General features: G+C 42.3%; 1 protein-coding gene across 1 annotated transcript; it reads left to right on the top strand.

Moving 5' to 3' along the window:
• Window positions 1-19222: 19222 nt before the first annotated feature.
• LOC126281969 (uncharacterized) lies at window positions 19223-65582 on the top strand. Its single transcript, XM_049981344.1, has 5 exons — window positions 19223-19298; window positions 27588-27732; window positions 39269-39483; window positions 55239-55349; window positions 65233-65582. Exons 2-5 carry the CDS (start codon window positions 27595-27597, stop codon window positions 65396-65398), a joined length of 630 nt encoding a protein of 209 aa, XP_049837301.1. The 5' UTR covers window positions 19223-19298; window positions 27588-27594; the 3' UTR covers window positions 65399-65582.
• The last annotated feature ends 6507 nt before the right edge of the window (window positions 65583-72089 follow it).

Below are 72089 nucleotides of genomic sequence, written 5' to 3'. Positions count from 1 at the left end.
GAAAAATTGGTTTTTAATTGTGCTGAAGCCAACAACCGCATAAAAAGCATCAATCACACCGGTTTTTAATTGTCCTGAGGCCAAAAATCACATAAAAAGCACAAATCAAGACCAAATCGGTTTTTAATTTCCTGGTGGCTGGCGCAAAACGTGTTCACTATGCTATCCACCGTTTTCTGCAACAAGTTGATATCGAGAAACGTCATGTCCCACAACTGATCTAAATGCTTTTGGGGTCACGTTCAGAATGACTTCGAAGCAGCTAAGTTTGGCATCGGAACGCTGAACACAAAATCATTCAGATAGCCCCACAGCGAGAAGTCACACGGATAGAGATCAGGTAATCAGGACGGTCACTGTATAAGGAAATGGCGCCTGACATTTCTAGCATTTCCGAAATGGCGCATCAGCAACTGTTTAAATGGACTTACAATGTATGGAGCTGTGACATCTTGCATAAAAATTATCCCATGCACACATCCACGCTCTTGGAGAGTTGGAATGACGTGGTTGCGCAAAAGACACTCATAGCGCTTACCAGTGACGGTACAGGTAACTGTATCGGAAGCACCCACCTGTTCGTAAAAATATGGCCCTATGATAAATGATGCCGCAAACCCGCACCACACAGGAACCTTTTCAGGATGAAGTAGTACTGGATGATACGCATGTCGATTTTCCTTTGTCCATTTTCGATAATTATGTGTACTGACATACCCCGTTAGATGGAAGTGGACTTCGTCTGTTCACAAAATCTCTTACGGAAAATCGTTGTCCACTTCCATTGCGAGCTAGGAATTCCAAAGCGAGGGTCTCTCTTGCTGCCAGGTCAACAGGAAGCAACTCGTGCACATGGGTAATTTTGAATGGATAGCGAAGAAGGATGTTTCGTGGGATGTTACGCACCGTGCTCACATTGTTTGGGCAATTCTACAAGCACTAGGCATTTGCACACAACCACTCGTCTCTCCTACAATGCTATGGCCACTGCTTCCACTGATTTTGAATCAATTGATTTCCTCCCTCTACCATGTTGCACACCAGAAAAGCCCGTCTTTTCGAAATTCCGAATCATGTTCTCCAGCTCCACGGCAGTCATAGGGGCAACGCCATTTTTCAAATCATTCAGTGTCCGGAAATTCTGCAGAGCGACGTGTGAACAGTCATCATTCTTGTCATACAGCTTTACAAGCAGAGGGCGATCCTGCGCTGAGACAGTCATGGCGGACGCCGCTGACGCGAAAGGAAGAAAAGCTGTGTACCCGGCGCGTTTATACCAACAATTGGTCGTGCACATGACAGGTGTTTTCATTTACGTATTCTGACACATACAAAGCCATCCATTCATCAGTTTTCTCTCCAAGAGTTGTTCCCAGACACAGGGGCGATGGGGAAGAGTAGGAGGAAAGTTCTCTGTGTGCACGTGCAAACGGCTAGGCAAAGTCCTAGCAGAAAACATCAGCCCTCTCATTAGTGTGATAGGGGGCGGGGGGTGCGAATGCTGGTAGTTCAGGCTGTAGCGCCAGAAACCAGCTGACGTACCTAGAAACAGTTCCCTTTCTGTTCGAACACATACTAAAACATGACACTAACACACTGAAAACTTACACCTTTGCTCAAATCTAAAATTTTCCAATGTGAACCAGTTCCACCAACTTTGTACCATGTTGGCCGACTTGGAGCTGAACGTTAAAAACAGAATCACATCACGCGATATGCACTTTGTTGGTGGTCTACTGTGTGTGCCATAAGAGAAGTAAATACGGAAGTTAAAGCACATTATAGCTTTGAGGTGGTATAATCTTTCATTATTTAACTGATAGTTTTAATGTATTAGATTTTATAAGTTATCAACTCTATTGTTCTACATCTACATCTATATCTACATCCATACTTCGCAAGCCACCTGACTGTGTGTGGCGGAGGGTACCCTGAGTACCTCTATCGGTTCTCCCTTCTATTCCAGTCTCGTATTGTACGTGGAAAGAAGGATTGTCGGTATGCTTCTGTGTGGGCTCTAATCTCTCTGATTTTATCCTCATGGTCTCTTCGCGAGATATACGTAGGAGGGAGCAATACACTGCTTGACTCTTCGGTGAAGGTATGTTCTCGAAACTTTAACAAAAGCCCGTACCGAGCTACTGAGCGTCTCTCCTGCAGAGTCTTCCACTGGAGTTTATCTATCATCTCCGAAACGCTTTCGCGATTACGAAATGATCCTGTAACGAAGCGCGCTGCTCTCCGTTGGATCTTCTCTATCTCTTCTATCAATCCTATCTGGTGCGGATCCCACACTGCTGAGCAGTATTCAAGCAATGGGCGAACAAGCGTACTGTAACCTACTTCCTTTGTTGTCGGATTGCATTTCCTTAGGATTCTTCCAATGAATCTCAGTCTGGCATCTGCTTTACCGATGATCAACTTTATATGATCATTCCATTATAAATCACTCCTAATGCGTACTCCCAGATAATTTATGGAATTAACTGCTTCTACTTGCTGACCTGCTATTCTGTAGCTAAATGATAAGGGACCTATCTTTCTATGTATTCGCATCACATTTCACTTGTCTACATTGAGATTCAGTTGGCATTCCCTGCATCATGCGTCAATTCGCTGCAGATCCTCCTGCATTTCAGTACAATTTTCCATTGTTGCAACCTCTCGATACACCACAGCATCATCTGCAAAAAGCCTCAGTGAACTTCCGATGTCATCCACCAGGTCATTTATGTATATTGTGAATAGCAACGGTCCTATGACACTCCCCTGCGCCATACCTGAAATCACTCTTACTTCGGAAGACTTCTCTCCATTGAGAATGACATGCTGCGTTCTGTTATCTAGGAACTCCTCAATCCAATCACACAATTGATCTGATAGTCCGTATGCTCTTACTTTGTTCATTAAACGACTGTGGGGAACTATGTCAAACGCCTTGCGGAGGTCAAGAAACACGGCATCTACCTGTGAATCCATGTCTAAAGCCCTCTGAGTCTCGTGGACGAATAGCGAGAGGTGGGTTTCACACGACCGTCTTTTTCGAAACCCATGCTGATTCCTACAGAGTAGATTTCTAGTCTCCAGGACAGACATTATACTCGAACATAATACGTATTCCTAAATTCTACAACTGATCGACGTTAGAGATATAGGTCTATAGTTCTGCACATCTGTTCGACGTCCCTTCTTGAAAACGAGGATGACCTGTGCCCTTTTCCAATCCTTTGGAACGCTTCGCTCTTCTAGAGACCTACGGTACACCGCTGCAAGAAGGGGGGCAAGTTCCTTCGCGTACTCTGTGTAAAATCGAACTGGTATCCCATCAGGACCAGCGGCCTTTCCTCTTTTGAGGGATTTTAATTGTTTCTATATCCCTCTGTCTTCTATTTCGATATCTAACATTTTGTCAACTGTGCGACAGTCTAGAGAAGGAAGCACAATGCAGTCTTCCTCTGTGAAACAGCTTTGGAAGAAGACATTTAGTATTTCGGCCTTTAGTCTGTCATCCTCTGTTTCAGTACCATTTTGGTCACAGAGAGTCTGGATATTTTGTTTTGATCCACCTACCGCTTTGACATAGGACCAAAATTTCTTAGGATTTTCTGCCAAGTCAGTACATAGATCTTTACTTTCGAATTCATTGAAAGCCTCTCGCATAGCCCTTCTCACACTACATTTCGCTTCGCGTAATTTTTGTTTGTCTGCAAGTCTATGGCTATGTTTATGTTTGCTGTGAAGTTCCCTTTGCTTCCGCAGCAGTTTTCTAACTCGGTTGTTGTACTACGGTGGCTCTTTCCCATCTCTTACGACCTTGCTTGGCAGATACTCATCTAACGCATATTGTACGACGGTTTTGAACTTTGTCCACTGATCCTCAACACTATCTGTACTTGAGACAAAACTTTTGTGTTGAGCCGTCAGGTACTCTGTAATCTGCTTTTTGTCAGTTTTGCTAAACAGAAAAATCTTCCTACCTTTTTTAATATTTCTATTTACGGCTGAAATCATCGATGCAGTAACCGCTTTATGATCGCTGATTCCCTGTTCTGCATTAACTGATTCAAATAGTTGGGGTCTGTTTGTCACCAGAAGGTCTAATATGTTATCGCCACGAGTCGGTTCTCTGTTTAACAGCTCAAGGTAGTTTTCAGATAAAGCATTTAAAAATATTTCACTGGATTCTTTGTCCCTGCCACCCGTTATGAACGTTTGAGTCTCCCAGTCTATATCCGGCAAATTAAAATCTCCACTTAGAACTATAACATGGTGGGGAAATCTACTCGAAATATTTTCCAAATTATTCTTCAGGTGCTGAGCCACAACAGTTGCTGAGCCCGGGGGCCTAAAGAGACATCCAATTACCATGTCTGAGCCTGCTTTAACCGTGACCTTCACCCAAATCATTTCACAATTCGAATCTCCGTCAATTTCCTTCGATACTATTGCACTTCTTATCGCTATAAACACGCCTACCCCTTCACTGTCCAGCCTGTCTCTGCGGTATACATTCCAATCTGAGTTTAGGATTTCATTACTGTTTACATGTGGTTTCAGCCAACTTTCTGTCCCGTTGTGACCGTTTATTAATGAGAGCAGTTCTGGGACCTTTCTATAGACGCTCCTGCAGTTTACTACTAGCACATTAATATTGTTACTCCCTGTTGCATTTTACCTACTCCTGCCTTGCCGCGTCTCAGGAGGCGTCTTGTCGGGCCTAGGGAGGGAATTCTCTAACCTAAAAAAACCCCATGTGCACTCCACACGTACTCCGCTACCCTCGTAGCCGCTTCCGGCGTGTAGTGCACGCCTGACCTATTCAGCGGGACACTACATTTCTCCACCCGATAGCGGAGGTCGAGAAATTTGCACCCCAGCTCTCCGCAGAATCGTGTGAGCCTCTGGTTTAAGCCTTCCACTCGGCTCCAAACCAGAGGACCGCGATCGGTTCTCGGAACGATACTACAAATATTTAGCTCTGATTCTACCCCGCGAGCGAGGTTTTCCGCCTTCACCAATTCTGCCAACCGCCTGTACGAACTGAGGATGACCTCTGAACTCAGACGGCAGGAGTCATTGGTGCCGACATGAGCAACAATTTGCAGTCGGGTGCACCCAGTGCTCTCTATCGCCGCCGGTAGGGCCTCCGCCACAACTCGGATGAGACCCCCCGGCAAGCAGACAGAGTGAACACTGGCCTTCTTCCCCGACCTTTCCGCTATTTCCCTAAGGGGCTCCATCACCCGCCTAACGTTGGAGCTACCAATAACTAATAAACCCCTCCCCCCGTGTGCCTGCTCGGACCTTACTGAAGGAGCAGCCACATGTCCACTCACAGGCAGAGCGGGCGATGCCACACAGCCAGCCTCCACATTGACCCTCCGCTTCGTGCGCCGCGAACGCCGCTGAACCCGCCACTCCCCTTGGGGAGAGGGTGGCCCAACCGCGCCCGGTACCCGCGAAGTTGTCTCGACAGCAGGGACAGTGGGTGAAGCATGTAACACCTGGGGTGTACCTTGCGACGCACCAGACTCCCCACTGCCGCTGCACTCCGAGGCAGCAGCCTGAAGACGGCTGACCGCGGCAATCAACACGCTCAGCTGTTCGCGAACAGTGGCCAGCTCCTCCTGCGTCCGTACACAGCAGTCACACATCCTATCCATCCTAAGGAATCAATTTACTGAAGAGACTTAATCAACTTTTAACTAGACTGCTAATTCACTAAAGGCGGCTGATTATTGAATAAACTGTGATTGCTAACAACTTCTTGTAGAAAACAATTAAAATAGCACTACCTATCTCTGGACTGTATTCAAAACAAACACTAGCACTACTAGCACTATGGCTGACTGAAGGGACTCTCTCTGAGTGTATTAAAAAAAACACGAAATCTATGGAACACTATTACTAGCACTCGACAATTAAAGCTTCCTAAAAGCAAAAACACACCGAAGAAAAAGTGACAAGTAAGAAAAATACAGTTAATACTTAAATTAAGGTAGCTCGCTGCACAGACGTGAAGCAGTCGGCGGTTAGGGTATTGGTGTATTATTATTTCTTTTCCTTTGGCCTTAGCTCGTTTTGCTTCTTGTTTAGCTTAAACTAACCGAAATCCCTTTGATTTTGCTGAAGGGGAGTCTGCATTAGTTTATGGGTTTAATATTGAGTATGGTTCAGGTGGTTTTATTTTAATTTTTTGGGCGGAATGTACTAGAATTGTTTTTATAAGTATGTTATTAGCCTTAAATTGCTTAAGAGCTGCTGGTAAACCTTTCGGGATATGAGGTCGCGGTACAAGAAGAGTCTGTTCCTGACGTTTCATCCAGGACTGCGCTGGACATCCTCAGAGGCGCTCCTCCTCTGAGTCTTGCCGACTGACCGGTCGGACGTCCGAGAGATGTATACTGTATGAAAGGGGGCGTGGTTGAAGTAACACGTGATGAGCAGAGATAATCCTTGCCAAGATAAAACTTAACTATCGATTCATAAAATAGATTTTCCTTTTAGACCCGTCGTTAGTGCCATCACTTCCTCCACGTACGAAATAGCGAGATATCTGGCAACTCCTTTACAAATATATATTGGGAAAACTGACTCATATGTAAAAGATTCGCGTCATTTTATGGAGAAATTTGAATGACTTAGTCTGGCTCTTGAAGATATTCTTGTCAGTTTTGACATTGTGTACTTAATCGCTATGATTCCACTTAACAAATTTATGATTTTCATCACGGATATTTTTCGAAGAGATATGACTGCTATTTTTAGGCATTGCCTAACTTCAAGACATTTCCAGTGGGACGATGAATTTTATGAGCTACTTGAATGTGTATCAGTGGGTAACCCGTTAGCTCCTGCGATCGTTAATCTCTGTATGGAGAAATTCGAACAATCGGCTCTGGACAAAGCAAATATGAAACCATCCCGTCGGTACCGGTTTTTAGATGACGAATTTGTGGTTTGGCCCCATGGTAGAAAGGCTTTGGACGAATTCCTTGATCACCTAAGTAAAATTAATCCAAAAATCCAATTCACCATGGAAATGGAAAATTATAACAGAATATCTTTCTGGGATGTTTTAGTTGTGAGACCCGTCTGACAGAAGTTTCGAACATAAAGTTTTTAGGAAAGTAACACATACCGACAGATATTTGCATAAAGACTCCAGTCATCATCCACAACAAAAGAGAGGTGGTATTAAAAGTCTTGTTGTTAGAACCGAACGCCTGTACGCTGAAATAAAACACCTGAAGCAGGCCTTCGAGAGAAATGGCTGCTCGTGGGAAGAGGTAAAGAGAATTTTTCGACCAAGGAACAGAAGAACGAAGGACAAGGATAAACCACAACGACGGAAAAATACAGTTTGTCTCCCTTTCATTTAACAAAAGTAATGGATCACGTCAGTAAGATTTTACCGAAACATGACATCAGACCGGTCTTTAGATCAAAAAAGGAAATAAGTACAAAGAAAATAAGTCAAGTACTCCGATCGGCAAAGGGTAAACGGCCTTCTCTGTCGAAGTGTTGTACACAAAACTCCGTGTACCTGTGGTAAAGTTCACATTGGAACTACCAAACTAAAACTGCAAAAACGTCTTTGCCTATTAGGAAAATAGAGAAATCAGCTGTAGCAGAGCACGCTCTTCAGCCAGGAAACTGCGAAGAGAATACTTGCGAAACATAAACTTTATGTACAATGTCAGATTATTATCCACAACTACGTAGAGATGCCATTCAAACTTATACGCGTCAGGATAATTTTAATACGAAAGAGGAGGCAACGAAACTTAGTGAAATGTGGACAGTAGCTCTGCAGGATCACTAGATAGTTCTATCTTTGACAATACGACAATCGACAGGTTAAGTTTTTAGCTTTGACAAAGATTATCTCTGCTCATCACGTGTTACTTCGATCATACCCTCTTTTTCTACAGTATATATGTCGCTCTCGGACACGTCCGAAGGGTCAGTCGTCTAGACTCAGCGGAGGAGCGCGTCCAAGGATGTACAGCGCAGGCCTGGACGAAACGTCAGAAAAAGAAGAGTTTCTTGGTCCACGACCTCACATCGCGTAAGGTTTACAAGCAGCAATGTCATTCCGTCGTGAAAGCCTTCATTCTATTTTTAGGAGCTGATTTTTATTCGTCTATGTTTTTTATTAAGGTGGCTATTATATTTTTTATCACCTTATGGAACCTGTTGTAATGTCCCGATAACCGAAAGAGGAGAATGACGCCCGGCTGCAAGCATTCAACCTGCTGCAGTATTCCTCTGGTTCGGCAGATCTCGCTGTCACTGTAGTGACGGCAATAGCCGCACTGCTCGTAAAACGTGGTCACGCCCGCCTCGTGTGGGGCCGATGCGTTTTATTACCGGTCGATGGCTACGTCGTCTCGCCTGAGCTGAAGCACACACACACACACACACACACACACACACACACACACACACACACACACATACCACGACGATACGAAGAAGTGATTATACTGCGGACAGACGCCTGAGCGAGTATGGATTTGATTACCGAGACAGTGGAATAAACGTGCCAACAAACCGAATATTCGCAATTCTGGGTCTGTATTCCGACCTAATTTGGCCGTCTATGCAGACCTTCGTGGATATGAATCTAAATTTCTACAGGTGGATATGAATCTAAATTCCGACAGTTTTGTAGTTACCTTGGTGACCTACATAGCTCTTGTCTTTCAAATATGGTTTGGTACGTTAAAGATGTAGGTGCTCCGCTGTCAGTGCGTTGGCTTTTACAGCTAGAGGCAATTTTAGTAAAATCCTTTGCGGCATTAGGAAAAAATCCTATATTTCAGAACGATCACGAAAACCAATATTGAAGGCCCATGAAGGATTCCACTTTCCACTGTGTAGAAGTCTGCAAATCTCGTTGTCAATGCGGCAACGTTTAAGATGTGTGCTCTCAAGTGCCGGAGCATGAATACTAAGTTCTACTGGGGCAACTTGCAGTCGAAAAGAACTGTAGCTGACTTCTCAGTACTTCAGATGTCCGTGAGTTGTTTTCCACATTCAAAGACGCAGCAGCCGAAAGTTAGACGTCACTGAAATAATTAAACGCCTCCACAGCATGAACAGAGTGAGTATTCTGTGGAGTTTCGGGATTTTACCCCGATCATGTTGACTTACTCCTACAATAATTCGGTTGGCAACCGTTCAGTGTCTGCAGACGCGTACCTGAAGATGGCTGGAAGAATGCCGGGAGAAATATTGTGGCAACAAGTCAACATGATCAGGTAAAATCCCGAAACTTCATAGGTTATTCACTACGCCGGTAAAACTTCAAGAATCACAACAGAGTGTGTGGTTGAAAGCTGTCTACGGCTTGGCTGGCAGCAACTGCAGTCCAGTGGGTCGCGTGTGTCGGTCACTTATCAGCTGCTCAAGACCAAGTTTCTCAGGAAAAGCAAGGAGCCACAAAAGAACTGCCGTGTTGTTCGTTCATTTCGCAACAGAAAAAGGCAGACATGTGTTTTTTATTGGCCAGTCATTTCCAAAAGTAGGAGAGGTAAATATCCTGCTGTACAGTCATCCATGCAGAGGCGTCTGTATTTTGAAGTTTACCGTTATTCTGCAGTATAGTGATATCGGTTGTAACGTGACAACCGAAACAGAATTGCATACAGCGATGAACATCCCCAGGCACCAACAGTTTAGCGATGATGAAGGAGATAGCTACAAGGACAGACGAAACATAGTTTTAATAGCTGTTTTTAGTTTCAAAATGATGCAGCATAATGCCCAAAATGAACTTACACGCATATTCATAACTTGCTACACGCTAGGCAATGGTGCTTAAGAAACTATAAGTAATGTACATTCTTCACTCGGAGAGTGTATGGAATCACTAGTTGTTACAAAAAAAGTTTCGGTTTAAGGACGTTGCTGCAACATATATGCAAGACAGATTGACTCCAATGAGAGAATATAATTACGGACACGTGGCAAGGGTTCAGTGTTGCATTCGTGTCTTTCCGGCGTACGTGTGATAAATGCAGATCTACGGGCGACACCGACAGACATCCATATGACAAGGAAGAATGTGTGATAACGCACGAGCACATAGCGCTAATGCCGTAACATAACTGTTCTTATCTCTCCCCATCATGCCTTCGGTCACTTAAAAATGGCCTTGAAGGGTCGACGATTCCTGACTGACGAAGATGTATTGCAGGCGGTTATGGTGTGCTTCATGCAACAGTATACGGTGTTTCAGCAAATGGTGATCATTAACCTGTTGCATCGGTGGGATATTTGCCTCAAAGCGCACGGTCGTTTTTCCTGATTTGCATACCATTTGCTGACTGTACGGCCTTCTAACGGAAACTGTTTGACCACCCTTACACATATATAGAGCAGTCGTCACATTTACCGTCGACGTTTTCAAGCTACTTAGTGCATATTTCGCAGTTAAAAGAGAATTTACTGTGGTACCCACGAAATTTCTATTAACAGCTGAAAAAGTAAAAAGCAATCTCAGAAAATTGCACAGAAGCCTTGGGAGTCAAATTAAACTGGTTAAATTTAGTTTCGAAATAAACTCTATTGAGTGACAGCAATCAAAATCACATACAGCGAGTGGCATGGTGTTCATCGTACTACTATTTGCAGTGGAAAGTCTTGACAATGAACGCTGACAAAACACTGTTATGTTACACGTAAGTTACAAAGACAGCTTTTTTATAGTTCTATTGCCGAGTGCGTTATTTGATCTATTACCAGCAGATAAATGAGCAGAGCTATAAACTCCATATTTAGTCTTAATGTCAGGCCAAGAAAGAAATACATGTTCACATAACATGCTGTAACCAATAAGTCCGTCAGATATTTTCATGAGACCTGTCGCAACAATTTCTCCTGCTGGTTGTTGTCTTTGCATATTGTGCGTTTTCATCCATCGTTACTGAGGTTTTCAACTGTAAAGTGAACACTTTTGTACCCTTTCACTTTTGTAACTGATGTATTACAGATACTTTGTGTTATTCTATCAGTTATATGATTCGCTGTGAGCGCAACAGTGTAATGAATTGAATGAACAGTTTACTGGGAGACGAAAGTATTAGGCAGAAGAATAAATTAGATCAATAATAAATGTAATATTAAAATTGGGGAGTAGCCTGGAGAAAAAATGAACGAGGTCTTCTACATAGGCTACAAAATAACGATTGACGGACGAGTTCATAAGAAGTAGATAAAAAAATTGATCAAATGGCTCTGAGCACTATGGGACTTAACATCTATGGTCATCAGTCCCGTAGAACTTATAACTACTTAAACCTAACTAACCTAAGGACATCACACACATCCATGCCCGAGGCAGGATTCGACCCTGCGACCGTATCGGTCGCGCTGTTCCGGACTGAAGCACCTAGAACCACTCGGTCAATTCGACCGGCAGAAGTAGGTCAACATATGATTACAGGGTATTTCGTGCCAAAAGAAGTCTGTTGAAGTTTAACATTGGTCTTAACTTGAGAGACGTCTTTTACAATCAACGTCTCTTGCATGAGAACCATACTGAAAAAGTTCGACATGTATTTCAGAAGGAACTAGTATGTTAAAAGGGGCTAACGATGCACGCTACTGATATTATCAAATTTCTTCCATTTCTCAGTCAGATCAGCAGATCACAGTATTTAATCTGAGCAGGATAAACAATTAATTCCACGTTTGACATCAAAAATTATTTCAAGCTTACGTCAAATTAAACAATGTATTGTACTTCCCATAATCAGGATGAGTCACTAAATATTGCCACCAAGGATAACTCCGAATGTATGATAGGTGCTGAAAAGTCTGTGTGCCAAAAATTGCTTGAGACAACGTTGGCTATTTGTTGCTAGGTGGGATCGCTTCAGAGATATGAATGACCACATTTTTTTTAGTGGGATGCTATGGTTTGGTACTTCTTTCCTGAAAGCGGCTATCAAGACAAATCCAAAGATATGTAACAGTAAGGTCTTTGAAGGTCAACGAAGGTGACAAAGCTGGCATAAACGTCCTTTAACAGAAGGTGTACAAAGTGATGAAAGTATTTGTGCAGTTCTGCAACTTTCTTATCAAGGATTGACTAGTATTACTTATCACATTGTCACATATCGAAGCACATGATGTGACACTTCTCTCTCGAATATCTTCAGGGGCAGTTGGAAGGATATGACGCAAGACATGAATGAAGAGTAGGAACAGACAAAGAAGTGAGACAGCGTGATTGTCTATCCTCCATCTTTTACAGTCTGTACGTAGACGAAGCACTAGAGGAAACAAAAGATATACTTGGATCTTCGGAATACTAGCTTTTCGATGAAACCCACCGCTAAAAAATCTGGCAACCTGTCTGCTAATTAATTCCTTGACTTCCTTTAGTCAGACACATGGGGAACTCAAAAACTCGAGCAGTATTCACGAATGGGTCGCGCTGGTGTTCTACAAGGTCTCTCAAACCTTTTCAGTCCAATTGAAACAGGTGTTTGTGGATCCACAACCGATAATACTCAGATAGTGAACCATTGGTTAGAAATGTATATTTATATTGTTATGGACATACATAGCATACACCGCAAGACTACAACGTAGCTCGTAGTAATTGTTCAAAGTGACGACCACCAGTCTAAACGCATGCATGGCAACGGTGCACGACGTTCTCCCGTAATTTTTCAATGATCTCTGGTGGCCTGGTGTCTGTTGTACCAGGAGACAGGCAGCCTGGCTCCTGCAATTAGATGTTCATCCGTTTCTACGGTGGTTCCGTATAGCAACAACTTGATTAATCCAAGAGGACGAAATCCACAGGCATGAGGTCCGGCGATCGCGCTGGCCGTGGAACAGGACGTGCCTTTCAGGCCAACGTCGAGGGTCCGTATTGTTCAGGTGCTCGCGGATATTAACATTGAAATGGACTGGGTTACAGTCGTGTTTCAACGTTGTCCTTTCGTGGACAACAAGGAGTACACACAGTCTTAAAAACTGCGGTAGCAGATCTCTTAAGAACAAGGTAACATGGAATAATCAAACGGGGAGGCAGCAAATAAGATGCTATTAGGTGTCCTTGAACAATGCCCGTCCATATGCTATCAGATAATCGTTACTGGTGGCCACCAGTGTAGGAGGCGTGGTGATTGTCGTCACTCCAGACATCATCACAAGTGAATGAGGGCTCATGCGTAAACAACGCAAACTGTACAAAGTTCCGCACTGCAGTACTGCAGTGGATAATCCGTTGGCAGAAGTGAGCGTCTGGCTCAAAAACCAAATGTTTGCTTGCACAATTCCTTTACAATAGCGGTGTAACAGCTGTTCCAGTAGTACACACCACAATTTATCCCTCGAAATGTGCGTGTCACGGGCAAGTTGACGGGCTCGTATTGCTGGGTGGCCAGCCACGAGATTCAATACCATCTTTTCAAAGTCTGGTGTTCGGACATGTGTCTGGCGGGAACCTTGTACGAATGTTTGTGGCTTGAGCGATCCCATATCTAAGTTGGTATCCATGGAGTTAAACTCCTTTCAGTTGGGATGACGCCTGTTGGGAAAGCTTTCTTTGTGCATTTGTACTGCCTCATCGTACAATAAATGACTGTCTGCCAATTCTCGTGACAAGTAAATTTCCATTTCTGTCTACGCGTTATGCATTGTACATATTAATCCACCTCACCACGGACACATCACAGGCCGCCCGCTGCAATGGAAAGCTGGCGCCAGGGAAGGTACTGTGCGTGCGGCACATGTGAATGCACCGTTTCGATGCGTGCGATCGTCACATAACACATGTGCTACTAGGTAAGCTGCGTGTAGTACGTCTGTTTGGTGGTCAGGGGTGTATGCTGTCTGTCACCTGCTGCCTGTTCCAAAGTACAACAGACACCCGGCGTCTCTGAGAGAGTGAGGCGGAACTGCGATACATGGATTAAGACTGGCGGTCATCTCTTTGAACAATTACTATGAGCTGCGTTCTTGTTATGCGGCGTGCACTATATAGGCTCGTAGCGCAATAAATATGCATTTCAGAACGTTGGTTCCCCTTCTCAATAAAATCAGTTGCGGAGCTACTATCACCTGATTCAGTTTCATCCAAAACGTTGAGAGAACTTGAACACTCTGTGTCCTTTACGAATTACCCACAGATATCTCAGAACTCTCCCAGTGAAGTCGACCATCCTCCTTCCCTACAACAGTTCTTAAATACTCAATCCATTTCATATCATATTTTTAGCGTCCATATTTATTCGATGTGACTGCGGCATGCAGCACATTACTGATATTGCATTCGTACCGTACGCGACTCTTTTTCCTGTTCAACTGCATTAACTTACGCTTTTCTACAGCCACAGCTAGGTGCCATTCGTCACACCAGCGAGAATTTTTGTCTACGTCATGTTGTACCCTCCTGTAGTCGCTCAACGACGACACCTTCCCATACACCATAGCATCATCAGCAAACAGTCACAGCTTCCTGCTTATCCTCTCTGTCAGATCATTTCTTTATGGCCACAGAGGATTATCTGGGCTCTCCTGACGGAACACTTCTTATTGGTGAAACATCTCTGTCGAAACTACGCACTGAGTTCTGTTACTATTACTAACGTATACTGGAATCTTCTACGTATTTTTGGGGGTACCGTGTCAAATTCATTTCGGAAATCTAGGATTATGGTACCTGCCTGTTACCCTTCATCCATGCACCGCGGCATATCATGTGATAAAAGGGAAAATTGATTTTGACGAGTGATGCTTTCTGAATCCAACGAAGAGCTGCGGGTTTCGTCACGTGATCGTTCAGTTAGTACAGGAGCGTTGCAGAGATGCTCAAAAGAGTCCAGTGTCAGACGCTACAAGATAGGCGTTGTACATCACGTAATGGCTTTCAAATTTCAAAAGACCACTTTCCGAAGCATGTGGAGAATATATTACTTCGTACAACGTGTCTCTCGCGAAATGACCTCAACAAGAAAATTGGAGAAATTGGATTTAATAAAGAGGTTTACTGTCAATCATTCTTCCCACGCTTCATTCGCGGGTAGAACCGAGAATGGGGGTTCTCTTAGAGATACCACAAGTACGCTGCGCCACACACCGTTAGATGGTTTGAGGATTATCATGTAGATAGATAGAAAACCAGATCTCCAACTAGGTACATGAATACAGCAGTCGTTTTTTCCGCAGAAAACAACGGACATCTCATATTTTCGTCAAAACGGCGGTAGATACATGAAGATTTGTAAAGTTTGTCTCATGCTGTACTCTGGTATGTGGATTCCCTGTATACTTTTTAATGGGATACATTATTGATCATACAAAGTGAGATAATTCAGCCCGGTTTTTGTAGTGCTGAATGATTTACATTCTTCCGTCTGAAGCATGCAACGACTTATCTTAGAAGCTAGATTATGTTTCTAGCATTTGTAGACTTAGAAAAAGCTTTTGACAATGTTGAGTGGAATACACTCTTTCAAATTCTGAAGGTGGCAGGGGTAAAATACAGGGAGCGAAAAACTATTTACAAGTTTTACAGAAACCAGATGGTAGTTATAAGAGTCGAAGGACATGAAAGGGAAGCAGTGGTTGGGAAGGAAATGGAGCAGCGTTGTAGCCTATCCCCTATGTTATTTAATATGTATATTGAGCACGCAGTGAAGGAAACAAAAGAAAAATTCGTGGTAGGTATTAAAATCCATGGAGAATAAATAAAAACTTTGTGGTTTTCCGATGATATAATTCTGTCAGAGACAGTACAGGACTTGGAAGAACAGTTGAACGGAATGGATAATGTCTTGCAAGGAGGATATAAGATGAAAATCAACAAAAGCAAAACGAGGATAATGGAATGTAGTCGAATTAAGTCGGGTGATGCTGAGAGAATTAGTTTAGGAAATGAGACACTTAAAGTAGTAAAGGAGTTTTGCTATTTGGGGAGCAAAATAACTGATGATGGTCGAAGTAGAGAGGATATAAAATGTAGACTGGCAATGGCAAGGAAAGCGTTTCTTAAGAAGAGAAATTTGTTAACATCGAGCATAGATTTAAGTGTCAGGAAGTCGTTTATGAAAGTATTTGTATGGAGTGTAGCCATGTATGGAAGTGAAAGATGGACGATAAATATTTTGGACAAAAAGAGAATAGAAGCTTTCGAAATGTGGTGCTACAGAAGAATGCTGAAGATTAGATGGGCAGATCACATAACTCATGAGGAGGTATTGAATAGGTTTGCATGAGGAGGTATTGAATAGGTTTGGAGAGAAGAGAAGTTTGTGGCACAACTTGACTAGAAGAAGGGATCGGGTGGAGGGACATGTTCTGAGGCATCAAGGGATCACCAATTTAGTATTAGAGGGCAGCGTGGAGGGTAAAAATTGTAGAGGGAAACCAAGAGATGAATACACTAAGCAGATTCACAAGGATGTAGGTTGTAGTAGGTACTGGTCGATGAAGAAGCATGGAGAGCTGCATGAAACCAGTCTCAGGACTGAAGACCACAACAACAACATTGCCACCAAGAATAACTCTTAAAGTATGAGAGAAGCTTAAAAGTCTGTGAGACAAATTTGGCATTTTGTTGCTACGTGGGATCGCTTCAGAGATATGAAGGTCAATATCTTTATTTTTTTGTGGGCTACTGTAGTTTGGTACAATTTTCTGGTAGCGCCTATCAAGGTGAATCCAATGTCTTTGAAGGTCAACGAAAATCAAAAAGTTGGCATGAACGTCCATTTATCACTTTGGCACTTGTCCAAGCACATTCTCTGACATTCGTGCAAATAATGAATATTCACTGAATACAGCGGTTTCAGAATAAAAATCTAATACGAACGGTAAGACTAGTATCGTCCAATCAAGCGAATGTGAATGATGTATTCTTTCGAGGAACAATTCGATATGCTTCTCATTTACGGAGAATGCCAACGTAACTCAATGAGAGATAGAGAAAGATATCCTCAACGAACTCACCCTACACGTCGTACATTTACATGTGTTTATGATAAATTGAGAGCAACTGGATCTTTAACGCATTGGAAACAAATCAGGCAAAGGAAAGTTACAAACGAGAACGGAATTTTGTGCTTTTGCCACAGTGGTTCGAGATCATTGTGTTGGTTCACACCAAATCACAAGGGAATCTGGCATGAGATAGAGAAGTGTTGTTCGTGTTCTGCATCACCATAAATATCATCCTTACCATATCAGTCTCTATCAAGAATTAACTGGTACGGATTGTGTGCGTCACGTTGAATTCTGCCGAGGGGTTCAACTTCAGATTCAGAGGGATGACACATTTATTAATTTGATTCCATTTACTGACGAGGCTACATTCATCAACCATGGACATTTTAATTAGCATGAGATGCATTATTGGGCAACTGAAAATTCAAGTTGGCCGCAGCAAGTTGCACACCAAAACCGCGGTCGGTGAATGTATGGTATGGGATTCTGGAGCTCAGAATTATAGGTCCTTATTTCATCAAAGGAAATCTTAATGGTAGGATGTACACCATATTTCTGCAAGATACATTAGATTTGTTATTGGAAGAAATACCCTTAGGAACAAGGAAAAGAATGTGGTGTCAACACCATGGGTGTTCGGCACAGTTTTCGCTGATGGCTAGAAATGAGTTGCAGAGACAATTGACACCGTTGCCATGCATGCGTTTAGACTGGTGGTCGTCACTTTGAACAATTACTACGAGCTACGTTGTAGTCTTGCGGTGTATGCTATGTATGTCCATAACAATATAAATATACATTTGTAACCAATGGTTCACTATCTGAGTATTATCGGTTGTGGATCCACAAACACCTGTTTCAATTGGACTGAAAAGGTTTGAGAGACCTTGTAGAACACCAGCGCGACCCATTCGTGAATACTGCTCGAGTTTTTGAGTTCCCCATGTGTCTGACTAAAGGAAGTCAAGGAATTAATTAGTAGACAGGTTGCCAGATTTTTTAGCGGTGGGTTTCATCGAAAAGCTAGTATTCCGAAGATCCAAGTATATCTTTTGTTTCCTCTAGTGCTTCGTCTACGTACAGACTGTAAAAGATGGAGGATAGACAATCACTCTGTCTCACTTCTTTGTCTGTTCCTACTCTTCATTCATGTCTTGCGTCATATCCTTCCAGTCTTAGAATAACAGTCTGATTTCTGTACGTTTTTAGACAGAACTTTGGCTTTCCGTATATCATTATTGACACTTTCAGAACTGCACAGTGTTTCCAAAAGTTTCGTTCTGAGGTCCTTGCTGCAGAATTTGTGTAATGTATCGCGACTATATTGTGTGCAACGTAGCGCGACTGCAGTACGGGCATAAAAGCATCGACATATTGACAAGAGATTAGTGTGGCATTCTGTCTTTCTCTTGTCCGTGCAATGGCGACATTATTTCCTGTGCGTCCAGAAACCACCAACTTGTAACCAATCTTCCCTTGGGTGCCAACGGTGAAACACCGGATCCATCCGACGTAGAATGAAGATTGTCTATAGTCTTTCGAAAACCACCGTTGTGCAAAGGGGCACGGGTTTCCGATCTGCCGCGTCATAGTATCGCACATCTCATATCGAAAATGTCGTTACGCTGAATTTACTCCAGCTGAAGTAATACTGATCTCTCGCTACGCGATTATCTCGCATTTGGTCCCTTACAAATGTCCTTTAAGGGTCATCTACTACTGTCGGAGGGGGGTCTGCAGCAGGCAGTTACGAACTTCTGAGCACGGAAGGACAAGGTATTTTACTAAACTGATATCGTCAACCGTTAATATGGTTGCCTGACTGCTTACGGCGATTTCGCCTGATTAGCGTGCCAATTCCGGACTGTACGGCCTTCGAATACGTTTTCGATCGTCCTTTGTACGTAACAGCAGTGAGTCACGGACCATGAGGTCAAATTCTCTTAGCAACTTCGAACTGAACGCCAGCAAAAAAGGGATGCATGGTGGGGATTAGAAAAAGCATGAAATAAATCAGAAAAAAGACTAGAGTGAAAGAGGTAATTATGACTGTAATGAAAATTGCAAATTTAATACGACAATAAGCGTCTGTTTGTATTTACGACCCTGAATGGGAATGGGTTTCTGTGGCGAAGAGGGAAGCAGGCCCCGTTGAAGCCCGGTACTGGCCTCATTACCTGGCGAAGAACGAAACCGCTGCTGAGTCTTCTGGGGCACGTGGCGGGAAGAGCTACGTGGGAGGCGCACGCAGGCGTGCTGTACGACCAGTGCTCGCCAGTCGTTCGCCGAGTGAGTTACAGCCGTACGTTGAAATCGTCTCATTCTGAACGGTGAGTCGGCAAGTGCTGTTAACGTCACTGGATAACATGCCGCTGTGAATCGCTGGACAACGTCTCGAGGCAAACTGGCAAATACTTTTCAGTTCTCCAGAGAAAAGTTTTTCTGCTCAGTCACTTGTTACTTTTGGAGAATTTCGTTGCACCATACAACATGAGTCACATAGGATGTAATTTCCTTTTTATATCGTGAATGGTTTAAAGTATCTAAAGTTAGTTTTCGGTAAAAGGCGTTCTGCAGAATGACACGAAAGTCTATTATACGGCACTACCCTTAGCTCCTATACAAGATATGTAGGAGCAAAGAGCTGTTAACGTCACTGGATAACATGTCGCTGTGAATCGCTGGACAACGTCTCAAGGCAAACTGGCAAATACTTTTCAGTTCTCCAGAGAAAAGTTTTTCTGCACAGTCACTTGTTACTTTTGGAGAATTTCGTTGCACCATACAACATGAGTCGCATAGGATGTAATTTCCCTTTTATATCGTGAATGGTTTAAAGTATCTAAACTTAGTTTTCGGTAAAAGGCGTTCTGCAGAATGACACGAAAGTCTATTATACGGCACTACCCTTAGCTCCTATATAAGATATGTAGGAGCAAAGAGCTGTTAACGTCACTGGATAACATGTCGCTGTGAATCGCTGGACAACGTCTCGAGGCAAACTGGCAAATACTTTTCAGTTCTCCAGAGAAAAGTTTTTCTGCTCAGTCACTTGTTACTTTTGGCGAATTTCGTTGCACCATACAACATGAGTCACATAGGATGTAATTTCCCTTTTATATCGTGAATGGTTTAAAGTATCTAAAGTTAGTTTTCGGTAAAAGGCGTTCTGCAGAATGACACGAAAGTCTATTATACGGCACTACCCTTAGCTCCTATATAAGATATGTAGGAGCAAAGAGCTGTTAACGTCACTGGATAACATGTCGCTGTGAATCGCTGGACAACGTCTCAAGGCAAACTGGCAAATACTTTTCAGTTTTTCAGAGAAAAGTTTTTCTGCACAGTCACTTGTTACTTTTGGAGAATTTCGTTGCACCATACAACATGAGTCGCATAGGATGTAATTTCCCTTTTATATCGTGAATGGTTTAAAGTATCTAAACTTAGTTTTCGGTAAAAGGCGTTCTGCAGAATGACACGAAAGTCTATTATACGGCACTACCCTTAGCTCCTATATAAGATATGTAGGAGCAAAGAGCTGTTAACGTCACTGGATAACATGTCGCTGTGAATCGCTGGACAACGTCTCAAGGCAAACTGGCAAATACTTTTCAGTTTTTCAGAGAAAAGTTTTTCTGCACAGTCACTTGTTACTTTTGGAGAATTTCGTTGCACCATACAACATGAGTCGCATAGGATGTAATTTCCCTTTTATATCGTGAATGGTTTAAAGTATCTAAACTTAGTTTTCGGTAAAAGGCGTTCTGCAGAATGACACGAAAGTCTATTATACGGCACTACCCTTAGCTCCTATATAAGATATGTAGGAGCAAAGAGCTGTTAACGTCACTGGATAACATGTCGCTGAGAATCGCTGGACAACGTCTCGAGGCAAACTGGCAAATACTTTTCAGTTCTATAGAGAAAAGTTTTTCTGCTCAGTCACTTGTTACTTTTGGCGAATTTCGTTGCACCATACAACATGAGTCACATAGGATGTAATTTCCCTTTTATATCGTGAATGGTTTAAAGTATCTAAAGTTAGTTTTCGGTAAAAGGCGTTCTGCAGAATGACACGAAAGTCTATTATACGGCACTACCCTTAGCTCCTATATAAGATATGTAGGAGCAAAGAGCTGTTAACGTCACTGGATAACATGTCGCTGTGAATCGCTGGACAACGTCTCAAAGCAAACTGGCAAATACTTTTCAGTTTTTCAGAGAAAAGTTTTTCTGCACAGTCACTTGTTACTTTTGGAGAATTTCGTTGCACCATGCAACATGAGTCGCATAGGATGTAATTTCCCTTTTATATCGTGAGTGGTTTAAAGTTGCTAAACTTAGTTTTCGGTAAAAGGCGTTCTGCAGAATGACACGAAAGTCTATTATACGGCACTACCCTTAACTCCTATATAAGACATGTAGGAGCAAATGTGGTTGGTTATTAATATGACGGTATACTGTTTTTAACGGCATTCCACAACCCTTGAAATGAGGAGACCAGTGATTTTAACGAGTCAGGAAGAATTTTCACTATGCGTCGAAGTGTGTGCTGATTTGAAACTTCCTAGCAGGTCTTGATCGTGCTGGGACTCGAACTTTAGCGTTTTTACTTTGGGAAGCAATTACTCTACGGAGTGAGCTGTCTTCTCTAACATCGAAACGCCGCAGAATTTCACCTACATATCTTGTGGGATTGGCACCAAAGCAAGAAAAGGTATTGCGGAGAAACGGACATTTCTCCTTCCAAGCTCTAAATCAGTGTCGAAATACAAAACTGTGACTTCATTTTACTTGGGGTAGTTCCTTAGCAGAATTATTGAAAAATCCCATCGATTAGAGATTGTTTACAAACCATTCGCGCGATCCAATCAAGAATGTTACTCAGATGTGGAAGAGTAGTACCTAGCATGGTTAAGAGGGGGTACTGAAGAACAGTTCGAACAGTCAGAGAAATTTTTTGATTCTTGGAAAATGGTGACAGAGATACTGAAGATAGAGAATTGCACAAAGATCCTGTCATACTGAGAAAGTCTACTTACAGTGCTTCAAAAATCAGCTTTAATTTATGAATATAGGAATAAACTAACTAGAAATGTACTGCATCCTATGCCTATTGCCGCAGCAGAGTCTGCAAGGGCTAGATTAGGCTGACAACAGAGCATACAGAAACATTTATATATATTTAATGTGCCAGCTAATAACCTAAATCAGTTGGTTGCGTGCTGGAAGTACATGGAACGGATATTCAACAGGTAATGATATTTAAATACCATGTTACTTTACCTTCCGGCAATAGAAATGTCGCAAAAGCAGTTAGAGAACGAGTAACAATAAACACATAAATAAAAGTGGCAGGGTATTTGAATGATAAAACTGAACCGCTCTTTTCTAAAATGGGACGACTCACTATTGATAAACCATTCAGGAGAAGAAGAAAAACATCCACAGCAACTGTTTACTAATTTAATGTCGATTTTCTTTCCGCAATGTGAAACCATTAATTTTCTGGACTGTGTAAATCTAATATTGCCTGTATTGAAAAGTATTTGTAACTGATATGGTGATTATTAGCACCGTTAGTTCCCCCCTGTAGGAATACACAACGAAGAAAACTTCTATTGCACTTGCTGAAGTTACATGAAACTAAGAAATTACAGTTAATTAGTTATAATCTTTCAAGCGCAATACATGAAATCGAAAGTAAATACGTCTGACCTGATTGTAGTACTATACAAAAACCTGCACTATTACCACACGTAATCACGTTACGAAGCACATTTAAACGGTAACTAAATAACCTATAGTTTCCCAATGCATTTGAAGCCTAAGCTATAAAGTTTTTTCAGATTAATAATGTAACGCTTATTTATTCAGAAAACTGTACTCAGTTTGGACACAATTAAAAAAAACATGCTACAGAAGATGATGGTAATATTCTTATATTTTCAATTAAAGTTGCATTTGTGCATCATTATTATACACTTTTGGTGAGAAATGGCAATGTTGGTAAGGCACTATTGACATAAATATTATGACAATTGTTTGTATTCTTCAAAGTTCGTACTTATGTTTATGTGTGTGTATACTCTTTGTTGATTTGATACCCTATTTGTGTATCCCTTCTGAATGATTATGATCTAATTATTTCTGGTGAAGCCTGTTCTTATCGTTTCACATTATTATGATTATGTCTATTTCTGGTTGCCTACGTTGAAGGTGTTTCAGCAACTGAGTTTAAAAATTATTGCATTACTGCATGACGATTTTCCCCTATCAATCTCTAAATTGTGTTAATTCCTTTTACCTGTGGATATTTACATGAACTGGATATTTGCTGTGTGACACTAACACCATTCTGATAAATTTGTTATATTTTATTGTAAATGTGTTAATCTTCAATCTTTATGGTGATAAGGAATACTGTTACCCTAGAGTAATTAAGTAGGCACATAAAAGAAAAAGTTCCATGAGGTAATTTTAAATGTTTACTACTTTGTCTTCTTGGAAATGTTGGTTGGTATAAATATTTATTACAACATGTTTAATTATCGTTACCTTCATTCTGCCTATGGATGTAATATCCTTGTAACCCTTGACATTTGGATAGTTTACTATGACTTCTGGTCATGTAATGGCAGTGTATGTCTAGTATTGGTTGTCTTCAGTTAGTTGCTCTTCACAGAAATATCATACTTGTAATGTTCGAAGTGAACGATGCTATTCGTTTTGACTTCAAATGTTGGATGCAGATTCATTTTTCAAATTAATTTATTTTTTGTTGTATTTTCGAAACACTCTTGTGACTGTTTAAATCATCTCCTTTTTGAATATGACGTGATTTTTGTTTTCTATGATGGAGAGGTCCACGAACATGGTATGTGGCCAAAACAAGTCGGAATAAAATATAAATAAAATCGGAAGTGGGTGTTTGTCACTTGTTCTTCTCTGCTTTCTCTTACGTATTCACTAATGGAGTACACTCTTGTGACAGTTTAAATCATCTCCTTTTTGAATATGACGTGATTTTTGTTTTCTATGATGAAGAGGTCCACGAACATGGTCTGTGGCCAAAACAAGTCGGAATAAAATATAAATAAAATCGGAAGTGGGTGTATGTCACTTGTTCTTCTGTGCTTTCTCTTACGTATTCGCTAATGGAGTACATTTTATAAAGCACGGTCAACTAAAGGCGAGACAAATGGAAGAAAGTACGTATAAACTTTTTACCATCACCTCACTTGACTGTGCGTTACACACTGGTCTCCATTAGTGATTGAGTATGAGGAAACGTGAATGGAAGGAACACATAAATAGGATGGATGAACCGAAGACAGAAAGTCGTAAGAAATAAGTGACCTGGTCGTAAAAAGGAAAAAAATATTGTTTCTCTAAGGAAAGGACGACACGACAATATCAAAACGGGCTCAGGCGGACTGAAGGAAACAGACTTTTTCCAATGAAGTAAGGAAGGAAGGGAAGAAGAGAATATAACGCTTTCAGAGGCACTGAAGCAGTCATTCTTCCAAAGCGCCATACTTGAGCTGAACGGAAAGAAGCCATAATAACTGCTATAATAGGAAATACCATCTGCCATGCACTTCAAAGTGGATTTCTGGGTGTGGAAATAAATGTAGATAAATCTGCAGGACTGCTTCCGAAGATAAATACTTTAACTGAACGTGAAGAAGTCCTGGTAACTGGTGTAATGGGAAGTACCCTCTGCCTTGCACTCTAGTGTGTTTTGCTGGATGTGGATTTAAATATAGATAAAGCTATAGAATCACTTCCGAAACTTTGTCGGTGGATTTCGGGTGCACAATGCATAAAGACACTGTCAGATGCCTCAGTAGCCACGGGCCACGGACTGCAAGACGGCAGCTTGTCACTGTGCGCCGGGACGTCTGCTGTACACAGAACGGCTGCGGCTATTAGTGCCGCTTAGCCGGTGCCAGCTAAGTGGTCGGGTTGACTGCCTTCCCGTTGCTAGCGGCGGCCCTCCTTCTCGTCAGAGCGACAGGAGGGCTCACAGAGACGTCATTAGGGGATCCCGTTTCCTGTGGAACACAACCGTTTGTATACAAGGCACACAGGAAGCGAAGGACCCTAGCGTCCTAGCGAGCGCTACTGAACTGCCGAAGTGATTGGGCTGTTTGGAGGTAAGTGACTTTCGGAAGAAAATAGCATTCACGCAATACAAAAGAAAATAGCGTGAAATATCTGTCGTACAGTAAGCTTAACAGCTCATGCATTTATGCTGCGGACAAGAATAATACTTAGAAGAATGGAAAGGAAAATTAAGGATCTGTTAGACGATGATCACTTTGGCTTTAGGGAAGATAAGGGCGTCAGAGAGACAGTTATGATGTTGTACATGATTGAAAATATAACAAGAAGTTTTACTGGAAACTAGCCTTTCCCTATGGCTTCACTCACATATTTGAATCCCCTCCCTCCTCCCCCTCTCTGCCTCGCCCCCTCCCCCCAAATCAGTCTATCTCCTCGCTCCACTCTCTCTGTTTCTTCATCTCCTCCTCTTTTGGTTGATTTCCTCCACCCTCACTCTCTGACTATGGCCTCTTCCATCTGCCTGTGATCATATCTTCCTTCTTTTCTCTATTCCCATCTCTGTTGCCCCCTCTTCCCTTATCACTTGCGCCATATGCCTGTACACCATACACCTGCCTCAAGCATCTCCCCCACCTCCATTCTTCTTCTCCATTTCCTCCACCCCCTCCCTCTGTCCATCAACTCCTCTGCCCATTTCAAATTGTAACTAGCCATTCTCATCAGTGTATGTAGGCCAGGCAATACAGTTCTGTAAAGCAAGCTAGTATTACTTCCACATCACACCTATCATTCACAGCACGCTTTATGTCAGGTGCTTGAAAATCATTTATTTGCCCCTGACTTACACGTCGCTACGTGAAGCATGTCAACAGAGCAGGCTGATAGTACTCAAACAAAAGAAACCTCTTGTACAGGGCGTCCTAAACTTCAGGGTCCAGAATATTGTTTCTTCCACCTGACATATTGACTGCCCTGTTAAACTGGTTGCTTTGGCAAGGTGACAGAGTCCCCCACAAAATATTCCTGTGTTTCAGGGCAACCTGTATGCCAGGGCCTTAAAGTAACATGTCTCTATATGTGTGACTACCCCTATTGGAGCTAGGTAATTATGAACCTCACAGTTTCGGTAATGAAGAGGCCGTTTCTGTGCCGAAGTTGGGTACAATTGATCCAGGGGTTCAGGAGGTGATCCCAGATGTATACACAAACATACTTGCTGCTTTACATATATAACATATTATGTTTATTTTAGACTATGTGAATGAAATTTGAGAAACATATTCGTTCAACAACAGTCTCCATTAACATTTCTATGATACCTATTCAATAAGCCTGACAATACTACCCCAACCTCACAGTAAACATTCTTCCTTCAGAGATTTGCTGTTGGTGATATGAAGTTGTTTGAAGGGAAAAAGCTATATTCATTCATTGAATGCAACAGAAAGTATTGATTCTTATGTTGAGAAAAAGTCTTCTATTACTGTTCTAAAAGGTTTTGGTGCACTGCATCACATATTTGCAGTAGGGTACTACAAAAACTGGTATTCATACTTCAGTTAAACTACTTTTCATGACAAATCACTTCTATTGTCTACAGTAGTATTACAGCACTATCCTATTGTGTTATGAACTGATTAGCAGAAAATACTATCCCCAAACTATTCAAGATACTGGTATGATTAATACCGATACATAGTGTATATCACACTCCTATGCTGTTAACAATAATTAATATTTGTAACAAAATAAATACGCCATGTTATTAAAAACTGACTGTGTTATAAGTCATTAATAGATGTATTTCACTTGGATTCATAATTACTTTCCATTTTGTAATTGATATATTTCATTGGCTTATTGTTCTAACTTTTTTGTTCAAATTAGACAATCTTAATGTTATATTACTCTGTTCCTCCCCTAGGCAGCTTTCAAGAACAAAAGGAAAATCAATAAAATATAAGATAATGGGAAAACTACATCTGAAAAATTCTATGTGACATAAATAGTACAATGATTACTAATGAAGTCGGTAGTAGATAGGCATTACATGAAAATTAGTATACTAAATTAATACATTTTCATTATTACTTCTTTAAATTGTCTCTAGATTGATATAACCTCTGATGTGTGGTACATCTCAAGTTTTCTAGAAGATTAAAATCGTGTGCAAGAACTATATTCCGACAGAAATGTTTGAGGTAATTTGATTTCAGTCAGCTTCTTGTACATCATACGTTAGTGACTGTACAACGTTAAATATGTCGGAACTTCCCTAATTTTTAGTGTTCTGCACTCAAGTACTAGGTCCGCAGCATCTGTATGTAAATACTATCAAATATAACAATTTCACGTTTTGTTTTTGATAAAGGGTTTGTTGCAAACTATTTGCAACAGTTCATAAATAAAACTCTTTTGCAACTATGTATCGTTAGTGAAGATGTGATTCAGGAAATAATTTTTGTATGTAAGATATTGCGCCACGCTTTAATGATATCCATGGAAATATGTTGTTAATCCTCACGGAGGCACTTCTTTTCCTTCAGGCCGAAAATGCACGTGCTGCGATGGGTTACCTTCACCACCACGGCAGTGGTGCTGTCGCTGACTGTAGGTCCTGCTGCTTCTAACGAGAGGAGGTTGTCTCGTCACAGACGATACGCAGTCTTCCCTGAAGGAAGTACCTGGTCGGTAAGGCACTTTCTGTACTATACTAGTAGCTTTGGTGGTGAGTAATAGCATGAGAGTGCAGGTGAGCAATAGCCACGATGAAATAACGCCGCTAAACACTTATGGGACTAAAACATGAGGAGGTACTTCAGTCTGTTTCAACAACCTATTTCTGTGTAACATAAGAGACCCTGCTCTCTATGTTAAGAGATGTAAACTGACGATATCCCGGATTTTCGAAAATGTGTTCCATATTCTGTGAGATTCTGATATGGGCAAAATAAAAATAAAAATCATCTTAACGAGGGCTCAAAATGCATACCTTGAGAGCTTAGAGCAATCAGAATGTGAACATGAGAATGCTCCTTGTACGTGAAAGGTTGCGATTGGTGACGTTTGTTCAAAAAAGCACACGGAAGAAATTTTTACAATTAGGTGCAATCCATCGCACTAGATATTAATTCACGTAATGATAAAAATTGGATTCCTTATCAAAGTGAAAAGTATACATTCCTAGTGAGAATTTATCAAAAACAGGCAAATACCGTTTCGTCCGAGAGAAAGTGCCTTTTTAAACCGATTGTATTAGGTCGCTTTCGACTCCGTTTAGCGTAAATTTTGTAGTTGATTTTAAACTATGTTTTTCGTTAAGCAGGAGACCTGAAACTCTGAAAATAGCTCAGAACTGGATGCCATTCCAATATCAGCTTGCCTTCTTTCCTGATGTGTGACGGAGATTACTTACGACGAGTCACAGACCTGAAACTCTCAACGTAGAAGTGAATAAGACTTCAGTATTAACTCGCTTTATTGTGTGGTATCTGGAAAAAGGTGCTATGTTACCACAATCATTTTGTAAATGATTTAGAGCTTTGAACTCGATGTCAGTGCAGTATTAAATTACTCTCTTCTCTACTGTGTGACGTAGGATACTTATTGTACCACCGGTGTTTACCCTTTTTTCTGTTCCACATGTGAATCTTTCATGGTAAGAGCAGTTGCTGTTAAGACATTGTGAGTACGAGTCCCCCGTTCGTGGTCTTCTCGTGAGATGATTGTGCGAGTACATAGTATATTGGTTGCCTCAGACGAAAATAAACTGAAATAATCCTGAAATTTACCACATGTCTCTGTTGTAATCTCATGGGAGTATTTGAAGTCGACTAAATATTTAACTCACACAAGACTTGTGAATTTTCAAAAAAAAGTGTGTGAAATCTTATGGGACTTAACTGCTAAGTACATAAGTCCCACTACTTAACCTATGGACAAACACACACACACACGCCCGGGGGAGGACTCGAACCTCCGCCGGGACCAGCCGCACAGCCCATGACTGCAGCGCCTTAGACCGCTCGGTTAAACTAGCGCGCCTTGTGAATTTTGAATAGCTGTGAAAGTACCTGTAGACTTTAAAACGTTAAACCTTTGGTCCTCGCTATACCTAATGGAAGCATGAATAGTTCACCTACTTACTATTATCTACTGCATGCTGCGCAAGTTCTTCGTTTTAAATTCTAAAAATAATTTCGTAACTATTAAAAACTCATAAGCAAAAATTATCAACACTATGTGTATGGTGTTAGAAATCTGTATGGGGCTCTGATAAATTGTTTTACACTTCTAGTCCGTTTTGAAGTCGAGTTATGAGAAAAGCTTTCAGTTTAAATAATTATTCGTATTTACTCAGTACAGTCTTTATTCTGAGACTTAGTGGGCAATATTGTCCATTGTGGTGCATGTGGGATGGGTTATCCAGTGCCTCGGCGGTAGTTGAGTAGCTAATTCTAGAGGAATTTGTACTTTATTTAATGTCTAATGATTCCATATATCAATACAGTGGTTGCTGCCATGGTGGATCCAGCGTCATTCGTGACTACATTACGTCCAAATGGTGAAGTGGTCTGCTGCATGCGGTCTGAAACCCGCGCCGGCTTGCGGAAACATCCAAGGGGCCACAGTCGAACTGAGGACCCTAAGAGACGGTTCGATGTGTCAGGTGTTGGCAGTCACTGATTGGCTTTGCTCTGATGAATCCCGCTAGACCCGTAGACATCGCTGTTCAGTGAGGGTACGGAATAGCGGTACGTTTGATCGATAACCGTCCCAGGAGACTGCGCTGGTAGTATACAGGATTTCAGAGAATTTTCCTGGCTGAGCCGAGAATTTATGTGTTCTTCCATCAGCGTTCTCGAATAGGGGAGTTTGACGTACCATCGATTACGAAGTTATTTAGAGACAGAGCATGAAGCTCGATGTAGGAAAGGATGGTGACGGATATCGGCAGTGTGCTACACAAAGTAATCACCCTGGCATTTGTCTGGACTGATTTATGGAAACCACGGGGAACCTAAATCTATATGGTCGGACAGAAATTTAAAACATTGTATTCCTCAATGGAAGTCAAGTGTGCTATCCGCTGCTACAGGGGGCAGGCTCCCGTCGCATACTTGGCTGGGAAATTGCCACACTTTGCTGCACAGCGCAGTTGTGCGGCTTGTCAGTGATGCAGAATGCAGGCCTACTGGTTTTCTAATCACCAGACAAAAGCAGCTAATACTCATCTCACAAAACAGTGCGCAGATGTGACATTTCGACTTACTAGCTGTATCGAAGACGGAAAGAGGTGTCTGTAAACTGTCCTGATACCACAGTTCACAATACGTGAGGCGAACGTGACGTTTCAAAACTAAACCATTCGTTAGAGAGAACTGGAGGTTCACCTTTTTCTTTATTGCAGGATGATTTAACCTCGAAAATAATTATTAATAAATGTGTAAAATTCAGCACTGGTGTGTACCAGGTGTAGAAGTATGAAAACGGAATTAGATTGCGACAATGACACATCTGTGGTTTGAAACCGATCGACAACCTTTTATTCAAAATAATCTCCATTGCTGTTGAGTTCAAATGGCTCTGAGCACTATGGGACTTAACAACTGAGGTCAGCAGTCCCCTAGAACTTAGAACTACTTAAACCTAAATGACCTGAGGGCATCACACACATCGATGTCCGAGGCAGAATTCGAACCTGCGACCGTAGCAGTCTCGCGGTTCCGGACTGAAGCGCCTAGAAACAGTCGTCCACCGCGGCCGTCCCATTGCTGTTTATACCTTTCTCCCATCTCTCCGCAGGATATTTATGCGACGCCAGAAAGTTCTTCTTTTGAAGCGAACCAGTCAGCGAGCAATTTTCGTACATTTTCAACTAACTGAGGTTTTGTTCAGCGGGAGCGTATCCCAGGGATGCGAATACATGATAATCGGACGGAGCCAAGTCTGGAGAATAAGCCGCATGCTCTAGTATTTCCCAAGTGTACGGCTCTATCGTTTTCCTGACCCGTTTACATGTGTGTGATGCGTTATCACGGAGCAATAAAACTTTGCGATGCCTTCTTCCATATTCCTCTCATTTTTCGCAATATTGATCGATTGAAATTGATAATTTGCAATTGGTAGCGATCACTATTAACGGTTTCAGCAGCTTTTAGTAGTTCATAATAGATGCTATCCCTCTGATTCCACTAACACAGAGCATTTTCTTCTTTGCTAAGCGATTTGGTCTTGGAGATGATGTCGATGGTTTGCCTGGATTTACACATGATTTACAACGCTTAGGATCCATTTTTAATCACCTGCCGCTATGCCATGCAGAAAGGACCTTCTTTTGCATTTAGCGAGCTGTATTTCACAAGAGGTCTTTCGATTTGCTCTCTGTCTTTCACTCATTTCATGCGGAAACAATTTTCCCACTTTATGCATCTTTTCCAGAGCTTTCAACCGAAGAGAAACGGCTTCCTGCCTAACATTCAATTGTTATGCGAGTTCCCGTTCAGTTTGAATATCATCTTCAGCCAATAAACCCTGCAATCCCTTGTCTTCGAAATTTTTTGGTGGTTTCCGGCACTCGCTCTTTCTCTCATCACAATCACCACTTCTCAATTTTTTGAACCACTCGAAAGACTGTGTTTTCCCAAGAGCATGCTCGCCGAAAAATCCGACAAGCATTCGGTGCCATTCTTTAGCAGTTTCATTCAAATGACCGCAGAAAGCCAAAGCTGTTTCTAAATCGTAGTTTGTAGGCACAAAAGTCGGCATGTTTATGCGTTTGAAACAGATGCCGACGTAAGGAACTTACATCACTGTGTGCTGACATTCGTCTTCAGACGTGACAGGTAGCAGGTAGCGCTGCAAACGCGGTCTCAGCGGCTTAACCTAGCGACTAGCACCATCCATATGGAAACTCCGGTTTCATACTTCTATACCTGGTATTGGCCTGCGTACGAAAGAATTAATTACGAGACTTGATGAAAAGCTGTGTTAGCTAATTTTCCTAATACGACTTCATCAACATCGAGTGTGAGAAGGATCACTGCTTCACAAGAAAAACCGAGTCAGCACTAACGAAAGTTAACGTATATATTCAAAGTCGTCCATTACGGTTTATTAAAAACACCAGTTTATTTTTAGAAAATAGGAATTCTAGTCTCAGGCGTTGTACTGTAATCAAATATGGTAAACAGCCATTATAACGGACAAATTAAAGAAGCTTTTCATTTAACTTGTATTCGGTTGATATATGCTGCTTCAAAACAACAGCACTTTGAGGGTTTGTCGAAAACGCCTTGGAATTCATACCATTTGTTGTAATAATGTGACGAAGCACTTTATACTGGGGGCTAAAGGTGTACTGCAGTTATAGACATTCTCGAAGTGTCCTAAACGAAGTACTTCCTTAACTTCGTCGACGGCAGAGACTTAGTTATTATTTAATGTATCAGTCTTTTTTTATGCATGTGTCAGCCATGTCTCCGTTGCAGAATTGCGGCTGCGACAATTCTGTATAAAACTCGACTGGTTTTGAAGGCAAGTTGGCAGACTGGAGTGCATAAATTTGTTTTCCACTTCCATTGCTAAACACCTGTCGTGTCGTGCCAATTCGACGGCCCGGGCTCAGCTCTCGATAGTGAAAGAGACTGATTCTTAGTTAGAGGCTGAAAAGGAGCACAACGATGGCAAGTGAGAGATTACTTCAATACAATGTAATGCATCCAACATATGGAACTCTGTCATTCGCTGTTTATCTCATGCCCCTCCACTCTGGATGATGCCAATGACAGAGTATGTCCCTAACCAAATATATTACGGGGCGAGGGGGGGGGGGGGAGGGAGGGTTCACCTACAGATTGTTTCATTAGGGTATACCATCATTATGCAATGTGCCTTTAGAGCAGTGGACACACAGTGGGCAGTGACGCCCGGGCAGTGTATATCTTCTAAAGAATTCTTTAACATTATACGTAATACAAAAATCTGTAGCTACTATAGCCGTGACGCACACGAACGAAATCTACGTAAATAACTACGCGAGTGCTGCAGCGGACGGGAAACTGGTTCTCAGCGCTCGCATTCGACAGCCCTGCAGAGGCTACTTCCCCGCAGCTAGTGGTATTCGCTCTTTAGTTTACAGACAGATACTGAGTCACAAGAAGGAGACGAATGCCACAATGTCATAAACAACAATGCAGAAGGGACCGCCTGCTCCTTCCTCTTTGGATTTAATGTATACAACTTGACAACATGGATACACTGTCGACAAATTTAGGATGTCATCATACTTCTCTGCAGTGTTTCAACATTTCATGGAATCGACTGATAGCCTGTGCTTCACATGATAGTAAATGGTGGCTTCATAAGACCAAAATGACAGCTTGATTGTATTGTGTATTGTGTTCGTCTCCGCCGTAGCCGTCAGTACTACACAACCCCACAACTGGCCACAGCAGTCCACTTACCCAACTGCTGCTCCACACTGAACTGTTGATATTCCAAAAACATCATAATTCTTTAACATAGAACAATTTCCATAGTTCTTCAACAAATTGACGTCATCGATATAGGTCCATATTTGTGTGGATCTGTCTTACGGCCTTTCTTAAAAACGGGAATGACCTGCGCTTTTTTTCCAGTCGTTAGGTACCTTTCGTTCCTCAAGAGATCTACGGTAAGTTACTGCTAGAAAGGGAGCAAGTTCTTCCACATAATCTTATAGGTATCCCATCTGGCCCTAAAGCCTTTCCACTACTAAGCGATTGTAGCTGCTTTTCAATTCCGCGATCGGTTATCTCAGAATATAACATTTCGACGTTCGCACGACAATTGAATGGAGAAACATTGTTACGAACTTCCACGGTGAAACAGCTTCGGAAGACCGAATCCAGTAATTCGGCCGTATCTCTGTTATCTTCCATTTGCAGCCGATATGGTCACTGAGAAAACGATTGGATGATTTTGACCCACTTACTGATTTTACATACGACCAAAATCTCTTAGGGTCTTTACTCAGGTCGGTTAACAACGTCTTACTTTCAAAATCGTTTAACGCTTCCTTCATTGCGCTCCTTACGCTCATTTTAGCTTCCTTCGGCCTATGTTTGTCAGCTACATTTTTACTTCTCTTGAATCTGAGATGAACTGCTCTTTGTCTGGGTAGCGCTTTTCTAACACGGCTATTAAACCAGGATGGATCTTTCCCATCCCTTACAACTTTACTCAGACCATACTTTTCTAGGGAATATTGAACGATGTCTCTGAATTTGTTCTATTTGTTCTCCACATCTACGTCCTCGTCACCAAATATTTGATGCTGACTGCTGATATATTGTGAAATTTATATCGTGTCAGCCCTGCTGAGGAAATGTATCTTCCTATCTTTCTTAACGTTCCTTGTAGGACCCGTCATCATAGATGCTGTCACAGCCTTATGATCACTGATACCTTCCTCTACGTTAATTGATTAGATAAGTTCAGGTCTGTTTCTTGCCAGAAGGTCTAAGACCTTACCCTCGCGAGTTGGCTCTCTAACTATCCGTTGAAGATAATTTTCGGACAAGACATCCAGAACACGATTCCCTTTCTCTGGCACCAGTTATGATGGCATAACACTCACAATCTATACCTGGCAAGTTGAAGTCACCCCATATTACACCGGCATGATCAGGAAAATTACTAATAATGTTCTGCAAGCTCTGTCTGAAGCGCTCTTCGACTACAGAACCTGACCCAGGTTGTCTAGAAAAGCAACCGATCACCATTTTGGACCGTTCTTTGATACACAATTTCAATCAGATTAATTCACATTCAGAATACCTGATAAACTCGCAAGATTTTATCGAATTTTTGTACTGAAAAAAAAAAAAAAAAACGCAGCCACCATTGTCCTTACGACAAATATTCCAGTCTGAACTTCGGATTTCGTTGTCATTAACGTCCGGCTCCAACCAGCTTTGTGTTCCCAATACTACCCATGCATTATAACCTTCAATAAGCGATAATAATTCTGGGACCTTTCCTTGGATGGTCCTGCAGTTTTTAAACTCACATTAATGTTTTCTATATATGATCTGCGAGGACGAAGATTCTATTAGGTCGCTGTGGCAGATTTAACAGGCAAATCGTGTTTGCTACAAAGAGAGAGATCCTGTAACCTAAAAAAGCCCAATGTTGGGGCTACACGTATTCCGCTACACTACCGGCCGCTGTGGCCTAGCGGTTCTAGGCGCTTCAGTCCGGAACCGCGCTGCTGCTACGGTCGCAGGTTCGAATCCTGCCTCGGGCATGGATGTGTGTGATGTCCTTAGGTTAGTTAAGTTTAAGTAGTTCAAAGTCTAGGGGTCTGACGACCTCAGATCTAGAGTCCCTTAGTGCTTAGAGGCATTTGAACCATACGCTACCCTTGTAGCCGCTTCCTGCGTGTAGTACACGCCTAACCTATTACGGGAAACCCTACAGTTCTGTACCCGATAGCGGAGGTCGAGAAATTCGCATCCGATGCCGTCGTAGAGCCGTTTGAGCCTCTGGTTTAGACCTTCCACTCGTCTCCAAAGCAGAAGATCGCTATCAAAACTGGGTACGATGCTGCAAATAGACAGTTTAGCCTGCACCCCGAGTGCGTTGCTAGTTGTCTTCACAAAATCAGCCAGCCGGAGAAAGGAGCCGTGGATGGCCTCAGAACCCAACACCAAATGAGTCACAGGTCTCGTCACTGGCGTCCCAAGAGTCACCCCAGCTTCGAGCATTAGCTAGAAGCTTGTCTACGGTAGTCATCGCAGCTTCCAGCTGTTTACGGACAGCAGCCAACTCTCCTTGTGTCCGCTCACAACAAGCACAGTCTCTAGCCATATCGTACTGTGTATAAAATAGATATAAGGTATCAAATTGCGCTACTGAGTTTGATAATATACCAAAGGATAAGAAAGTAACACTAAAAGTTGGTGTGCAGATTTCCCACTGCACTCTGGGACCGCGAGTTATTAAACAGAAGTAAATCTCTCTACACGGAAAATTTACACTAGGAAAATGCCCTACACAAGAATATTCTCAAGACTTAAGCAAAAACAAAAAATGCGATTAATTCTCTAAGCACTAGTTTACATAGTGAAATACACATGTACAGTTAACTTCTTTCCAGAAGCATGTGAACAGAAAACTAAAACTAAATTAATTTACAGTTTACCACGCAATTTGCTGCTGCTGTTGTGCTGCGCGTTCTCTCGGCTCGGCGGCTGCCGCTACACTGTTATTCTGTTTCTAGTGACTTTGAGCTTCCTGTTTCCTACTGGATCCAGCTGTTTTTCTTAAGTTTCTGTCCTACATATCCCGTTGTTTTCCCCTCAGTGTTTTTGTTAAACTGGAACACAGTCCAGTATTTGTCTTGATCATTTGCCATCCTCTATTCGAGCGACACGCCAACCCGCTGCCATTTCAAGGTATTTATACTTTTCATTATGTCACTGAACTTCGTTCCACATCTCGTATCTACTGCTTCATTTCTGTCTTTCTATGTGTAGCCCAACAATGATCGCTCCATTTCTGTCTGAGCTACAATTAGTAATATAGCAATGAACTCACTTGCCCTGAACTCACTTTATGTCCATTCTCCACAGACGTAAGTTATTACAGGTAGTATACTTTGGTCAAAAACTGTTTTCTTCGGGTCAGTCTAAGTGATGATGTCTTAAACGAACAATCATGATTATAGAATAAAGCGTGTGACCCACAGTTTTTGGAAATCCCACCTGTTGGAGAAATATTAACGTGACCCCACAGGTTTTAGAAGAATTAAATGATTTGATTTGTATTTTATTTAACGTAAGTAATATTGGAAGCACAATAACTGTGTAGTGATCACAATTGAGAATTGTCATTCATCAGAGAACTGAGACGTTTTCTACATTCTGAATAACTACGAAAAAAAAAATTCGCTAATCTTAGGAGGAAAGAGCGCAACTCTGATATTGAAATAGGTTCTTGAGAGTGTTAGAATACTTGAAGTATTTTACAAAATATTACATGAGATGAAAAATTAATTTACAAAGTGGCAAGTAAGTTCTATCTGATAAACAGACAACTAATTGACTTTCCATAGCAGTAGATAATTGGAACACAGCCATGTGATGATTTATAATTATTAATGAATTGGTCGCTGGCTTCAATGGTGGTTCTTAAAGTCCCTTATTGTATTGTTACCATACACGTTTGTTCTTGACGTAGTAAATCGATGATGTTTGTAAAGCGTGACATGCACACTCGTTCTCCACATTACATTTAAATGTAATTAGTAGCCAACATTATACAATGACACGTTAAGGAACGTAAGACAGAAAATATTACTACATTCATATGTTATTTGTGATTATGAATAATTGTAAGTTCATATAATATGACAAAAAATTTAATTACATCCCACGACCACTAGGGGTTCGGCAGCTTGTGACATACAGTATACAAGAAATGCTGTTATGCTGAAAACGCAGTGTTGCAATGTACTTTTGGAATATTTTGCTAATTGAACTGGTGAATCTGAAGAGAGTGCTGGTAGTTCTGACATCGGTTGTGCACTAACGAAATGAAAAACCACCTTTGCGACCAGAGGCTACTTTACTTATAATTACAAGAGAACAATTAGTTCTGTGATGCATTTTTCTATAGGCTACGTATGTTAAAATAGTCGTATAGTTTAGACATGTAATTTAGTTATTAACACACGCTATTTTTCTGCCTTTCACTTATTGTGCTCCCAGGACACTTCGCTATGTGGGGCATTACATCTGTCGTATGCTCCTTGTTGCCACTGTGTCCAGATTTCTTTGTATGTAAAAGATCAGTGAGGAACTCCCAAACAGCTATCGAAATTTACCTGAAACATGCCTTATAACATAACGCATGTAACTGTTGTGAGACTGACTTTAAATTAAGAATCTGGTAATCAAAATCATTGATTATCACGTAAAAGTATTTGAAATAAATAGTTGTAGCTCCGTAGAAAGTTGCTTTTGAGATGTACCATTTTTTTATTTCTTCATGGTTTGTAGTGTTGGACACCTGTGTCCATTTTCGAACCATCCGTATCGTAAATGTGACGAATAGAGGCGATAGCCCTTGTACCAAAACTCCCCCTGCAGTGAAGACGAATGTGGCACTATGTTACACTCAAAAACAGTAGACACTATATAAATAACAGTAGTGTATATTCTGTTGTTGCGTCTGACATGGTGCCGCATTGATCATCACTGTGGCACAGGTCTCCGAACCCAGCCACCGCAAGGAAATAAAAAGAGAGACTTCACATTGCAATTTACAATGGAACTACAAGAATTTACTTCAATTATAAGACAAGTTTCTGACCTATTTTTCATCTGCAGCCTGCTGAAAGTTCGTAAAATTATTGACTGAAACCGTGTCTTTGGCGGTAACGTTATAAGAAATCAGGAGCCAAATGTACATTCAATTTTTTTCTTAATCGCTTTCTTAAACAAACGCAAGAATGACTGAGAGTGATGTTAACTTTTATTTTCTTTAATACTGAAAAATAAGTACGGACCACAGTTAGCTTAGAAACGATTCGTTTTGTATTTTGAGTGACAATGAAAAGAAAAGCAGTTTTTCTTTCAGAAGAATTGTTAGAAATGTTATCGAACTTCGTGAAAATAAATGACTGTCTGTTCTAATGAACGTAATAACTTATCATAATTATGCACAAAATGGCGTTTGAAATGATCATGAACGAAACGAAAAGCTTCCTAATTTAAATATTACGCTTTCACTGTAAAAACTTACATTTCATTGTTAGTTGGAAATTAAAAGTTTTCTTCAAAAAGACGAAATCTTAATGGAAGACATATTTTTAGACTATGTTATGTGTATTTAAACTACACATGATATTAACTCACGTTGAATGATAAAGCTCAACGACAACAGGCGTCTATCAAGCGATACGGAAGAAATATCTCATTTCGCATTGATTTGTAGGATATACAATTAACTACTTAACACGTTAAGATAATGTTAATTGTCACAAAGTTCTCACAGATGACTAAGTGCCGGTAGTTACGCGCAATTTGCTATTACATGGATACTGGTCTGCATTAATAAATTTTTTCAATTTCGTTGTGACGTCACAACCTGATTAAAAATTATGTTCCCTTCTCACGCCGTCTAATAGCTCAAGACCTGTTGAAGCTATAAGCTAGATTTGCTGAGCGCTCTCTCTTTTCAGATAGCGTGGTGTCTGTCCGTCCAAGCACTCACTGGGGAGTACAGCATTTACACAGAGGGCTTCGCGTGGGCGGCGGCCTATGAACTCCCAAACAGCACCTTCGTGGAGCAGACGTATCTTAAAAAGAAGAAAAACAAGTATCTGTTGCCAGCACCAGGTATCTTTCGTCGTCACCGCAGGGATCTGTACAAGACAATGGAAAAAGTCATAGAAAGGTAGGTGGCCACAGCAATAATGTCTGTATCGAAACATAAATTTCTGGTTTTTCGTTGACAGCTTTTTGAAGTACAACACCATGTGCACTATACTGCTATACGAGGAGGCGACTTTGATGTAGGTGTGTGTAATTACTTCTTTAGATTAGCACAACTACGCTTGTCGTAGAGCTTTATGGCTCCTTTCTTGCTTGCATTAAGACACATTTGCGACTAATCAGCTTTTCTAAGATCTAGTCAGTAATATAATATATATAAATAATATAATACATTAATTCTCGTTAAGTTACTATCAGCTGCTTGATGGATATATCCTATGAATGTGCTCACGACTCTCGGACTCTCACTATGGAAGTATTACCCCTTAGGTTCAAACACCTAATTTCTCTATGGGTACTTCCTGAAGGCTAAAAGTTACACTTTTACCATTTATTGGAACTTGTTTTGACTGAAGAATAGTAGATACTCTTAATCTTCCCGAAGAGAAAAGAGAGTTAGATGCATGTTGTTCCTCCTCTGTTTATTGAGTCAAGTAGCTACTCCAGCTTTGGAATGTACTGATAAGTATAATGTATGTCCTGCTGTTACTTTTGTTTTTCAATTTCTAGCGTCTTTCCCAGTACTACGAAGTATTCGCCTACGGTTTCAGTGACAGTCTAGTTTTTCCTCAAGTCGCTGCTATTTTAACCTAATCTAACACGATGGAAGACCATCCAAAATGTAGTCCTGCTCTTGATTGTACTGCTATTTATTAATTTATTTACTTTTTATATTCATTCCTTATCCGTTCCGCTGTAGAGTACATACTGACTGCTGCTGCTTCTCATTTTAGGAAATTATGAAAACATTATTAACACAAATGATACACGTCTTATGATGATGGTGGTCTTGGCCCTTTTGCTTCCAAGGGGGTCCTGATAGTGATTTAGGTGTCGGAGCTGACATTAAAATGGGCATGTCCAGGCCACGAACTAGTCAGTATACAAAAACCAAACTCGACCCCGATTGCTCAGAATGTAGAGATCGAATATTACGACTTCAGGTAACTTGAGCCCAAACAAGAACCCTGAATAAATATTAAGACAGAGAAACAAATACCGAATTCCAGGTCCATAACAGCTAGACAGTGGTTGAACCCGACAATCAGAGGAACGAAGAATCAACCGACAGGAGAGGAACTGCTGATCCAGTAATGTGCTGAGATGGGTAACATTACCACCCATGTAATCTACTGGGACTGAAGAATGCAAAATTACACGTAATGCAAATAATACCGCCATCATTCTTCTAAATTGTTTCCTTATCTCTGGAGTGACGGGATGTTAACATGAGAATTACTGGTTACTTAAATCTTGGCAGATAGTGAGGGGGAAGTTTTCAATCAAAAGCATGATTTATGAATGTTCTACAGATTCATTTTATTTCTTTAACTCTTTTTCAGCTTACAATGCTGTCATCAGACATTAACTGATTGTTTTATTTTTTATTTATTTATTTATTTATTTAACCTGTCAAGATTAGGGCCATCAGGCACTCTCTCTTATATCTAACCAGGCATTCTACTTATTTTACAGTCATATGTTTTAGTAGGCATGTTAAACTACATCTAATACAAAAAGTGAGATAAACAATTAGGAGGGTACACCTCGAAAAATACATTATTGAAGAGAAAGATTTTAGATAGGAGTTCTGGCAGCAGGGAGTATGAGGGAGACTCATGGTGAAGGAAGGAGAAGAATAGAGAGACATGATGAAACATAATTAAGGAAAATATAAAGGAAAAGGAGACTGCGTGGCTAATAGAGATAGATGAAGAGGAAGGCATCTCAGTAGCAAGATAGGAGAAGCTAGCTTTGCTATTTGACAGATGAGAGGATTGGCCTTGCACATTAATTTTGTGGAGAATTTTATGCGGATGATAGTAGGAAATGCTTCAACTTCTTCTTAAAAGCAACAGGAGATTGAATTTTCCTCAAGGTAAGGGGCAGTTTGTTCCAGAGGCGGACAGCGGCAACTGAGAAGGAGTTTGGTTCAAATGGCTCTGAGCACTATGGGACTCAACTGCTGTGGTCATTAGTCCTCTAGAACTTAGAACTACTTAAACCTAACTAACCTAAGGACATCACACACATCCATGCCCGAGGCAGGATTCGAACCTGCGACCGTAGCAGTCGCACGGTTCCGGACTGCGCGCCTAGAACCGCGAGACCACCGCGGAGAAGGAGTTTGCAAAAGTTTTTGTTTTGTGAGTGGGCACAGTTAGGATACCAGATAAGAGTGACCTCGTGTTTCGATTATGATGGCATGACAGGTTTTTAATCGCTGAAGCTAGGTACTGGGGTACTTGCACGATGAGGAGTCGGTGAAGTAGACATAGAGTGTGGTAGTCACGCAGTTTGTCCGGCCGCAGCCACCCTAGCTCGGAGTATGACGCTCTAACATGATCATATCGGCGAATGTTGCAGGTGTAACGAACACAGGCATTCATGGTTAGCTCTAGCCGTCTTTTGTTTTCACTACTCATGCCCTGTTGAATCACATCACAATAGTGGAGGTTCGGTAGAACGAGTGCTGGCGTTTCAAGTCCTGTGGGAATATGTTCCGAAACTTTTTGAGAGCAGAGAGACAAGATGACGTCTTTCGGCACACTGCGACTGTATTCTCTGCCCATTTGAGATGCTCGTCCAAAGTTACACCTAAGTTCTTCACTGTTTTCTGATATGGTATTGGAGTACCTTCGAGCAGAATAGGAGGTAGCCGTTCGCGGAAATCTGAACTTATTAATTTCTGATGGGCTATTAAGATTACTTGCGTCTTTTTTGCATTTAATTTAAGCCCCAGGTTTTTCGGCCATGTCACTACTAAAGACAGATCATCATTCATCAGAGCGATTGCAGTGTTTACGTCTTCAGGTCTGACGCTTAGGTAGAGCTGGAGGTCGTCGGCATAGAAATGATGTTTACAGGAGGACAAAACCGACGAAATATCGTTGACATATAAAGAAAACAAAAGTGGTCCTAAGACTGATCCTTGTGGCACTCCGAAGAAACATGTTTCCAGGAAGATTTTTCATTTGCGCAAACAACACATTGCTGTCTGTCTTTTAAGTAGCTTTCAAACCATCTCATTGCACTATCAGAGAAATTAAGCTGTTGCATTTTTCTGAGTAATATGTCAAAGTTAACAGTGTCAAAAGCTTTGCTGAAGTCCAGTAGCGTCAATATTTTTGCCTTTCGATTGTCGATGGCATATTTCAGGTCATCAATTACTTTAATTAGAGCAGTGTTTGTGCTGTGATGTTTACGGAAACCGGATTGAAATTTGTCATATAGACTGAATTCAGTAGTCGTCAAAGAGGATTCTGTAAGGTCAAAAAGTTCTGAAAACGGTACCTTAAAATATATTACACAGAAATACTGAGATGCAAAGATGGGGTAAATGTTATCCTAGACAGAGCAATAGTAACGTAGTCCTTAGCGTTAATCAGAAAAAATATAAAGGGAAGAAAAATTGCTAATTTTGAGACTAAAGATCGAGAAAGCAGTGTGTATATGTGTGCATATTTGTATGAGTCTTTGGACGGGTATGTAGGTGTGAGTTTTAGCGGAAGTAAGTGCATGCAAAGATGAGGTCGAAGAGGATGAAGAAAACATGAGCACACAAGTACCCCTGATTGAAGAAAAGATGTATATGTGACACAACTACCTAAAGGTGTATAACACAATTTCTATTAAATTACATCTACATTTACAGCTACGTGATTACTCTGATATTCACAAAAAGGGCATGGCAGAGGGTTCAATGAACCACCTTCAAGCTGTCTCTTTACCCTTCCACTCTCTAACGGCGCGCAGGAAAAACGAGCACTTAAAGTTTTTGCTGTTCGTCCTGATTTTTCTTATTTTTTCATGATGATCATTCCTCGCAACGTAGGTGGGTGCCAATAGTATTCACAATCGGAGGAGAAAACTGGTTATGTATATTTCATGAGATGATCCCATCGCAACAAAAAACGCCAATGTTTTAATGATTGCCACTCCATTTTACGTATCATGTCTGTGGCACTATCTCCCCTATTTCGATATAATACAAAACAATCCGCCGTTCTTTGTACTTTTCCGATTTCATCCGTCAGTCCCACTTAATGCGGATCCCACACCGTACAGCAATACTCCAAAATAGGACGGACAAGCGTGGTGTAAGCAGTCTCTTTCGTATACCATCTTTGGTTTGTTCTGCCCACAACGTTATCTATGTGATCGTTCCACTTTAAGGTATTTCGAATTGTAATCCCTACGTATTTAGTTGAATTTACAGCCTTCCGGAGGCGATATTCCATAGGCACGTAGTTTGGTTAGAAAACGCTTGTGCGGAACGGTGTGGAAAGCCTTCTGGAAATCTAAAAGTATGGAAAGAATATACCTTCTCTGTCGATAGCACTTATTATTTCATGAGTATAAAGAGGTAGTTGTGTTTCACAGGAACGATGTTTCCTGAATCCGTACTGGCTATATGTCAATAAATCGTTTTCATCGAGGTAATTCATAATGTTCGGACACACTATATGTTCCAAAACTCTACAGCATATCGGCGTTAGTGATATGGGCCTGTCATTCAGCGGATTAGTCCTATTTCCCTTTTCGTGTGCCAGCCGGAGTGGCCGTGCGGTTATAGGCGCTACAGTGTGGAGACGAGCGACCGCTATGGCCGCAGGTTCGAATCCTGCCTCGGGCACGGATCTGTGTGAAGTCCTTAGGCTAGTTAGGATTAATTACTTCTAAGTTCTAGGCGACTGATGACCTCAGTAGTTAAGTCGCATAGTGCTCAGAGCCATTTGAACCATTTGAACCTTTTCGAGTATTCGAGTATATGTATAACGATATTCAGAATTACAGAAATGGAAGTCAATCACGAATCAAATAAATAATAGGGGCAGGAAAGCAAAGACGAAATTGCTGCACGAAAAATGTGAAGAAATCGAGAAACAAAAGATTGCCAAAAGGACTGACTCATCATGCGTGAAAGTCAAAACAACATTCGGTGAAATTAAAAGCAAGGAGGGTAATATTAAGACGGCAATGGTAAGTCTGCTATTAAATGCAGAGTTGAAAGCAGATAGATAGAAAGAGCACACCGATGGCCTCTGTGAAAGGGATAATTTCTCTTATGACGTGATGGAAGAATCAAATCCAGTGGATAGGGCAGAGATAGAGGTTCCAGTGTCAGAATCAGAACTTAAAATTACTTTAGAATACTTAGAATCAAACGAGGGAGAAAAGATACTTATCAGTCCATCAGATTTTAGAAAATAATTTGGGGGAAGTGGCAAGAAAACTTCAACTCACGTTCATGATCATGATGATGCTGATGATGTTTGTTTTGTGGGGAGCTCAACTGCGCGGTCATCAGCGCCTGTACACATTCGCAATCTGTAAACAGTTCAATCTAGACACCTTCACGAATGATGAGGTCGTCACAAACACCCAGTCCCCGGGCAGAGAAAATCCCCAACCTGGCCGACAATCGAAACCAAGACCCCGTTATCCAGAGGTAACAACGCTAGCCGCTATACCACGAGCTGTGGACTAGTCACGTTCATGAATAGAGTGCAAGAGACTGGGGATCTACCATTATAAATTCAGATAAACATCATCTTCATGATTCTGAAGACAGCAACAGCCGACAAATGCGAGAATTATCTCACAATCAGCTTAATAGCTCCTGGACCCAAGTTGATGACAAAAATGATATACAGAAGAATGGAAAAGAAAACTGTGTACCTGTTAGATGGCAATCAGTTTGGCTTTAGGAAAGGTAAAGGCACCAGAGAAGCAGTTCTGAAAATGCGGTTGATAATGGGAAGTAGACGAAAGAAAAATCGAGGCAAGTTCTTTGGATTTGTTGATCTGGAGAAAGCTTCTGACAACGAGAAATGCTGCTAGATGTTCGAAATTTTGGAAAGAAATAGGGGTAAGGTATGGGGAAAGACGGATGTACAAGACTCTGGAGGGAACCATAAGACTGGAAGACCTAGAACTATGTGCTCGGATTAAGAAGGATGTACTCCTTTGCCGCCACTTTACAAACTGTACATCGAAGAAGCAATGACGGTAAAAAAGGATGATTCAAGAATAGGATTAAAATTCAGCGTGAAAGGGAACCAATGATAAGATTTTCTGATGACAGTGTCAGCCTGAGCCAAAATAAAAGAGATTTACAGAATGTACTGAATGGCAGGAACAGTATAATGAGTGCCAATCATGGATTGAAAGTAATTCGAAGAAAGAAGATAGTCACGAGGAATACCAGAAATGAGGACAGCGAAAAATTTATCATAATTGTTATACAAGTATACGTTACCTAATTCTGCTACCTAGGCAGCAAAGTAACCCATAAAACACGGTGAAAGAAGGACATTAAAAGTATACTAGCAATAGTAGAAAGGGTATTCCTAGCAAAGAGAAATTTATAGGTATCAAACATAGGTATTAATTTGAGGAAAGAAATTTCCGAGGATGTGTATTTGAAACACAGAATTGAATAGTAGCAAGAAATTGTACGTGGGAAAATGTGGACGGCAGAGAATCGAACAATTTGAGATCAGGTGCTACAGAAGAATGTTGAAAATTAGTTGGAAAGAGAAAATAAGGTACGAGCAGGTTGTCTACACAATCGGTGACGAAAGGAACGTATGGAAACCGCCGACAAGAAGAAGGGACCAAATGATGGGACATCTGTTAAGACATCAGGGAATAACATCCATGGTGCCAGAGGGAGCTGTACAATGTAAAAATTGCAGAAGACAGAGATTGGAATACAGCCAACAAATAACTGAAATGTAGGTTGCAAGTATTACTTTGAGATGAAAAGTTTGGCTCAGGATAGAAATTCTTGGTGGGTCGCATCAAACCTTTCAGAAGACAGATGACTCAAAAAAGTACAATTTACCTTTCTTCTCTTTATTAATTGCTGTTTATGACCTTTACGTAATATTTTGCAACGTTAGTAGTTCTCCAAATACATGCATCTCCATGCTGAGATATGTGTGTAAATAGAATGTTACAAAATTTTCACAGTGCATTATTTAACATCAAATATACCCGTAGCGAATATTAACTGTTTAAAGAATTACTGCGATATCCCGTGTTAAACAATTTCCGCAAAGTATTATTTGACAAATACATACTTGGTGAGAATCAAATATTCCACAAAGTATGTCGTAGTACTGTTTTTACCGCAATGCATAATTAACTACAAATACGCTATTTTTGGGACTTTAAATACTAAACAAGTACCATAACGAGATATTAAAATAAAAACATACTAGCTACATACCAAATCTATGTCATCGCAACTGTATTAGTATTGCAACGTTATACTGCATGTGTCAAATAAGGGAGAGTTGTCCTAAAGGCAGAAATACAGCAATATGTTGCTGTCAGGTCATATCTGCAAAATTATGGCAAATATTCATAAAATTCATGATGTTAGAGCATATGAGAATGCAGTGTGTGGTGAAGGTTCAGCCATGTTACTATTAGAAGCAATTAAAATTGTTTCTTTCGAAGACCATGCAGTCCACAATCGGGAAGGCATTCAGTCAAAACTGCCGTGAGCATTGAAAAAATCATCCAACCGACTCACCACGTTAAAGATGGCCGTTGGATAAAGTACCGTGTCCTGCTCTGTGATGAGGTCCGTTACTACCGGCTGCGGAAGGAATCATTGACCATTCAAGGCCGTCTTGAAGAGACCGAAGGCGTGATTATCACCTGGTGAGACATCAGCACTATAGGGCGCGTTGTCGTGTGTCTTCCACTGAAGGTGGCGTAATTTGAGGCCGGCGACCGGCGACTAGAGTCGAATCGCGACCAACACAGTACTTGGCTCATCGTTTCACAACGGTAATTTTCGACAGGCATGCTATCCCCTACACATTAACTTACCACAACATGATATTTAAACAAAGAACTTTTGCTACATACTAAATGTCTCTAATATTATGTTGATCGTCTTTTCGACATATTTATTCAGCAGGAAGCAGTATGTTGTTTGACTCTTGTACGAATTTGTTCTCGCTGATCTTCAACAGCAGAGCACATCACGATGTAGAACGCATTTCTTATAGAGTTTGCCACCTGAATTGGCTGCATATCTCCTTCCCACATTCACGCTACCTAACGAACTTGTAAAGAAACGTGTTACCATTCACTGGAAATTATCTATTTCCTCCTATCTGATACAGATTCCATAACGAAGAGTAATATTCAAGTACTGGTCGAACGACAGTTTCGTAAGGTACTTCCTTTGCCGATGGACTACATTTCCTGAAGACTCTTCCACTGAATAACAGTGTGGCATCCGTCTTACTCGTGATTAATTAAATTTGGTCGTTTCACTTGAAATCACTCCACCTGCATACTTCCAGATGTTTTAAGGAAGCAATTGTTTCCAGTGACTGTTCTGCAATTTTGAAATCATACAGTAAAGGGTATTCTTGTCCACATACTCGCAATTCGTTATAGTCGTTAATGTTGAGGGTCAATAGCAACTCCCTTCACCAAGTGTCTAGTCTAATATACGCTCACATTTTGTTCATTAGGCGGTAGTGAGAAGTGCATAGATTCCTTTCTGGAAGTCGAGGAACATTGCATTTACCTGGGAGCGTCCATCTACTGTTCATGTGTCTTGTTGTCGAACAGGCCGAACAGGGTTCCACACAATAAGTTGGAATGCTTAATACAACAAGCAGTGCATTATTTAATTAACAGCAAATATGGACTTGCTAAGCATCAGCTCTGAGTAATCCCTGCGTAATTAATTTATGACGCCATAATATTAAAAATCAATGACACAGATAATCAGATATACAAGCATCTTTGTCTATTTACATTGTTCTGACTAAACGCTTCAAGAAGATGCATCTAATGCTTGACTCAACAGATGTCACATATTGATATAAATAAAACAAATGCTACCCACCAAGTGCTGGACCGAGCGAGGTGGCGCAGTGGTTAGCACACTGGACTCGCATTCGGGAGAACGACGGTTCAATCCCGCGTCCGGCCATCTGATTTAGGTTTGACGTGATTTCCCTAAATCGCTCCAGGCAAATGCCGGGATGGTTCCTTTGAAAGGGCACCGCCGACTTCCTTCCCTAACCCGATGAGACCGATGACGTCGCTGTTTGGTCTCTTCCCCCAACCAACCCAATCCCAACCCAACCAAGTGCTGGTTCTAAATCAAGCTGCTGCCGTCTCCCCACAGCTGCAGATGCTGTCTTGTGTACGCTGTATGCTGTCCGCCCCGTCACTTCTGTCTGAGAAAGAAGCCCAACACCTAGTTACACAAATTATAAGAATAGTCCAGGCTACGTAGATTTACCGCAGCCTCAAAACATAGCAAATCATAGATGTTGGTTGGCAGTAAAAATCATTTTGATAGTGATTTTTATCCCTCTTTAAACTTCCTTAGTGAGGTCGATCTTCGCTATTCATTTCTGTCACATAGATTCTGATTTCATGTAGCCGTTTTCAAGTGGGAAATCTTTTTCTCGCTGTTCTCATCATCGACAAATCTCTTGCACAGCGCATTTTCATTTATCCGAAAAGGTGGCGCTTTCCGTAGAAGATCACCATTACTTCTTTACGAGTCACTAAAGTGGTCTCAAAACATTTTTCAGGATATTCCTCTCCCATTTCTTCGGTTCCTCATATCTTGGTTAAACTGTAACGCAATGTTGCAGCCTAGTTCCACACTTTCTTCCAATCTCCCGTCACTTTCTCAAGAAGTAAATTAAAAAGATAGACTCCGTTTTGGCCTCGGAAACTTTTGAATAACTCTCCTAAAAATTTACCTTCACAATATCAGCCAATGTGTGTTTCTTGTTTTATCATCTTGTTCCAACTCTTACAATACGGAACACAGTATTCTCTTAACAGAGTCACGAACTTTATCACTTCCGGAAACACATCAACATAAGGTGTCGACTTACCTGTTTTGTCTGAGTCTATACTCTATTGAGTACCGCACGTAACAGTGAACACTCCCAGCAGTTTTTGGCGTCTATTTCACCTCCTTGCTACATTATTACTATTATTATTTTCCTATGTCTTTATATTCTTCTTTTGGCGTTCATTTCGTGAATCGATACTGAGGAAATTTAGAGAACCAACATTTGAGGCTGACTGCAGTACCATTTTACTGCCATCAACTTACATTTCGCGGAAAGACCAAAAAGATAAGATAAGAGAGATTAGGGCTCGTACAGAGGCATATAGGAATTCATTTTTCCCTCGTTCTGTTTGGGAATGGAACAGGGAGTGATGATGATAGTTGTGGTACGAGGTACTCTCCGCCACGCACCGTTTGGTGGATTGTGGAGTATGTATGTAGATACCAAATTTTAAATTTTGTGGTAAGCTCTTATGGGACCAAACTGTTGGTGTCATCGATCCCTTAGCTTACACACTACTTATTCTAACCTAAACTAACTTACGCTACGGACAACACACACACCCATGCCCGAGGGAGGACTCGAACCTCCGACCAGAGGAGCCTCGCAAACCTTGAAAAGATGCCCTTGACCGCGCAGTTATCAAGCACTGCGTAATACCAAACAAACAGCCCTTCATCTGAAGGCCCGACTACCATGAGCGATTGTCTGAGATGTCATTCCTTGGCTGTCATCTGCAGTATCCATAGAGCACAGCAGTACGTCGTCGATATTCTACGCCCCTTTCTATTGCTCTTCAAGGCTATGGGCTTATATTTGAGCAAGATAATGAACGTCCTGAGCACGCCAAAGTTTCTGCCGCCTGTATTCGTGCTCCCTACACCCTACTTTTCTCAACAAGGTGCCTGTTTCTCTTCCCTGCTGATAACATTTGGAGCATTACGAACAAGGCCTTCCAATCATCTCTGCATGTTCACGATGTATCGCTCAAATTGGACACGATATGGCACAATATCCCTCAAAAGGACATTTAACAACACTAGTAATCAATGCCAATCCGAATAACTGCTTGCATAAGGACCAGAGATTGACAACCTTGTTATTGACCTGATCAGTTTATTCTGCTCTTTTCTTCAATAAATTATTCATTTTTTCTGATGTTGAATGGTTGTCTCTCTGTACATCTGCATCATATCAATTGATTTCGGTTCCACTCGGATAATTCCTGAATTCCTTAGAAGTGCACTGTTATTTTTTTAAGAATGTATGTAGTTATGGGAACAATCGGTAGACACAGAAAATGAACCTATTACACTTGTTTCGTGTTTCTCTTTCGCCACCAACACTTCCTCAACATCTAATCGCATCTAGTGGTTCTCATTTTTATCGGGTGCACGTATTATCGCCTATAATTTGGAAAGATAAGAAATGCTAGAGTTCGTTTCGTAGAAGAATGGTAATTTTCTTTTCTTTTTGGTGTTGCATTTAATATGTGTAATACGAGAAAGCAGAGGACTGTTCGTTATTAGTGATTTGTCGTTTTTCGTAAGCAGTGTCTGGTACTGCAAAACGTTAGCTTGCCACAAATGCTTACACTAAGCCAAACAAACGAAAATGTCAAATCTTACCTTCGACTTTATCCTACGTCTGATAATATTATGATTACTTCGTGTACAAGACGAAATATGCAACGCTCTTTTCAGTTAGGGTATATCACAGTTCATTTACACAAGGCGTGAATGTAGTAAAAGCAATTATAAATTAGTGTCCATGATTGGAATGTTCCAAATTGAGCAACAAAATCTAGATGAAATGGAAATTTTCAGATACATTGGGTCCGAATACAGAGGGATGGTGGAAGAGCTGTAATTCAAGGGATGATGGAAATTGGAGGACCGCGCGACTGCTACGGTCGCAGATTCGAATCCTGCCTCGGGCATGGATGTGTGTGATGTCCTTAGGTTAGTTAGGTTTAAGTAGTTCTAAGTTCTGGGGGACTGATGACCACGGATGTTAAGTCCCATAGTGCTCAGAGCTATTTGAACCATTTTTTGAAGTTGGAGGACAAACAATGTAAGGCCAGCGTGAAGGCAAAGATTTAGAAGACTGTCACAGACACATACGACATTCAGTATTTGCCATGTGAATGTGAATGTTCCGTTGCTTTACGCAATTTTACTTCTTGATCACTTTTTAGACAAGCCTATTAAGAACGTAAATATTGATTTTTAGGGCGTCATCGGAAAAAAGTGAATGTCGCTGTTCCCTATCCATAGGAGACAAGTGATCGCGAAAACAGATGTCTGGCATTAGGAAGAAGAAGATCTTGTTGAAGCGAGCAATCATTGAGAGGAATGAAAGAAAGATGAATACGTAGATGAAGGGCCGGTTGCATCCTGTTGCTTACTGTATGTAGGGAGTTTTCAGAAACGACTATAGTTGTGATTCTTATAGCTCTCCCGAAGCATCTACATGGTCTATATACATGAACGTTCTGGCGGACAGGGTGGCCAGTAAACTGCGGCTGTTTCCTGGTGATGCTGTGATGTACTGGAAGATGGCATCATTGAGACGGCTGCAGGAGGGTACAAGACGACTTAGATAAAATTTCTAGTTGGTGTGATGATTGTCAGCTAACTTTCAAGTAAACCCTATGTAAATGCGGGTGAGTAGAAAAGCTAACGCGTAATGTTCGGATACAGCATTATTAGTGTGCTGCTCGACACAGCCACATCGATTAGATATGTAGGCGAAACGTTGCAAAGAGATATGAAATGGAACAAGCATGTAGGGATTGTAGCGGGGAAGGTGAATGGTCGACTTCACTATACTTGGAGAATTTTAGGAAAGTCTAATCCATATGTAAAGTAGACAGCACATAGGATACTATTGTTCAAGTGTTTGAGCAACACATCAGGCAAAATTGAAGGAAGACATCGAAGGAGTTCTGAGGCGGGCTGCTAGATTTGTCAGGGGGGGGGGGGGGGGGGGGCGGTAGGCTCGAACAAGAAGCAAGTACTACATGGATGCTTCGGAAGCTCAATACGAATACCTGGAGGGAAGGCGACTTTCTTTCCGGAGGTATTGAGAAACCTTACAGAAGCGGAATTAGAAGCTGACTGTAAAAAGATTGCATCGCCGCCATTGTGCATTTCGGGTAAGGAGCACGAAGATAAAAGAAAATAAGGCCCTTACAGAGGCATACAGGCACTCGATTTTCCGTCGCTCTATTTGTAAGTGGAACAAGAAAGGAAATGACGGTTAGGGGCAAAGCTACCATCAGCTTTTGGAGTATATACGTAGATCTAGACATGTTTGTTGAATACGTCTCCGGTGTGCGGCCGTAACGCGCTACATATATTGCACAATATTTCTTGGAGACAATTGCTCTACTTCGTCAGGTGGTGGTTGCTCATCAGCTCCTGACTGCTGGTACCCACTGCTGCTTCCTACCTACTTGCTGGCGGTGACCAACAGCGACGGTGTCGTGCAGTAGTGTCGAAGAAATGTTGTGCAATTTACACAACGTGAGCAGACTGCCAATGAAAGAGTCAAACCTCTTCTCTTCGTTCTTCCTCTTCTGCACCCCATGGATGATGCAGTTTTGCCTCTTACAGCTTCAAAACATATCTCACCGTTGTATCCTTGTTCCTTTCGGACAACTTTCTCCCTTAGGGCTATAGCAGAACACTATTACACTCCTGGAAATGGAAAAAAGAACACATTGACACCGGTGTGTAAGACCCACCATACTTGCTCCGGACACTGCGAGAGGGCTGTACAAGCAATTATCACACGCAAGGCACAGCGGACACACCAGGAACCGCGGTGTTGGCCGTCGAATGGCGCTAGCTGCGCAGCATTTGTGCACCGCCGCCGTCAGTGTCAGCCAGTTTGCCGTGGCATAAGGAGCTCCATCGCAGTCTTTAACACTGGTACCATGCCGCGACAGCGTGGACGTGAACCGTATGTGCAGTTGACGGACTTTGAGCGAGGGCGTATAGTGGGCATGCAGGAGGCCGGGTGGACGTACCGCCGAATTGCTCAACACGTGGGGCGTGAGGTCTCCACAGTACATCGATGTTGTCGCCAGTGGTCGGCGGAAGGTGCACGTGCCCGTCGACCTGGGACCGGACCGCAGCGACGCACGGATGCACGCCAAGACCGTAGGATCCTACGCAGTGCCGTAGGGGACCGCACCGCCACTTCCCAGCAAATTAGGGACACTGTTGCTCCCGGGGTATCGGCGAGGACCATTCGCAACCGTCTCCATGAAGCTGGGCTACGGTCCCGCACACCTTTAGGCCGTCTTCCACTCAAGCCCCAACATCGTGCAGCCCGCCTCCAGTGGTGTCGCGACAGGCGTGAATGGAGGGACGAATGGAGACGTGTCGTCTTCAGCGATGAGAGTCGCTTCTGCCTTGGTGCCAATGATGGTCGTATGCGTGTTTGGCGCCGTGCAGGTGAGCGCCACAATCAGGACTGCATACGACGGAGGCACACAGGGCCAACACACGGCATCATGGTGTGGGGATCGATCTCCTACACTGGCCGTACACCTCTGGTGATCGTCGAGGGGACACTGAATAGTGCACGGTACATCCAAACCGTCATCGAACCCATCGTTCTACCATTCCTAGACCGGCAAGGGAACTTGCTGTTCCGACAGGACAATGCACTTCCGCATATATCCCGTGCCACCCAACGTGCTCTAGAAGGTGTAAGTCAACTACCCTGGCCAGCAAGATCTCCGGATCTGTCCCCCATTGAGCATGTTTGGGACTGGATGAAGCGTCGTCTCAGGTGGTCTGCACGTCCAGCACGAACGCTGGTCCAACTGAGGCGCCAGGTGGAAATGGCATTGCAAGCCGTTCCACAGAACTACATCCAGCATCTCTACGATCGTCTCCATGGGAGAATAGCAGCCTGCATTGCTGCGAAAGGTGGATACACACTGTACTAGTGCCGACATTGTGCATGCTCTGTTGCCTGTGTCTATGTGCCTGTGGTTCTGTCAGTGTGATCATGTGATGTATCTGACCCCAGGAATGTGTCAATAAAGTTTCTCCTTCCTGGGACAATGAATTCACGGTGTTCTTATTTCAATTTCCAGAAGTGTATTTTGATTTTCTTCTTCTGCTTTCTATCAATATGCTCTCTCCTGTAATTTCCAATGAATTTATTCATTGTTTTTGTCGTATTTCATCATTTAGAGAGGCTTATACTTAACGAATATATTTACTGCAACGACAACCCTCCTGCAATTCAATCATGAAAAGAGACGAGTGCACATGGGCTGTGACCTAGATATCGTTATCAGGTGAATAATATTATTTCCTGTTTCTGAGAAAATTCATTTATATCGTTCACAATAAAACCATCTAATTTTTACTATATAGTTAATGAGGGAACAGATTGGTCGTGATAATTGCAAAAGGAACATTCAGAAGAGGTTTTTGACAAGAGAGGTGAGCGACGATGATCTTCCATGACTTTAGCCCTGTTAAATATTCTTAATCAAAACTGGAATTATATAGAAATAATGAATTTAGGAGGAGAGAGAAAGAGCAAAAGTTGTTAAATATGTAGGATGAGAACAATATCTTCAGAAAATTGCCTACGCTAAGAGAAAACAGAGGAAAACTCAGATGTAGACTACACTTCAACCGACGAAGGAGATCTATACTGTTTACGATAAGGATGAAACGCATAGTTCGTTACCAGTAGTTATATGTTAGTGAGAGAGACTTTCGTATAGACACAACCTTGAGAGCTACAGTCATGACTCATGTGGTTTCAGCGCCGGTATCGATGGACACTCATGCGTGCTGCGAGCTCTCTGCGAGGCCGCTCAGAGGTTTGTGCCGGGCGAGAACACTATTGGCGAGGAGATCGTGAGCACCATTTTCAGGTGAGTAACACAGCCAGTTGCATACAGTTCAGCCAGCCTCTGTGGCCGCGCGGTTCTAGGCGCTTCAGTCTGGAACCGCGTGACCGCTACAGTCGCAGGTGCGAGTCCTGTCTCGGGCATGGATGTGTGCGATGTCCTTCGGTTAGTTGGGTTTAAATAGTTCTAAGTTCTAGGGGACTGATGACCACAGATGTAAAGTCTCACAGTGCTCAGAGCCATTTGAACCAATTTTTTTTGCATACAGTTCAACCATATAGACCAGTCAGAACTTCTTGAAAAACTTGGAATAACGGACAAATACCTGGTTTGTTTGTAAGAATTTTAAATCCAAATTGATATTGTAGTCAGTTACCTATCTCCTGCATCCATTGACTAAAAACCGTCAGTACCTATATAGCGGGCAATACCACCGACATTATTTCGGAGCTTTCTCATACATATTTGCTGAATATAGTGGATTCAATGACCTGTCGTCTCCGGTGGCTCTTTGTAGGGTAGTTATGTAATTACAGTTTGTATTGTATGTTAACCGCGGGCCTAGAAACGACGGAGAGGCTCCATCCCTGCCGTAGCCACTGTGGTCCACAACCCCACGACAACTAACGCAGTCCACTTCACCCCTTCGTCGCTCCACACCGAACCAAAATTTCAGGTTTATTGTGCGGTTCGGCACCCGGTGGAGCCCCCCCCCCCCCCCCCCCCCTCAAATCACCCCTGGGGAAAGTCTCACACTGGACGAGTCTAACCCCTATGTTTGCATGGTAGAGTAATGGTGGCTTAGGCGTACGTGCAGAACTTGTTTGTGCAGCAATCGCCGACATAGTGTAGCTGAAGCGGAATAAGGGGAACCAGCCCGCATTCGCAGAGGCAAATGGAAAACCGCCTAAAAACCATCCACAGACTGGCCGGCTCAACGGACCTCCACACTAGCCCGCCGAGTGGATTCGTGCCGTGGACCAGGCACTCCTTCCCAAAACGGAAAGCCCTGCATTAAACCACAAGGAAAACGGGTGGGCAAGTACAGATTACCCGGTTTTATACTCGAATTACCGTCGTTTCTCTGGAAACCCTCCACAGGAATGGAGAAGGCTGTGACATATTATCACTGAAACGTACAGTACAAAATTCAAAGTAACGCAAACTTGTTAAGGAACCAAAAGTACTACAATGTGGTTGCTATCGCCGCGACAACATCTCTGCATAGTATTGAGGCTGCATTCACTTAACCAAAAGAAGAGCTACATATCGGAGAACAGCTCCCCATTAAAAATATCCATACATAAGTTGCACAGAAACCGGAGATGTAAACGACCATTACTGAATGCAGTCTCGTTGGCGAAGAGCGAAGTGCGCTTTACTCTTGCCAACAGCAAGTACTGTGAGTGAAAGAAAGTAATAAAATCTTCTCGGGTTTCCAGGCACATCTGGGAGTTAAAATCCCAAGAGCTTCCTAGTGATCGATGGCTGCCGTGTCGCCGTGGCCTTGTAATTCTATAGGCACGCTGTTGGCTGTGGTATCACTGGTATTCTGTCCCTTGTCCAATATGGTAATATTTGAATCGAGCTAGTTTATTTTCAAAGTGTCGCTCGTATCACCTACGGTCGAATTTTGCAATGTTATGCAGATTTTTTCAGCGCAATTAATATGTAAAGATAAATGAGGGAAATCAATAAAACAAAATGCACACAATCCATAACAAGGCAATGAAAGCCAGAGGTCCCACATAGCAAATGAAACATAACATTTTTCCGAATAATGTACCAAATTTTGTTTGTAGAGATGCAGTTCATCATGCAGAGGTGTGATTAGTCATGAGAAGAAGTAGCGACTTGTTGCGCCGGATCTGGATTACGTGGGGTCAGCCTGGAGGCTGAGCAGACATGGGCTCAGTTTAATAACATTAATTCACTAAACATACAATTATTTCTACAAGCAAAACAATAATACAACAACAGTAGTATAGAAATTAAGCTGCAGCTTCATAGACTATTTAAAAGCAGGAATCAAATGAGAGAATACAAATAAAATGCCTACAATACAAAAAAGAATTAGTACCATTGTAGGCGCCCCGGCGGTCTCGGTTGCCTGTAGTGGACTGGATGGCCGAGCGGTGACCTTTACAGCTGTCAGGATGCTAGGAAATGACTGTGGACGCGTCAGAACCGCCAAAGAAACATTATTAATTGGTGACACATTTATTCCTGCCGTGTACAATGTGGCCCGCGTAACACAGGCTGACAGACCTTGGTGATATCAACAGCCTTCCCCGAGTCCTTGCTTACTCGGAGCGATGACACCAGCTCCAGGCCGCTCCAGTCTTGCTAGCGCAGCGCCACGTGCTGTGACGTAGCAGAGGAATACCCTTACTTCGGCCGCACGTGGCTGGCGGCGCCCGGCTGGCCGGCCAGCTCGGCGGCGGACAGCAGGCCGCTGCGCGTAGGAGGCTTCGGGTTGGAGTCCCGGCGCTGTCAGCACGAGAAGCGTTCTCGTAGTGCAGAGTGTACTCTATCCCACCCCGGCTTCTTCCCTGTTCCTCCTGGTGGCTCGTCCGCGGTGGACGGGCGGAACGCGCTGCAGTTCCCCAGCGTCGATGGCTCACCCAGTTGTGACGGCGGATGCACAGGGCTTAGGGCCCGCACGATCTCGACGATGGCTCACTGACGTGGTCAGCATTGGCGGCGAGCGAGTCTGCCGCGATGTCTGCTAATCCTGGTTTGATGACTGACAGCGGCAGCAGAGAAGACCAGAGCTGGTACTGTACCCTCATGTCTGCTGCTGGATGGGCCGCCCTTACTGCAACATCTCCTTAATAAAGATTAACATGTCGATCACCGAGCTGAGCGCTACTCAGCGGCCGGCCGGAGTGGCGGAGCGCTTCTAGGGGCTACAGTCTGGAACTACGCGACCGCTACGGTCGCAGGTTCGAATCCTGCCTCGGGCATGGGTGTGTGTGATGTCCTTAGGTTAGTTAGGTTTAAGTAGTTCTAAGTTCTAGGACACTGATGACCTCAGACGTTAAGTCCCAAAGTGCTTAGAGCCATTTGAAACAGCCATGCTGAAAAGCGTAATACGTAAAAAGCCCAGATGCGTAGTGTGCCGTTAAAATACAGCCACACTTCGAACCACGCCAACCACGAACATCCATGCAAAACACTGCTTGTACTTAGCACTTTACTCTGCACTGTATCACTCAGCCTACCAGCATTGAAAAATTTGTTATTGAAGTACACAGGTAGTGCTCGTCTTGACACGCAGAAGCCTCTGTGTCTGCGCCCTCCGAGATCATTGCCCTCTTGCCCAGGCAATGACACCAACTGCTCCACTAGGTTTTTGCGTCCACTCAGCAACCATCCTCCATGCTGACCGGTTGTGATATCCCATCGACTGCACCATCAACTGGTATAGGCTTCCCATACATGGTCCTTCAGATAAATCCTTATGCAGAGCCTTCCACCAGCTGAATTACACTTCGTCTATAGCTGCCACTTTCGCCCCATGTGCTACAGAAGCCCAAGACTGCCACTCTGGTGCCCACTAGCAAGTGCAGCCTGAGCCCCAGATCCAGGTCACCGGCCTCAGCACACTCCACCCTGCACTAACTGTTGACGAAGCACTGCATGCTATCCAACCACACACACGATGATGGCTCCCAGGAGATATATCACGCTCGAAGGGAAGAAGGTGACTGCTTCTTCTTGTCTTTCACTGTTCCACCAAGGCCCGTATTGGCTCCAGATGTACGAAAAACGCCGCCAGCAACACGCTGGTGCTATAGCAGCAAAACGCGGCCAGGCGGGTGGGGCAGGAAACTACACATATTACAAATTCAAACTTATATCTCCTCTCGCCCACCCTCCCTGCAAAACCAGTCTCCAGCCCTCCAGCTGATGAGGACAACACACTCATATAGGCTGCAGTTAAAACAACAATAATATACTTACCAAGAATGAATTCAAACACGCATGGCAACAGAATGCCATGCCATCATGCAGGCACCAACAGTACGCTGCCCACCCAAAATATGACATGGCAACAACAGCCACTGACAATCAAGTACTTTAGAACGATTTTACCAGTGACTATGCAACACTTAGGAATACCTGAGGAAACTAGCTCTGAGAAACGGTGCCACATTGCAGGAAACCAATCCTGACCATACTGATACCTAGGAAGAAATCTGGAAACAGATCTCGCGTGCCACCAATTTTAGAGGAAATGATAATTTACTCATATTGGCGGCTACCGTTCAAAAGTACTCGAGGTTTAAAAAATCGTTCATCTTCCCGATGAAGGCGTAGGAATATTGTGAGAACTGTCTTTCCGACTGCTGGGTCTCAGGCGGAACAGGAAATCTGCCATGTCTCAGAAAGTATACTTTGGCACCTCCCTCTCACATAGTTCCCAACGACCCTAATTTCCGTAGTCGTAAAGCTGTGGAAGGTCTGGTCGCCATCAGTCAATCCTCAATCAGTTTCAGCTTCGTGACAGATCAACAGCTGCTCTTTCGTCACCGTCATAGATGCCCCTCGCTGGTAGTAACAGTTTGGCTACTCATTGCCTATAACAGTACGTAGCAATATCGCTCCCACTCACTACGTTTGCGCAGCGAACGCAGGTATGTCGCGCTGAGACAGCAAAACAACGATACCGAGCATGTGGAAAAAATTACCGGCACTTCCCATTTGTCACCTTGATCTACTATCTCGTTTCAGTTCTATCTCTCTCTCTCTCTCTGGCTTCATCGCATTTCTGTATATCTAGCTACGGTTTCAATATAGTACTCTGTGTCATTTATCAACGTGTAACGCCAGTTACACGGAAGCTGCAGGAAAAATATGAAAAAATCGAAAAAGAATTATCGTCCGAATTACTGATTCAGCACACAGAAAACAAAAAACAAATTTTCGATGAAATGAAAGGCAAAGGCGGTAACATTAAGAATACAACGGAGATTCCACTGTTAAACAAAGAGGAGAGAGCGAACAGATGGAAATATTACATTGGTGTCTCTAAGAAGATGGCGACTTATCAATTGACGTGACAGAAGAAGAAATTGTTGTTTATATGGACGACTTTTCAAATTGGCGTGCTTTATATACGAGACGGGCGACACACCATCACAATCTCGGAAAATTACCATCCGAAGATAGGAAGGGCAAATTAGTACGACTATCGCACGATATGTTTAACAGATTACTCATCCAAGCTGCCGTCAATAATAACATACAGAAGAATGGAAAATAAAATTGTGGATCTGTTAGATGACGATTAGGTTGGCTTCAGGAAAGATAAAGGCAACAGAGAGTCAGATTTGACCTTACGCTAGATAAAGGAGGCAAGACTCAAGAAAACTGAAGACACGATTTGTCGACCTAGAAGAAGCGTTTGACAATGGGGCAAGATGTTCGAAATTCTGAGAAAAAATGGGAGTAATCTACGTGGAAAGGCGAGTAATGCACAGTATGTACAAGATCTAGGAAGGAGCAATTAAATTCGATGAACAAAAACCAAGTGCTCAGCTTAAAATGGGTGTTGGACAGGGCCGTAGTCTTTCGTCACTGCTCTTCACTCTATACAATGAAGCAGCAATGGCCGGCCGCTGTGGCCGAGAGGTTCTGGGCCCTTCAGTCCGAAACCGCTCTGCTGCTATGGTAGCAGGTTCGAATAATGCCTCGGTCGCGGATGTGTGTGATACCGTAGGTTAGTTAGGTTTAGATAGTTCTTGGTCTAGGGGACTGATGACCTCAGATATGATGTCCCATAGTGCTTAGAGCCATTTTAACCAATCAGCAACGACGGAAATCAAAGAAAGGTTCAAGAGTGGGAATAAAATCCAAAGAAAAAAGATATCAGTGATAAGTTTAGCTGATGACATTCCCTTACTCAGTTAAATTGAAGAAAAATTAGAGTATCTGTTAAACCGACTGAACAGTCTAATAAGTACCGAATGTGGATTTAAAGTAATGTGAAGCAGCAGTAATGAAAATAGATAGGAATTTAACATCGTAACAGGTGTTGAAGTGGTTGAAACTAAGAAAATCTGCTACCTAGGCTGCAAAATAATCAATGACGGAAGGAACAAGGAGGACATCAAAGGCTATCACTGGCAAGAGCAATCTGCTAGTATCAAACGTAGTCCTTAATTTTAGGAATAAATTCATATGAATTTGCGTTTGGAGTGTAGAGTTGTATGGTAGTGAAGCAACTATTGAGCTAAAACCGGAAAAGGAGAGATCCAGAGCACTTCAGATATTTAGCATAATACACAGGAGTTTCGAAAAACAGGAATGCGGAGGTTCTCGCGGAATCGGGCAGGAGAGGAGTATATGGGAAACACTGACCAGAAGCAGGGACAGAATGATGGGATATCTGTGAAGACATCAGTAATCAGGAAATAACTTCCATTGTACCAGAGGGAGCAGTAGAGGGTACGAACTGCAGAGGAAGTCAGAGACTGGAATAAATCCAGGAAATAACTGAGGACGTGGGTTGGATTTGCTACTCCGAGATGAAAAGGTTGGCACGGGAAAGGAATTCCTGGCGAGCTGCTGCAAATCTGTCAGAAGACTGATGATATGAAATAAATAAAATAAAATAAAATGGGGTAAAACTAAACCAAAAGGCTTTCCTCTGCTGAATATCGATTTTTGCTTGGAATATATCAATATTTGGATTACTTGTTACTTCTTTCCTATTAGTTTACGATTTTCACCCGCCTATCCTGATACCCACCAAATCAGTGTCATCTTGCAAGTAAAAAAGTTACCGCTATTTTTTATACGATCGAATACGAAATATGTAATCAATTTAAAATCCTGGTGACCCGGTTAACATTTACCGCTCCAACAGACTGGGGAAAGCTGCGTTCATTTTTGCCTAATGGGATTGCTAGAGCTGTGGAGACACTAATGTGAAGCAGTCACAACTTTTAACTCTTTCGTGGGCAAAATTATTAAGCAGTTCCTTATAATGAATGGAGAGGAGATATTGGTTAACAGATAGGTATATTTATCATACAGAATAACATATTTGCCCCAACTGTGAAAGTGAGGTCACACAACAAGGTGGGAAGTGTTCTTCCCACTGCCCTTTCTTCGAGTTAAATGACAAAAACCACTTTTTCAATATATTTCATATTTATTTCATAAACTTACTTCTCTTGTTACAATGGCTGTTCACAATTACTTGCCATGAAATTTTCTGTAACGTGGGTCTATGCAAAGTGGTATTTGACAATATGTACAAACACAGCGAGTGCTCTTTTCCGCAGCTTTGGTACTACGATGACGGCACGTCCAGTAGGTTTCTCCGAAAATGGGTTGGTGCTCCCCTACAGCCGCATGATGAAAATCTTCAGGTACTTTACCCCTTTTTGCCGGAAAGACAGGTTCCATCCACGCCTTTTTTGGGATGAGATGCCAGCGATCAATTGTTTGGCTAGTTGGATCCTGTATGTGAGCTGACCATGCTGTCCACTTTCTCTTTTACTTATTTTCCACAGTATAAAACTGTTCACTGCAGCAACGTCCACCAGGAAATAAAATATTCTTTGCCACCATTCCACAGAACGTCTGCCAATAGCATACCTTAATGAGATTTTCACTCTGCAGCGGAGTGTGCGCTGATATGAAACTTCCTGGCAGATTAAAACTGTGTGCCCGACCGAGACTCGAACTCGGGACTTTTGCCTTTCGCAGGCAAGTGCTCTACCATCTGAGCTACCGAAGCACGACTCCCGCCCGGTACTCACAGCTTTACTTCTGCCAGTATCTCGGCTCCTACCTTCCAAACTTTACAGAAGCTCTTCTGCGAACCTTGCAGAACTAGCACTCCTGAAAGAAAGGATATAGCGGAGACATGGCTTAGCCACAGCCTGGCATATGTTTCCAGAATGAGATTTTCACTCTGCAGCGGAGTGTGCGCTGATATGAAACTTCCTGGCAGATTAAAACTGTGTGCCCGACCGAGACTCGAACTCGGGACCTTTGTCTTTCGCGGGCAAGTGCTCTACCATCTGAGCCACCGAAGCACGACTCACGCCCGGTGATCAAACTTATTGACACCACCCATTATTTGGTTGCGTTCTGCCACAACTTCGGGACATGAAATCTCTGTGCTAGTACTATCCTTATTTTTCCTTTTCACTGTGGCTGTTTCTCATGGGCCATGAATTGAGGACAGGAAAGTGAATGGACGGCTATCCATTCATTTTACTGCCGAAATGGTTCCTTTTGTTTCAAACTGGAATTCTGCTCGTTCCAATTTTACGTTTTCCTTCATAAATTTGGGCAAATCAAAATTATTTACCTTCTACTATAGCTCAGAGGAAAAAAATGACAAAATGTCACGCAAAACAGCTCTGAAACGCTCCTCTACAGAGCAACACCCAGCTATACAATGCCTTTGCGCGAAGGTACAGCAAAAACGGCGGGAACTTCCGATTGGAAGTGGCACCCTATACTGTTCACTAGGTCGTAGCACCGTACAGAGGTGGGAACTGTGAATCCAACGGGACTAGGATTGAGTTAATTGTAGTGGGAAGCATGTTTCCCACGGCTCACGAAAGGGTTAAGGAAGAAGGTACATTCACCTCTTAAGTTTATAGAGTCAACAAGTGTAAAATAAACACCTCACGTGAACATTGTGATGTAGTTTCTAGACCAGGGCTTCCCAACGTGTGGTCCGCGGACCCCTTAGGGATTCGCCGTCTCTTTCTAGGGGGTCCGCGGCCACCTTTCACCAAATCGTGTAAAATAATGAGTAAAATTATTGAATAAAAATGTGAAAATCAGATTCATCACTATTTTTTTCCTGTGAAAAATATGTATATAGCATTCGAAAGTTGGCAATAACATTCGATCTTTGCCAATAATATTTGACAGTCGACAACACAAACCGAAACACTTCTGTGGCTCCCACTGTAGGAGGTTCGAATCCTCCCTCGGGCATGTGTGTGTGAGTGTGTGTGTGTGTGTGTGTGTGTGTGTGTGTCTGTGTGTGTGTGTGCGTATGTGTGTGTTGTCCTTAGCGTAAGTTAAACGTAGGTTAATAGTGTGTGAGACTAGGGACTGGCCTGAGCAGTTAAGTCCCATAGACTTGACATACATTTGAACATTTTTCATCGGATTTTACAAAAAGTAAAGACACACACACACACGGCTGTTACGAAATATGCACGCCCGCATCTCGTGGTCGTGCGGTAGAGTTTTCGCTTCCCGCGCCCGGGTTCCCGGGTTCAATTCCCGGCGGGGTCAGGGATTTTCTCTGCCTCGTGATGGCTGGGTGTTGTGTGTTTTCCTTAGGTTAGTTAGGTTTAAGTAGTTCTAAGTTCTAGGGGACTGATGACCATAGATGTGAAGTCCCATAGTGCTCAGAGCCATTTGAACCATTTGAAATATGCACGCTCCTTACACAACCGCAGCCAAACAGCGGAAGTGAACAGATCACAAGCGGCAGCTTGTCAACAGCGAACAGTTTGGACGTGACGTCGATTGCTCCAACGTGTGAAAAGTCAGTTACCAAGTAATATTAATCAGGCTAGAGTGTGTTGAACAAATGGAGTAAATCCACTAGTAAGTTTCTGGCTACTGTGGGAATTCACATTGGATCGTTAATTTCAGGTTGTTTTCATTCATCTCCAAACCAAAGATTATTGATAGTTGGAGGGGGGTGGGGGGGGGGGTCATTGGGAACATGGCACTTGCATTAAGAAGCTTTCAGTTCCCATGGGATTTGCTCTGAAATTTAAAGTTACTGTGCTTTCCACTGACTAGAGGTCCGCATGGATTTTAGACTGAAGAAGGGGTCCGCCAGCTGAAAAGGTTGGGAGGCCCTGTTGTAGACAGTAGGTGCAGCAAGTAAGCAGCGCGTCGGTGTCGGCAGGTGGCCTGGAGCGCGCACCGCCTCCTGGGAGCCCGAGGAGCACCACGCCTACGAGCTCGCCCAGCGCCGCGGCCGCTCCACGGACGCCGTCGACTGCACGCTGCTGTACCCGGCCTGCCCGCTCTCCCTCGTCGACGTGCTGCTGTACGGCCACATGGGCGACTAGGCCGCCCCTACCTGCCGGACTGCCGCCTCTCCGCCACGCACATGCTGACAACTGTGCCACGACCTACTGGAACACAATTTGGTGCGAGATGAAATCGGACGACTTTCTCAAGCTTGTACTTCCATGACTGAATATAATTTGGAAGCCACCACTGTTTTTGACATAAAAGCCAAACTGAAACATTTATTCGTGTCAGTTTTATTCCCCCCCCCCCCCAATGAGTCTACACCCGCAATCCTCAAGTGGACACTCTCTTTCTTTTTATCCTCAGAGTAGCACTTGCAACCTACGTCCTCAGTTACCTGCTCGATGTATTCCAATCTCTGTCTTCATTTGCAGTTTCTGCTCTCTAGAGGTCCCTCTAGTATTATGAAAGGCGTTCCCTGATGTCTTAACAGATGTCGTATCATCCTGTCCCTTCTCCTTGTCAGCGCTTTCCATACACGCCTTTCCTCTCCGATTCTGAGCAGAACCTCTTCATTCCCTACCTTAGCCGGCCGATGTGACCGAGCGGTTCTAGGCGCTTCAGTGAGGAACCACGCAACCGCTACTGTCACAGGTTAGAATCCGGCCTAGGGCATGGATATGTGCATTGTCCTTAGGTTAGTTAGGTATAAGTTAAGTTCTAGGGGACTGATGACCTCAGATGTTAAGTCCCATAGTGCTCAGAGCCATCTGAACCATCCTTACCTTACCAGAGCACCTAATTTTCAGCATTCGTCTGTTGCGCCACACCTCAAATGCTTTGATTCTCTTCTGTTCCTGTTTTCCCACAGCCCATGTTTCACTACAGCACGACGCTGTATTCCAAACGTAAATTCTCAGAAATTTCTTCCCCAAGTTAAGGGCTATGTTTGATACTAGTACACATCTCTTGGCCAGGAATACCCTTTTCGCCATTCCTAGTCTGCTTTTGATGCCCTTCCTGCTCCGTACGTCATTGATTATGTTTGCTGCCTAGGTAGGAGAATTCCTTAACTTCATCTATTTGGTGACCATCCATCCTGTGGTTAGGTTTTCCGTTGAAACTTTCCTGGCAAATTAGAACTGTGTTTTACTCTGCCAGGAAGTTTCATATCACCACACACTCTGCCGCAGAGTGAAAATTTCATTCTGTAAACATTCCTCAGGCTGTGGCTAAGCCATGTCTCTTCAATATCCTCTCTTCCAGGAGTGCTAGTTCTGCAAGGTTCGCAGAAGAGCTTCTATGAGGTTTGGAAGGTAGGAGACAAGATACTGGCAGAAGCAAAGCTGTGAGGACGAGGCGTGAGTCGTGCTTCAGTAGCTCAGTTAGTCATTTTGTGTTTGTAGGTGCTTTTAGGATATTGTAATAGAGATGTGTCATGTATCAGTTTTACGAGTGTTGTGGAGAAAGTGGACTAACTGGCGAAACATTTGCAAACATCGTGAGCTCCTTCCTTCAACGATGTAAACGACTTCTTACAGTAGATAACTCAAGTCATTCAGTTGTTCTGACGATTGTGTGTGTTTCGATTTTGACTTGCACTGCAATCGTGCTCCATAAACGGCATGGTCACGATAACACCTTAAGAACTAGCACATTTATTTTTCCACAAAATGGTGATAACGGGACCACTAGAAACGTTAAGATTTCTCATGAAGAATGAAATGTTGAGACTACGTATATGAAAACCTAAAAATGTAAATGGTGCGAAATATTGGTGTAAACAGTGCCTTTGGCGAAGGGAGTTACGAAGAACTGTATTATGTTGAAAGTGAATAGGCGCAGTATCGTTGCCCGATTTGCTGATCTTCAGTTGGTTGAATACATTGCTGTGGCATGTGTACAGTGAATTTATTTGCAGCCAATTCTGATAACTTTGACATTCCAAGTTGATATTCTGGGTTGTAACCGTTGGTACGAAATTTCCCAATAACTCTAATTTCTATAAGTATGTGAGAATTTGGAAGTTAAATTGATGTGACTACTGTAATCATCGAAAACAATGTCTAAGCTTAGTTATTACATTTGAAATTAAGAAATTAAATTCGATCAATGGAGAAAAAAAAGTTGGTAGAGCACAGGCCCGCGAAAGTCAAAGGTCCCGTTTTCGAGTCTCGGTCCGGCACCCATTTTCAATCTGCCAGGCAGTTTCATATCAGCGCACACTCCGCTGCAGAGTGAAAATTTCATTCAAGTTTCCCGTTGTTCTCATTTATGCTACTTCTCATTATTGCCGCTGCCTTAGCCTCAGATTCTGATAAGAACAACGCTATCACAATAGCACACTCTTTGCCCTACCTTCGTATTCATAATGAATTCTACTTCTGCTCTACCATTTTCTGCTGCTGTTGACATTACCCTATACTCAGCAGACCAGAAATGCCCATCTTCTATTCTTTTCACTCCACTGATCCCTACTGTATCTACATTGAGACTTTGAATTTTCCTTTTCAGTTTTCCTAGTACAAGATTCTTACATTCCACGCCCTGGTTTGTAGAGCGTTGTGATTTTCTAGGTTATTCACTCTTTCTCTCATGGTCACCTCCTCTTAGCGGTCCAGTCCCGGAAATCCGAATGGAGAACTATTCCGGAATCTTTGCCTACGGAGAGATCGACATTTACACTTTTTCTATTACAGGTCACATTTCCTGTGAATACATGTTACGTGTCTTTAATGCAGTTGTTTCAGTTACCTTCTGTATCTTTATGCCGTTGATTCTTTCGCCTTTAGGGGCAATTTCCCACCCCTAGGAAAAGAGAGTGCCCTGAATCTCTGTGCGCTCTTCCGCCCTCTCTGACAAGGCCGTTGGCACAAGGAGGGAGACTTACTACTCGGGATGATTTTGCCCGCTAGTGATGATTATTAAAATTAATGAGACTTTAATTAGGATTTCTTGAATTATTATTTGTTCTACTCACCATGTAAAAAAAGTGCTAACAGGAAAGAGCACTGAGACTCTTTATAGATAAGTATGTGTTTCATGAACAGCTCACAGACACATATCAAGAACAAAAACTGTGTGTAACACGACACGAGCAGTGCAATAATAAAAGTCACTGGCCCACATAATGCCTTTCATTTTTTTGTTATTAGCTGACAGACGCGGCATTGCCAAAGTATCCAAATTGCTAAATTTATATTAAAAAAGAAAATATAAAATGACCTGTGTTTGTAGCTTAATATCCAAAAAATTTCATGTCCATCTATTCCTGATAGTGGCAACGGCCTTGCCGCAGTGGATACACCGGTTCCCGTGAGATCACCGAAATTAAGCGCTGTTGGCCGTGGCCAGCAATGCGCTTTTGCCATTTTTCGGGGTGCACTCAGCCTCGTGATGCCAAATGAGGAGCTACTCGACCGAATAGTAGCGCCTCCGGTCAAAGAAAACCATCATAACGACCGGGAGAGCGGTGTGCTGACCACACGCCCCTCCTTATCCGCATCCTCAACTGAGAATGACACGGCGGTAGGATGGTCCCGATGGGCCACTTGTGTCCTCAAGACGGAGTGTTTCTTATTCCTGATAACTTCTCTGAATTTATGAATCTGTCGTACAAGGAAATATGCATACTGTCTGTACCAATCTACAAGTACAGTAACCCAATAAAGAATCACATTGTGCAAAATATATTTTCTCTGTGGTGTTTGTTTAACTCACTACCTGATCATAAACAATAATTCTAGTGACTTACTCATGGAGCTGGATGGAGCAGCTTCGCGTTCTACAGCGCGATTCTCTAAACGTCCCTATGGCAACTTCTCTTCATAGCTCCGCAGAAAACTACGTTCTTTTCACCCACAGCCGTTTATGCTTCGCAGCTGAAAGCTGTCAAAAGCGGTGCCAGGTGGGATTTTGTTAAGCTGACTCGACAGCAGGGGTGTACCGGTATTAAAGAATAAACGTATTAAAGCTTCATCCATGATGCGGACTTCTTTCGCTCATCTCACTGCTTACGACGTCCTATGTCTTGAAGAGCGTGTCATTCAATGACATGTATGTGAAACTAAATTCAACGGCATGTGTGGATACTGTTGCCGAAATATCTTGCAAACACTATTAGCAGCAAAGGGATAATAGACTTAAACGTCTAGCCAATGCGTTAGTTTTTCACGTATCTCATTGTTTAAGACGTGATATTACCTGGACTATGCGTGCTTCTGTAATAAAATTTTGTAGGTGCATTTAGCAAGGTATGTGGATACTGTCTGAGAAACTTATTGCCAATGCAGTTATTAGCACATAAGTAACAAATTTAAACGCCATGCACGATGCGCTTACTTTTTACGCATCTCAGTGTTTATGATGTCATATCACCTGAAATATGATAGGTGTTTCTTACCTCCACAACAATTGTTGCCTGGCAGTAAGGGATATGTGTAAAAAGCTTGGTTGAATTCTGCCCAGTGATTTAGGACAAACGTGGGACATACACACGTACGTACATACAGTTCTATAGTAGGTATGGATATCGATTTTCAAAATAAATAAATCAATAAATAAAAAAGGCCTTGTGGCTATGGCCTCCCGTCGGGTAGACCGTTCGCCTGGTGCATGTCTTTCGATTTGACGCAACTTCGGTGACCAGCGCGTGGATGGGGATGAAATGATGATGATTAGGACAACACAACACCCAGTCATTGAGCGGAAAAAAAACTCCGACCCACCCTGGAATCGAACCCGGGCCCTTAGGATTGACATTCCGTGACGCTGACCACTTTTTTTTATTAGAGAGGCCAACCGGTTCTCTGACCGAACATGCTGAGCTACCGTGCCGGCGATTAAACTTTTCACTCGATGAAAAATTTGAACCAAGGAACTCTCGTTCCGCAGCTGCTCACGCTAACCACGGGACCACGGCGCTCCTGATCACTCAGCTAACGGGGGTGGACGATGACACAGTAATCTTGGCCCAATACCTCGTGTGTCATGTAACTTATGTGTAATTAATCAATGTTTAACACAAAGACCCATTGGATTTATGAATAAATTACGTCAATTTAAGCTTTTTAATGTTGTGCATATATCCAAGTGCCACTACATATAAATGACACAGCCGTCAGTTCTGTTACTAATTGCTAAGTACCGTGAGCAACTTTTCTATTTTTGCTAAATGATTCCCGTTTAACGTAGGCATATACAAACATTCCCAAACGCTTCCAGAAAATAAATTGTGGTTTTCGGCAACAGAGAGAATTTAAATAGACCATTCTTCTATTTCTCTAAATAAAATTCATTCATCAGTAACAAATATATTTTTAGTGCACTTGATCGGTTTCGACAAATTAATTTGTCACCTTCAGAAGCTTAGTACTTGTTCAGCAAATTTCAATATCTTCTTCATAGAACCATAAATCCATGATATCTCCAAAAATCAGCATGCTATATGTGATTATTGTAAATACTTAGTAACAGTTTTCAGTAACTGGACCACGTCTATGCGTACGTCAGGCTTGAAATATTGTATATGATTATCGTAAATTCAGGTTGACAGTGTGCAATAACTGAATCAAGTGTATGAATACGTCAAGTTTGTATGTGATCAAATTCTTGTGAGTCGTCAATCTGTGTTTACAATAATGACATAGATTATGTACATTTCATAGCAGCATCATGGTTCTATGAAGAAGAAATTGACATCTAGCGGACCAATACTAAGCTTCTGTAGATCGCAAATTAATTTCTCAAAACTATTAACGCGTATTGGGATATATTGATCACTGACCACCCAATTTAGTTCTGAGAAATGTATAAAACAGTTGAAAATTGTTGTTGTTGTGACCTTCAGTCCTGAGATTGGTTTGATGCAGCTCTCCATCCTACTCTATCCTGTGCAAGCTTCTTCATCTCCCAGTACCTACTGCAACGTACATACTTCTATATCTGTTTAGTGTATTCTTCTCTTGGTCTCCCTCTACGACTTCTACCCTCCACGCCGCCCTCCAATACTAAATTGGTGATCCCTTGATGTCTCAGAACATGTCATACCAACCGATCCCTTCTTCTAGTCAAGCTGTGCCACAAACTTCTCATCTCCCCAATCCTATTCAGCACCTCCTCATTAGTTGTACGATCTACCCATCTAATCTTCAGCATATTTCTGTAGCACCACATTTCGAAAGCTTCTATTCTCTTCTTGTCCAAACTATTTATCGTCCACGTTTCATTTCCACATATGCCTACACTCCACACAAATACTTTCAGAAACGACTCCCTGGCACTTAAATCTGTACTCCATGTTAACAAATTTCTCTTATTCATAAATGCTTCCCTTGCAATTGCAAGCCTACATTTTACATCCCCTCTAGTACGACCATCATCAGTTATTTTGCTCCCCAAATAGCAAAACTCCTTTATTACTTTAAATGTCTCATTTTCAAACCTAATTCCATCAGTATCACTCAACTTCATTCTACTACATTCCATTATCCACGTTTTTCTTATCTTGACATTCATCTGATATCCTGCTTTCAACACATTATCCACTCCGTTCAGCTGCTCTTCTAAGTCCTTTACTGTCTCTGACAGAATTACAATGTAATCGGCGAACCCCAAAGCTTTTATTTCTTCTCCATGGAGTTTAATACCTTATCCGAATTTTTCTTGTGTTTCCTTCACTGCTTGCTCCATTTACACATTGAATAACAACTGGGAGAGGCTAGAATCTAGTTTCACTCCCTTCCAAACCACTGCTTCCCTTTCATGTCCCTTGGCTGTTATATCTGT

Source organism: Schistocerca gregaria, chromosome 7 (assembly GCF_023897955.1).
Source record: "Schistocerca gregaria isolate iqSchGreg1 chromosome 7, iqSchGreg1.2, whole genome shotgun sequence".
Classification (NCBI taxonomy): Eukaryota; Metazoa; Arthropoda; class Insecta; order Orthoptera; family Acrididae; genus Schistocerca; species Schistocerca gregaria.
The sequence above is the reverse complement of the archived record's forward strand: the minus strand, read 5'-3'. Positions and strand labels throughout refer to the sequence as shown.

Bases quoted from the DNA above. Each gene is read 5' to 3' on its own strand.
- LOC126281969 (XM_049981344.1), top strand. From the start codon at position 27,595: ATGCACGTGCTGCGATGGGTTACCTTCACCACCACGGCAGTGGTGCTG. The intron at 27,733-39,268 runs GTAAGGCACTTT...CTCTCTTTTCAG, and splicing joins CTGAAGGAAGTACCTGGTCG to ATAGCGTGGTGTCTGTCCGT. The intron at 39,484-55,238 runs GTAGGTGGCCAC...ATGTGGTTTCAG, and splicing joins ATGGAAAAAGTCATAGAAAG to CGCCGGTATCGATGGACACT.